This window comes from Pelmatolapia mariae, linkage group LG14 (assembly GCF_036321145.2).
Source record: "Pelmatolapia mariae isolate MD_Pm_ZW linkage group LG14, Pm_UMD_F_2, whole genome shotgun sequence".
In the NCBI taxonomy this organism is placed as follows: Eukaryota; Metazoa; Chordata; class Actinopteri; order Cichliformes; family Cichlidae; genus Pelmatolapia; species Pelmatolapia mariae.
In genome coordinates, this window is record NC_086239.1 from 24,841,795 (window position 1) to 24,913,883 (window position 72,089).

General features: G+C 39.1%; 3 protein-coding genes across 3 annotated transcripts in view; 1 reads left to right on the plus strand and 2 right to left on the minus strand.

Annotated features, from left to right (window-relative positions):
• The first annotated feature begins 5,213 nt into the window (after positions 1-5,213).
• On the plus strand, positions 5,214-33,420 carry LOC134641446 (rho guanine nucleotide exchange factor 26-like). Its single transcript, XM_063493872.1, has 15 exons — positions 5,214-5,413; positions 5,842-7,364; positions 8,181-8,232; positions 8,328-8,470; positions 10,377-10,433; positions 10,635-10,795; positions 15,335-15,487; positions 15,629-15,758; positions 16,273-16,347; positions 16,640-16,729; positions 18,255-18,406; positions 23,697-23,906; positions 30,681-30,751; positions 30,939-31,043; positions 31,376-33,420. Exons 2-15 carry the CDS (start codon positions 5,919-5,921, stop codon positions 31,516-31,518), a joined length of 2,988 nt encoding a protein of 995 aa, XP_063349942.1. The 5' UTR covers positions 5,214-5,413; positions 5,842-5,918; the 3' UTR covers positions 31,519-33,420.
• Positions 33,421-33,495: 75 nt separating this feature from the next.
• Positions 33,496-57,440, minus strand: dhx36 (DEAH (Asp-Glu-Ala-His) box polypeptide 36). Its single transcript, XM_063493870.1, has 26 exons — positions 56,926-57,440; positions 56,252-56,409; positions 55,985-56,092; positions 55,658-55,856; positions 54,932-54,970; positions 54,609-54,779; positions 53,486-53,565; positions 50,392-50,466; positions 49,530-49,696; positions 49,340-49,421; positions 49,112-49,252; positions 47,338-47,443; positions 44,536-44,623; positions 43,500-43,555; positions 43,310-43,374; positions 42,645-42,788; positions 42,091-42,208; positions 39,758-39,856; positions 39,267-39,440; positions 39,040-39,126; positions 38,856-38,939; positions 38,650-38,749; positions 38,407-38,497; positions 36,337-36,457; positions 34,379-34,531; positions 33,496-34,290 (listed from the first exon to the last, which is right to left on the minus strand). Exons 1-26 carry the CDS (start codon positions 57,175-57,177, stop codon positions 34,060-34,062), a joined length of 3,189 nt encoding a protein of 1,062 aa, XP_063349940.1. The 5' UTR covers positions 57,178-57,440; the 3' UTR covers positions 33,496-34,059.
• Positions 57,441-61,541: 4,101 nt separating this feature from the next.
• The window catches only part of LOC134641447 (probable G-protein coupled receptor 149), a 13,852-nt gene continuing 3,304 nt past the window's right edge, over positions 61,542-72,089 (minus strand). Inside the window, exons 3-5 of the mRNA XM_063493873.1 lie at positions 71,898-72,089; positions 64,536-64,679; positions 61,542-63,714 (exon numbers count right to left, since the gene is read on the minus strand). The exon at positions 71,898-72,089 is cut by the window's right edge and continues 311 nt beyond it. Of these exons, the coding sequence (XP_063349943.1) occupies positions 63,202-63,714; positions 64,536-64,679; positions 71,898-72,089 (849 nt within the window). The 3' untranslated portion in view covers positions 61,542-63,201. The remainder of the gene's footprint in view (positions 63,715-64,535; positions 64,680-71,897) is intronic.

Here is a 72,089-nt window from a genome sequence, read left to right on the forward strand (position 1 = left end):
CAGAGTCTGACACAGTTTTATGCAAATGCACATTGCACTGGCGAACAGTTAAACCCTGCAGGTTAAGCGGCTTAAATACAAAAGAATGAAGGCTAAGGCAATAATCCTTGGCACTTGGTATAACAAGATACACTTTTATTTCTGTAATTTACACTAAATTTAGTCTATAAGCCTATTAAAGCATTTATGTGTGAGTTTTTCTTTTAATCTTGTTTTTTTGTTTTTTTTTATATTTATGGATAGATATTCTTTGCCGTAATTGAGGATCTAGATGAAAAATCTGTTGCTGACAAGTATACATATACTAGAAATAATATTCTGTGCTAGCATTTTGCTGATTTATAGAAGAAACCAACACTGAGGCAATGATAAACAGCACCGTGTAGCAACAATGGAGCTAGTTTAGCAAGCTGCTGCAGGTATTACTCATTTCTGGAGAAGACTTCATGAATACATACAGAGCATGACCAAAAAGACATTTGTGAGCCATATTAAGGGAATAGGGACAGAGAACTCAAAGGTTAGTGCAGTGGTTCCCAAACTTTTTTTTGCTGGGCCCCCCTTTGTTTTACAAGAAAAATGTTAGCGGCCCCCCGCCGCGCGCGCAGCACAAACACATCCTCCAACCACACGCACCCATATTTTGCTCCATTGCGGTTTATTTCACACCTCAAACATTTAGTAAACAATTAAGCAAATACAAGTAATCTGCAATAAATTACAGGTAGTAAGAAAATAAACTACTAACTCCTTTACCCTACGTCCGCACCTACACGGGTATTTTTTGACAACGTTCACACGTAAACGGCGTTTCGAATCACCGAAAGTGGAGATTTTTTAAAACTCCTTTTTTGCGTTTACGTGTGGACGAGGAATACAGAGTTCGTCAGGCAACGTCAAAGGTATGTGCCTTTTTTCACGTCATGCTGTGCGCCACGTTATTGTTTACATGAGATGAATTGCAGAATGGCAGATAGTCAGATTAACAGTGTTTTGTCTCTATCTTCAGGTTTTACACGCTTACATATACACACGCAGTTACTGTCCCTCCACTTAGAAAGGCAGAGGCGTCACACATGTAGTTGTTTTTTTCCTGTGTAATAATATTCAACATTGCTATCAATACATTTTTCAAAAAATGCCACTCTGTGCAAAATGGGTTTAAAAACATAAACAACTGTGTGACAATGTTTGTCCGGGATTCAGACAGGGGGAACAAATCGTGGCAGGATCAGCCTGATATTATTTGTATCCCACTGTAACTTTACTGTATAAAGAGCTAACATCTCCAAAATGTCAGGAGTAGTTAGTCATTACAACAAGTGTTTGTGAACTAAAAATCAAGAATGTGGGATACTGTTTGTCCGTGATTTGGAGAGCCCAGCCCTTGCTCCCGACGAAGGGAAAACCAATTAAGCAGGGGAGACCTACCTCGGCACTTGTGCAGGTGAAGCCAAAGGGAAGATATGCTTCATCATATTTTCTAGTCTTTGGCTTAGAATGAAGTTGGTTTGGAAACATATTCAGCGATGCTTCATCTCCTGCTTTGCGTTTCTGTAGGCGCCCCGTGCTAGCAGTGTCCAAGCGTTGTTTTTTTTTCCCCTTTTCATACCGCGCCCCCCCTGCAATGGCTCTGCGCCCCCCCCCCCCCCCTAGGGGGCGGGTCCCACACTTTGGGAAGGTCTGGGTTAGTGGCACTTGTACTTTTTGACCTCAACATTTCTCAAACTTATATATTTGAGCCATGATTTAGATTTCGGAAACACTCCTACAAAACCCTGCGTGTGAACACATCTCACCATGATGCTTAAATCAACACAACCTGTCTGATTCAAGATGACATTTAAATTCTTCGTTGATTTAAATTCATCAGAAATGTCTTCAGGTCTTCAGTACTTATTGGTGGGGTGCAAAGACCAGAAAGAAACACTCCTTTTCTTCCTTTCCTCAGTAATCCTAGCTGCTTTTCTAGAAACAGTTGCCTTCTAGCATGACTTTAACGCTCTCTGTCAGAGTTGTCATTTTCACTCGCACCACTTTAACCTTACTTCTGCTTGTTGTACCTCTGCTGCTCCAAATCGTTTTGAAGCATGCTCTGCTCAGACAAGCACAAGCCCACACAGAAAGACTGAGATAATGCTCTTGCCTTATCAATCACAACATTTAGAAAGAAAAACTTGGCATCTAAGATCAGCCAGACATAGCTTATCCCTAAAATGTTTGTTTTTTACACCCCCCTTAAGAATTTATCGCTAACTCCTTATACTCTACTGATTTTTACTAGTTCTCCGTTTATAAAAAGATTATTTGGGATTTTTTCTTCCAGTTGGACGAGAGTGTCTGTGTGGTGAAGTCGCTATTTTTTCTTTTAACCAGACAGTCTGAGGAAGTATACAGCTCTTTAAACAATACAACAGGATAGGCTGCTGCACTTCCTCAATATAACATGATGAGGAAGACCCACATGGGGCCTCTATGACAAATACAGTCATGGAAACATAAAATACACTCATGATGATGCAGATTTTACTTTGAATTTACTTAATAAACACTGTGCTGGTGATGTTTCTTGTGGTGACATTAACATGGTTCTGGATTCATGTTGGTAATTTCGCAATGTTGCATAAACAAGTGACTAACAGCAAGAAAGAATACCATGACTATTATACACACTTTTTGAAATTTGTAAATACAGCAGAGATGACAGTGATTCAATTATCTGACCTGTGACTTACTCAAGGTTAAAGATTTAGTCTCCTCTGCAGTATTGTGCAAAAGTCTTCTGCTAGGAAAATGAGAAAGAGGTGCAACGGTTTGTTGACAAGTGCAAACATTCGTGGGAATACAGTGTATAATAGTTTGTACAGTTCTAACCAGCATAAAAGTCAATATTTGGTATGACCATCTTTATTATTCAGCACAGCCTGATTTCTCTTAGGCAGCTTTCTTCTTATATCTTTAGGTAGTCTTCAGGAATATTTCTCCAGGCTTTTTCAAGGACATTCAAAGCTCTTCTTTAGATGTGGGCAACTTTTTGTTCTGTCCTCTGTCAAGATGGTCCCACACTGCTTCAATAATGTAAAGCTCCAGGGAGGCCAATCCATGAGTGATAGTGTTCCACTGAGTGTTTTCTATCCAAGTATGCTGATGCTACATTGACAGCATGTTTGGGATCATTGTCATACCGAAAAATGAAGCTGTTGTCAATCAGATGTTTCCAGAGGTTGTGTCAAAATATGTCGGCACTTTTCTGTATTCATGATTCTGTCAGTTTTGACAAGATCGTCAACACGACTGGCTGCAGCCCTAAACCATGACAGCACCTCCACTGTGTTTCACAGATGACTGCAGACACTCACATCTCTCCTGACCTCCTCTATACGTTGACAGTGATACAGTATTAATCAGTCATTTTATATTTGGATTCATGACTCCATTAGATCAGTTTGTGTGTATTTGGCATACCTCAGCCTTTTCTCCAAATATACATTTGAAAGGTTTTGAGAAGACGGAAGACAATCTGGTAAAAAAAAAGAAAAAAAAGAATTGAGGGCTGGCTAAAAAATGTTGCACAGCACTATATGTGTTTAAAACACAGCAGTACACAACAATACTGACAACTGGCTGCAGGAGCAAGCTTTGCAAAATTCTGTAGGAACCATTTTTTTCTTTTTGTGTATTATTGTGAAGGGGACACTTTTAATCCTGAGCATGTTATTATTTCAACACCACCTCAGTCAAACAGCAGCAGGCCCACTCTTACGGATGATTCACAGGTTATGGAGAAAGTGTAGACACGTGTTTTGGCGGACTACAAGCATACAGAGTGTAGCATGTGATCAGTGCAGGCTATAAATAACTTGAACTCGGTTTACACTTAATAGGTTTCCCAGTGTGTGGAATGATGGTCGACCTTCTGAAGTCTCCTCAGAGTACACTTCAGTTTTAAGAGCTGTGATGAGCAGTAAGCGCGACAATCGCGCCCCTTGTTGGTCAAATACATTAAGTACTGGCAAGCTGAATGCGCCACACATTACGCCCTAATCAGTAAGCACATAAAATTTGGCATGTGCTTAGAAGATTTCGTGAGCGGTTAAACTGTGAGTCACGTTTTTGAAGTTGAAAGTGGAGCATTTTGTTTAATGCGTTTGTATAAGGAGAGAAAAAATAGAAAACTTATTTCACTGACAGTATTGCGCAACGCAAAAAGCAGCGATGCATGATTTAACCACAACCACGGGTTGCAAAACACATTTTATTTGAGTGGGAATGAAAAACTATAAATCCTTCAGGGTGCTTTATTTACTCGGTATTTTTAGAAGCCTTAGCAAATGCCATTGCAAAACAACAAAACGGCGGGGACATTCTATGAATTCCACTGCTAGAAGAAGCTTAAAACGTCATGGGTTTATTATGGAGCAAGAATTTGGGGGTAAACACCGGTGGTTTTACAAACGGGGGGGAGGGGGTATATTTTCCCGTAATTTCCAGCTGTCTCCAACAGCTTTGACAACTACCTTTGCACTCATCCGTGCTGTGCAAATGATTTTCATTGACTGTTTATCACAGATCATCACGACTGAGAAGGCCTGTTGCAGTTGCATCACAGAACACACGATGGCGCACAGCAGCAACAGGTAAATGTTGTTTATATGCTTTCTGTGGCCACATTCCGTACTCCACTCTTTAGAGGTAATAATGCGCTTTAAGTATTTAGATTTGTTTTTGTTCCCTTTCACGTCACGCAACAACATCTTTTGACTGTCCCCGAATGTACTCTTAAGCTTAAAAAGCGTCAAAACTTTTCATTCGTTAATGAAGTTAGACTCATTATTTCCAAAAAGCAGGAGTTCCAAACATACAAATTAAATTCCTTTAAAAAGAGAGAGCAATAGAGAGGAAAATACTGCTGTCAAACGTGTTTGCTCCACTTTTCATATTGAGCTTGCTGAATAAAAACTTTTAAAATCTAACAACGCTTTATTATTTGATTCATATAAAGTGTTTCCTGCTACTTTACTGTCAGAATGTTTTCACGTTTACGATCAAATCGCACTGTCTGTCTTTCATGGAAGTCTCTGCTGATCCGTAGTATGAATCGTTACTCTAGCAGGTGAATTCCTGTGAACTTGGGAGTGCCATTTTTTTCTTACTGTTCTGGTTAGCTCCCTTCCCTACCCCTCCTCTCAGTCATAGAAACTCCCCAGCGCGCACAGAAGCGCTTCAGACGCGTTCAGTGCCCCGCACGCGAGTTTCTTCTCGGTCAGTAACTTTCGTAACTCCGGTTTCACAAACCTTAATTTGTTGATTCAGCGCTGAAAGCACGTTAATTTTATCCGTTTCGCTAAAGAGGGCTGCCACTCGAGAGGGCAGGGAGGATGAACGGATTCTGCATTGGATCGACTGATTAAAGGTAAGTTGGAGACACTAATTACCGTAACCTGTGGAAAAAAAAACTTTTATAATCTCGCTGAAATTATATTATCTTTATAGCTATACGCATTTTTGCAGACAGAAAAACAGAGTTAAAAAAAGAAAATTGTGAATTCAGATTCTGAGAAGATAAAAACAAATGTGGTCTGTAAAGGCGCTGCTGCTGCTTAACATTGTTGCCCTTTTATAGTAGTTTAATTGCAACATTGTCTTGTAATTGGGGCATTTCACCTCAGTGAACATTTACAAAAGGGCTGTTTCTCTCCTCACTGGCTTGCTTATGTGTGTTCTTTAAGTTTAGCTGCCAGTATCAGCACTAAATCCCTGTTAATGATTAAACTCTGGGAATTTGGACACCACACTGAGTTCTTTGATATTGATTGGTATCTCTCTCTTGTTTGTTTTCAGGGTTTTTTTTTCCTCCCGACACCGTGAGCCACAGGTTTGGACACAGATAGGGAAGAAGAGACACTCGCATTTCAACCATGGATTATGGCAATGATGTAGATTTGTCCAATAACAATATCATGCCTTTGTGGAAACGCCGCACTGATAACAGTAAAAGGCCCCAGGACTTAAGCAATCCTAAACCACGGCCCCACAGTTGCCACATAAATGGGGTCATGAAGACAAACTTCACTGAGGAGGACAACAAATGTTCCTTTACCTTGAGCCAGCCTGCTGAGAGACTTGTGGTCACACCCCAGTGTGTTGACAATAACACAGCGGTGTTAAAGCATGTTTTACATAAACCCTCAAAGAAAAACAGAGTGGTTCGAAGCATCAGCATCAGCCACCTCTCCAATGGACGCTTGTTGTCCAAATTTAGGTCTGAGGATAACAAATCCGCTTCACTGGACAATAGGGTATATAATAGGAACTCTGACGGGGTGAAAGCAAGTAATGGGGAGATGATATGGCCTGAAAAGCATCTCTGGGATTCACAGACATGCATGTCCACTCCGTTAAGTCAGAGTTCTCAGAAGGGCCAGATCGCATTTCAGAAGAATTCACCTTCAACAGAAAATACTCCTCTTAATGGTTCCTCACCTGTCTTTTCACCAGACACTCCTAACAACAACTACAACCAACCTGAACTGTCCTCCCTTTCATCCACATGCAGCTCATCTCCTCCAACCCATCGCATGCTCACCCCCTCCTACAGCTCCACCTCCAGCATCCCCTCCCTCAACTCCTTAACCTCCTCAGACCCCCCAACCCCTCGATCTCCATCGCCAGAAGACAGAGGGCAGGCACTGCTCAGTCAGTCCCAGTCATCCTCACCTATATCCCCACAGGACACCAGGCATACCTCTTCATCTTCTTCCATGTCCTCCACATCACCCTCACCGTCACTCTCCCCATCCATCTGTCCCTATAACAGCATTGTCCTAAGCACCCACAGCGCCGCTGCTCTCAAGATGGGCACCCAGCAGCTTATTCCCAAGGGCTTAGCATCCGATATTCGGCAAAGCAAGGCACCTTCCCCTGGGACACAAGCTCAAGGATCGGCAGGGCTGCTGGGATTGGATCATTCCAAGCGTTCCTTGAAAGCCCTGAGCATGGTGGAAACTGGAAGCTACTTTTCTACAGGAGGCCACAATGAGGGGGAAGATGGTGAAAGTGAGAGCCCAGGGGCTCTTAGAAGAGGCTTGAGGAGTACATCGTACAGGAGAGCAGTTGTGAGTGGAGTAGACTCAGAAGTATCAACAGCAGATCCCAAAGGACATCGGCTGTCCCAGCCTGTCATCAGAGGGCTAGGCAGGGATAAATTAGATTCAGTAGTTAGCCCAACAAGTCCTGGCTCTATCAGTCTGCCAAGTGTTGCAACCAACAAGCCTGACAGCCCCATGACACCCAAAGATGTCAGCACCAAGAATTCAAAGCCTAGCCTTGGAACGGAAAAGACTAAAAGCAATGGGAAAAACAAGGTGAGTAAATCAGTTTCAAAGAAGAGAGTGGGTTCAAATTGTACGTGTTAAGAAATCACACATATTTAACACATTTGTCATTCACTTATAGGGGAGTAGGAGAAATTTAAATATTCTAATCAGTGTCTTAATATCTAAAAATTAATTTTAATTGTGTTGTTTTTTCAGAAGACAGTTGAAAAAACATCAAGCTTTATATATAATATAATTAATATAATGAATTATTGTGTATTTTAGTATATTCAGGTGACTTCAGAGAACAAGCTGTAGAGAAGTGCCATAAGTGATCAATTTTAGAAAAGCAAGCCTTTAGCAAATGATAGTTGTCAATGAATACTCTGTGAACTTTTGGCATTACTTTTCCCCCCTGTTCTGTAGCACATTAAGATTTCTCAACTCGACAACAATCCCTCTGATGGTTTTATATTTAATTGTGCACAAAGATTGCTTCATGGTGGACTTTTGTTATCCGGGGGGGGGGGGGAGCTCAAATTGGAAAATTACAACACAACCAGTAAAAGTACAGTGGAACAAGTTTGGTGGCAACAGCTGCAGAAGTTAGAACAAGGCCATACAAAGAAACAATTAATGTGGTTGCTGGAAGACATGACGCAACGTGACACTGTGCCCACACATACACTTAAAAACACTGAGGCTCTGTAATTAGACAGGGGTCACTGAAGGAGGCAACTTGAAAAATGGTACGGACAGGTAGTGAACAGGTGAAACAAGTTTCTTTCTTTAATGGTTTGCATGTGTCCCTACTTGGTTTTTCAGAGTTCATTAAACCCATTATGCTGTTTTTTTCTGTTTCAGAGTCCAGATAAGAAGAAGGTTTTGACCAGTCAGCTGACTTTTGACAGCGAGGGTGAGAAATTCTATTTGCGTTTCTGTGTTATATTTTTGCTATAAAAGATCAGAATAAAAAAAAACCCTTACACTTTTACAACTGTGATTTTGCAGAGGAAGAGCTTTACCAGAACTACAAGGAGAATGCATTACATAATGACTCAGATGAGGATCCCGATTCCAGGGAACCCAAACCCGATAACAACATTGTAGTGCAGTACAGGCCCATACGTACCTCCTGGAGCCAGCTTAGTGTGGTAAGACATAACACACACAGACACAGTAGTAGTCTCTGTTCTTCCTCTTATATTTTAAACTCTTTCTGCATCTTGGAGTGTGGTTGTGTAGTTTTGGAATGCTAGTGCTCCAAAGAATGCTGTCATATCCAGTTTGGCCACCATCTGTACCCATCCTCCCACTGTTTTCTGCTTTCCTTTGCCCCTCACTCTGTTTATCAGGGAGTACAGGAGCAGTTTGTCAAGGGCTTGTGCAGGCTGGGAGTCAGACAGTCAGCCAGGCCCACAGGAAGTCTTGGAAGCACTGCTGGGATTAATGCCAATGTGTTGGCAAACTCTGTACGCTCGTCAGACTGCAAATATGCCTAAAATGTTGCCTCTGGGGAGAGTTGTGGTGGCTTTGCATTACATAATGTAGTTAGGGATTGGAATTGAGGGGCAGAGGAATATAAAGGAAGGGGAATTGGCTAATTTAGTTTTCTACTAATGCATCACCATCTGTTTGTTTACTGTAGAAGATGGAAAGTGTGGGAGCAAAAGCAGGCCATAGCCCAGATTGAGGAATTGAGGATTGTACTGTCTGCACACGGTCTCTAATAAGTAGGAGATTGGACTGAAGGCTGAAAACATTGTAGAGAGACTTTTTGTTTTGTTTATATTTATGTCAGGCAGACACTAAAGTGAACTGGGCACAGACTGCCCAGGATTCTGCCAAAGTAAGCTTTCTTTCTATCACAGCTGCTTTACAGCTGTTCGTCTTTGTGAATGCGTTAGAGCCTTCAGCCTGTGATCTAGTTCTGAAGAATTTTCTTCACCCTACAAATTCAGGAATACTCGTGTGATTGGTCACTGTCCTGGTGTGATGGGAATTTTTTTTTCCAGTGGAGCCGAGAACTGAATGTACAAGTTGTCATCTTGTGACTCTTGCTTAATCCTAACTCTGAGCTCCACCCTTCTATTATCAGTCTCTCATCTTTTTGATGAGATGTCACATCCCAGAATTATCATGGTTCTAAGAATTACCATTCACGCTTTCAGAAGGTGCGGCTGTTTTGGAGCTAACTTGCGCAATTGTTTCTAAATTACCTGAAGGCAAACTAATCAAGTAAAAAAAAGGAATTAATAGTTGCCATTTTATAATGACACCTGATTAATTATGCTCAATTTCAACCAGAGAAGGACGATGCTCAATTGGATAAAACCTCTTTGCTCATACAGGGCAATGGAAAAATGAGCTGCCAGGAAAGTAGGAGCAATATCTAGTAACACTGATGGCTGTATGTGTGAAAGAAATCAAATAGTGTGTGTTTGACCTGCTTCAGGTTTATTTGTTCTCAGTGTTTGGAGAGAGCTGCGGGGCAGATACTCCTGCAGGAGTATCTCTTCCTTATTGCTTTGCACAAAAATGGGTTGAGGAGCTAGTGCAAGTAAGGGAAACTATCTTCGGGATTTCTCGTTGCTTACATGTATCGGTAAAGTACAATGTGGTTGAGCCCCAGGTCATATTGATTAAATCTGGTGTAACGAAAGAAGGTGTTTATTACTCAGCCTCGTACTCAGTTTGACAAAGCCACAGGCTGATTAATTCAATAGCACTCCGCACCCAGTGCCTTTCAAAACGTTGCTTTGTTTCATTCTCATTCAAACATCTTTCGACCAAAGCTCTCCAGCCACATACCAATGCAGTTTCCTTTCAGCTATATTCCACTTTCAAAATGAGCAGAAGTGGTCCCTGTTTAATCTTAGTGTTTGGATCCAACAAATTTCTATACTCCTGTGGTGTTTCTTGCAAAGACTGCCTTTCTTTGTGCCCCTTAGATATGAAAAAAAAAGCAACAGCCTACACCTGTGCTGTGATTGCATGTAGTTAAACAAGTGTCTATCAAAAATGATGCAAGAAATTTTTCTGACTTATTGTTCTGTTTAGGTTAAGAAAAGTGGCCTGTGTGAGCAGATAAGTCAAGAAGAACGCAAAAGACAAGAGGTAGGAGTCGTTCTTTCTAGCTCATTTTAAGTTATTTTTTCTGATTCATACTTTAAGTACTTAGATGTTTAATTAGTTTAAACGCATACCTCATATGATTGAAATCCAGGGTCATCGTTACCAGGACCTAGTAGGATGACTGAATCCAATATCTTACTTTTATGTTTCCTCTCGGTTGATGTGTCTCTTGCTCCTCCTTAGGCCATTTTTGAGGTGATCTCGTCGGAGCACTCCTATCTCCACAGTCTAGAGATCCTGATCCGCATGTTCAAGGATTCTCCAGAGCTCAGGGAGACCATGACCAAGACTGAACACCATCACCTGTTCTCCAATATCACTGATGTCTGTGAGGCTAGCAAAAAGTGAGTGTTGCTGTTTTGTAAGTACATTTGTTATCAGATGAGCACCTTTATTCGTCTTCATATTTGGTACTCATGCTGTTGGTTTAAAAAATTTGTTGGTTTAGAGCAGGAGTATCAAACATAAGATCCAGGGGCCAGAATTGGCCCGGGAAAGACTTCTGTCTGGCACACTGAATGGCTTTGGAAAAGTGAAGGAGGACATAGATTTTAGACTTTAAATTGTTTTACAGATGGCCTACTGATAAAGACCCCCCCTTCCCCCATAGTAATTTATACTACACTAAAGTAATTTATTAATAGCAGGGTTCGTACGGGTGCTTGAAATCCTTGGAAATGCTTGAATTCTAATGTCGTCTTTTCAAGGTTTGAAAAGTGCTTGAATTTCAGATGTGGTGCTTAAAAGTGCTTGAAAATGTAACTGTATTTCATTCACAATAAATAGCTATCTGATTGAATTGTTTTCTTATCAGATAGAGAAATAAAATGAGACGCAAAAGCAAAATTTCCCCGCCTGGGCTGCCTTGCGTCTGTTTCAATATGTGACCCCGCCCCTCCCTCGGACAGTCGGGGATGAGTGCGCTAACATACCTGTAGGTTGCTGTTTTAATGAGTGTTTGATGGAAAACAACAATGGCGGAGTTTGCGTTCTCCAGTCACATGATAGGTGAGTCCTAGTAAATAATTTTCCAGTACGCGTACGTTACACATGCTATGTTTTTAAATTATGGTTATTATTTTGCTAGCTATCAAACTCTCTGGAGAAATGATTGAAATGCACTGAGTGTGATGCAGTATGGCAGCGCTATTACGGAATATGCTGTGAACTCAGCTAACATTACTTAGCAGTAATATGAGTTAATTTACTCAAGTGAAAGCTTTAAACATTAACCGATACATAACTAGGTAACTTAAGGCTTTCTGATTAACCCGCTGGGGTCAACGGACCCAGAGTCTCCATTTCAACTTGGGTCGAACGTGCGGACTTCAAGATATATACCAGTTTTTAAATTGTGTTGATAGGTCAGTAAAACCGATGTTTTTTTTTGGTTTTTTTTGGGGGGGGGGTTCTGAATAAAACAGTGGCGTTTACTCCGGGAAGAAACGGTAAAAACGGCGTTTTTTATGGAGAGCGCTAGCAAACACGCTTTGCTTGTGAGTGAAAAAAGAAAAAACACTCCTTCCCTATTGGTGGAAAAATGTACCATGTCGACCAATCAAAAATGATACGGCAACATGTGGTATTTGGTTGTTGGGAAGAGAGAGAGAGCGAGTGAGCGAAAAAGAGAGAGAGAGTTTTGATACGTGAGAGATTTGTGATGTTTATCATGTTTGGAGTCTCAAGTTAGTGTGTTGTCTTGTGTAGTTAGTGTGTAGTGTAGTCGTTTTGTTTTGTGTGTCAGTTCTACTAGTGAACTTCACAGTTGCTGCAACTGTGTGCTGGAAAAGCTTAAAAAGGGACCTTGAAAGTGCTTGAATTTGACCCTGAAAAAGCGTACGAACCCTGTAATAGATAAACAATTAAATACCATAAAAGTTCCAGTTTTTTCACCTCTATCTACTATAGAATATGTATATTTTTCTACTACTACTTGCTTGCTCATAGGGCGTCATGTGGTTGTTGGGTTTTCTCTGAATCTATTATTGTACGATCTACCTTACAATATAAAGCGCCTTGAGGCGACTGTTGTTGTGATTTGGCGCTGTATAAATAAAATTGAATTGAACTGATTTACTATTGGTCCACAGTAAAATAATGATAATAATAAAATTAATTATTATTATTAATAAAATAATAATTCACCAAAATCTTCAGTTTTGTGATTACAGGTGAGCTATCAGAAGTTCCTCTGTAATTTTACCGATTTATTTATTCTTGCTGACAGATTTTTCATTTAGTACAGCAGCATTTCTTTATCATGTTAAAAAAAACTGAGACTTATTCATGCAATTGCACTTGCTTTTCCTACGTTAAGTATCTGAGAGATTTTCAATGTGTTGTTAAATGTTTTTACATTAATACAAAGGGGGGTTTCACTGGTCCGGCCCCCTTAAGATCAAAGTAGGCTGCATGTGGCCCACAATTTAACATGAGTTTGGCATCACTGGTTTAGGGGAATTGGTTGGTTGTTTACTTTTTAGGCTTCAGGTGTCTTTCATCACCTTGGTTTTGCCTAATTAGCTGGATAATTTGGCATACTTAACTATCCAGTGTATGCTAATACAGGCTTTCAGCTACTCTCCTCCCTTCAGTAAGGGTTGTTTTCATTGTCAAAGGATTTGTGTTTACGCTGCACTGAGCTCTTTTCTGGATGCGAGTGTAAGTGAAGTCACATGCTGATTGACGAAAAGCAGACATGGAGAAGAAGCAAGGGGCAAATTGAGTGAAACGACAAGGAACAAAGAAGTCTTCCTCATAATTATGGTTGCATTGTTAAAGTGAACATTCCTCACTGATTGAAAGCACTGAAACAGGCAGCATGTCTGGGGGGGTTTTATGCGTCTATGAAAAATTGCTGCTATGGATCCTCTGAGGTTACCTGTCCATCATGACTTTATAGTTCACTTTTTAATAACAATCCTGGCCACGTAGCATGACCTTCCAAAAATCGTATAAAGTGATGGAAACAATCATGCATGAGAGGCCATGAAAGCTGAGACTGATGAAAACTGTGATGGCTCAGCAATTACTCTGGTGGATCGGACTCCATTATTTCTACGAATGATTGGCAGAGCAGTTTCTGGCCGCCAGTTGCTCTTCCTCAAGTTTATCTCCGAGGACACTTTTAGATATGACATCATTTCTTAGACGCTTTCCATGATATCAATATGACAAAGGTTGAACGTTCAGCTGCAGTTCAGTCTGTTAATATTATCACATCAGTGTTTCTATATGATGGTAAAATTCTCTCAAATCACTGTTCACTTTTAGTGCAGTCCTGTTTCTTCCTTCACCTGTTTTAGAAACATGTGATTTCACTTTGGTTAAGACCACATTTGGCACAAGATGTACAATGCTTTTAAGTAAATCACTTCAAAATCAAGAATATCTTGAATATGATAATCCTGATGTTTTTCAAGTGTGACTCTTTAATCAGATTTGCATTAAAATCTCAGATTAAAAAAGAATCTGAGCATTAAATGAGATTATGCTGTCATTTTCCAGTCTCCTAGGGTGCTCGCTGATTTGGGGCTAAAATGCAAAAACAACCAAATTATCTTAATACTGCTCAGTGAGATGTGTGTGCACATATGCATAGAAACCACCAGTTATTCATGACATTTGATGAAGATTACAACTTTACATGGAAGATTTCACCCCTGGTATATAGTACACATATACCTGGTGTAGCTCCAGTAAGCATACGTCCTCCTCAATATTTTTACATCATACTGTAAATATGTTTGAATTTCTTAAGAATCATCTTACACACAGGCCGCACACAGTAATGAGAAACTACCCTTGATACTTGGGAAGGCAGATCTTAAGATACACTGAGCCCTGTAGCACTGGTTAAACCAGATGCTTTACTAGGAACAGCTTTGAGGTTATTATTTTAAAACATACCTGAATATCAATCTATTTTCAGCCTTCTGTGTAGTCTGTGTGTGATGGCGAGTAGGAGGGCTGTTGCGTATTTTATATGCAGATGTGTTACTGATTATATTTGACTGGTGTTCTCGGGCTATTACATGCTTTAGTCCCACCACATTTCATAAATCGGACAGTATTCCTAATGCAGCATCTGTGACAGTGTGTATAAAATGAGGAATTCTTCTGCACATGGAGGTAGACCAGATTTCATTTCACTTGACTTCACTCATAATCCTCGATTAGAGGTCTAAGTTTGAATAATTTAATTATTTTACACTGTTGATTTGACTCATTTACCGTGACCTCTATCCTCCTGAGGACATCCATCAGGAGATGTTTTGCCTCAAGAGAATGAACAGCCTTGACCTGTAAATGTCCCAAATACATAGTTTAGGATGTGAATTAGCATGTGTTTTTTCTTTTTTTGTTATCTCGTGTGTACATGCCTTCATCAAAAGGTTAAGCGTACTGGGTCAGGCATGGGCACGAGGCTACATAGCCACAAAAAGGTTTTTTTTTTCCATAGATAGTCACTGTGTGTGTATGTGGAGTAGGTACGGGGGGTCTGGTTATAGGCTCTAGAGGTGCTTCTGCAGATGAGCAGGAACCTGTTCCAGCTTGGTCAAGGTCCACATCCTGTGTCTGTGCAAGTTTCCTGTTTATCACCTTAGTTGGACATGTGGCATGCCTTTTGAAATGGCCATCTGCTGCTGCTCAGGAAGAGGAAAAGCCTCTGTGTTATGGCTAATGGCTTGCTATGTCTATTTTAAGTGGTGGAGAGTTCCTCTTTTGTCATCTTATGGTGACTTTAGAAGTAAGTTGTTGGCAGCTCTCCTTGTCTTCCGGACTTTGTCATTTTACTATTCTATATTATTCCTCAGTAGGGAATGACTCAAGTTAGTGAGTCACACTAACCTTTATTTTTTCACTTCCACCTTGGTGTCTAGGTTTTTCAAGGAACTGGAGAAAAAACATGAACAGAATATAGTGATCGATGACATCACTGACATCGTTTGCAAGCATTCCCAGTCTAGCTTTGATCCGTATATTACATACTGTTCCAATGAGGTCTACCAACAGAGGACCCTGCAGAGGCTGGTGTGAGTGACCGAGCAATCACACACACATACACTCTTATCTTATCATTTGTGGATTTGATCCAACATGGCTGTTCCACTTTTGCCTCGACCAAGTTCACTTTTTTCACCCAGTGCTGCATCTACCTCCTTATTCCCATACAGCTCCAAGAATCCAACATTTAAGGAGGTGCTGACCAGGATAGAGGGCCACCCTGACTGCAGGAACCTCCCCATGATCTCCTTCCTTATCCTGCCCATGCAGAGGATCACTCGCCTTCCCTTGCTCATGGATGTAAGTGCACTGAAAACATACAGCAGGGCTAGCTTAGGAATTACAAGACTGCCTCTTGCACAACAGTTTGTTTATCTGTGTTGCCCTTGTTAAGTCAGCACAGGGTTTGTTCTAGTGTTAAAGATCTTTCTTTGACCTTACATGATTCATTAATAATCTTAACTGATTTGTAATGTTTTTATTCTTCTTCACTTTCATGCTTACTTTGGCAGAACATTATTCCATTTTTGCTTTACTTCCCTTTCTTCCTTTCGCTTGTTCTGCTTTTATCCCCCTCTTCTCTTCCTTCCGTCATTGTCTCCTTAGGGACCTCTTGGGTTTATGCTAGTACATTTGGAGGGTTTGGATCCTGAGAAAGTTTGGTTTCCATTCATTTCTTCCCACAGCTTCAATATGTGATCAGGCTGCTGAGAGTGACGTGCATGAGTCCAGTGAGCTGTTGTGGGTTGTTGTGAACTAATGACTTTAATGTGTGTTTTTAATTATACAACCTGTGTGAATCCATGTTTTACAGACAATTTGTCAGAAGACAGCCAAAGACTCACCGCAATATGAAGCTTGTAAGAAGGCTTTACAAGCAGTTAGCAAGGTGAGTGCACTGTTAAACAAAAGTTTAATGTTAATGGCTTGCACCTTTGTTAAATTATTTAACAAAATTATTATTGACTTACGGTTATTATTTAGACAGTTTGTAAAACTAGAGTAACAGTTCCTGTTCTGTTGTATCACTGTCAGCCACAACAGGAAATGATTAATTACTATGCAAAAAAAGCTAATCTAGCTTTCTTGTACTCTTAATTTTGATATGTGGATATGTTATGACAAGCAGAGTGCCTGCATGTTGAGGTTTTTACACATTTTATGTGTGTGTGCATTAACAGGTGGTTAGAAAGTGCAATGAAGGAGCTCGGACGATGGAGAGAACAGAAATGATGTACACCATCAACTCTCAACTGGAGTTCAAGATTAAGGTATACTGTTTTTTTCAGTTTTTTTGCAAGCAAAAATATTTTTGATTAACAAATGACAATAATAGAATAGCCTTTTATTGCCATTGTACATTTACAACAGGTTTGTTCATCACATAGTGAATTCTGAAGTAAGTTGGATAAAAGAGAAAATAAAAGTTTAGAAAAATTATACCTTGAACTGCTGAAAGATACATTTTTTTTTATTGCTTCAGGCTTGGTTGCCTAGCAACAGACATTGCGTTCATACATTTTGGTATGAAGGCTGCTAGAGCTAGCTAGATAAGGTTGCTAGAGGAATATAAAGGGAACTGTAGTTAGATAAAAGGCAAGTAATTATCGCAGAGCTGAATGGGTCGGGGATGGTTATTGAGCCGTGGCAGAGTGGAGGACAGATGCGTGGACAACTGGATGAGTTGCTGGCTGTGAAAAGCATTACTGCAACTTTAGCTGAACGGAGCAGAGTGTGGAGAACTAATCCAAGCAAGCGAACGGTGAAATCTGCAGCAGACCAGCTGAATCAAATGGGTTTCAGGTGTGAGGAGGTGAAGGGATGCACACTGTGGAAAAATGTGAGAAAAATGTACAACTTACCTTCTTCAAGAAATTCCTACTGCTGTTGTTGCAGCATGGGGTCTAAATGACCCTCCCTGGCAGTTCTAGGGTTAAACAGATACTGGTGATTGATGTGTATGCACCGATATCACTAGAGTTCAAAGGCAGTTAGGGAACGGCAACCCTCTGGAAAGACTCCCATGACATTATCTGCTGCTATGTTCTCCACCACATTCAAGAAAACATGGCTGACTAACCACAAGACTAACTGGTCAATGATGACACATCTCACTGAGGCTTTCCTTTTATGGGAGACTGCAGGGAAATAACAGGAGGAAAGAGCTAGTCTGTCACCCTTAACTCAAAGCTCATTAAGTAATATATTTTTATTGTGTTGTGTATTTTTGTAACAGTGTGCTTGTCCCAGTTAGGCTTCATTAACATAACATGTGTTTTGATGGCGTGACAAAGTGGAGTTTCTAGAGAAAATTTGTGCAGGCTTGTGAAAAACATACAAACTCCACACAGAACAGCTCTGCCTGGGTTTGACTCATGTACCTCTCACTGTGAGGTGGTAGTGCTAACCCACCATGTTTTTGTATAGAGTTGTATGCTAAGTGTATCACAGTCAGTTTTAATGCTAATATAGGCCACATCTGCTGATCATATTTAGCAAGTGGTGCATGCTAACATGTATGTACATGTATCTGTCAAAAAGAAGAACTCACCCCTGTATTGTCACGAGTATCGACATAGTAAACACAGGGTTTGGTAGGTTTAAGTGTGCCTAAGCCATGTGGGAAATTGCTGTTGGCACATTTGGAGCGCACGGATGCCTAGTGAACCGTTTCCCATTCTCCATAGCCAGCTGTTCAGCCCCAACATTACATTACAGACATTTTTAAATTTCTTTGATTAATTAGATTCAACATCTTCCCCTGTTCACCATATTTTCTTTCTTATGCTCCTCTAGCCTTTCCCCCTGGTCTCATCCTCCAGGTGGATGGTAAAAAGAGGGGAACTGACTGCATTTGTGGACAACAACATCTTTTACAAGCGAACATCACGGCAGCAGGTCTATTTCTTCCTCTTCAATGACGTCCTCATTGTCACCAGGAAGAAAAGGTGAGTTTCGTCGAAGTTGTAGAGAACTGCCAGGCGATGCATGGGAGGGTCTGCATCTGATTTACTTGGTGTGAGTTTGAGCTTGGTCTGCTGGCTCTGCTCATAATTCACATGTCGTGGCATGTTGAGTGTGAAAGTTTAACCGTAAGTCTTCAGGTTTTCACTGCGTGTGAGCACTGTATGTGACCGAGATCCTGAGTGCAGGGTGTGTAGATTTGTCTTCTCTGTCGTCATGTTTGAACTCGTCCTGGGAAATGAGCCTGTTTAAAAAAACAAAACAATATTTCTGTGCAAACCGAAAGCAAACCACGAGAAGTGTTGGTAGCAGGGTTTAGAGACTATTAAAGGAGATTGATGCCACCGCAGATGTAGACTGCGCTTCCGCCCTGGCAACATTATCACGTGTGTTTTTAGGTAGATCAGGTGCAGATACCTGAACCTGTTGCTATTTGGCACTATAAGAGGTTTTTTTTTCTGATCGCTCTTGACATGTCTTGTTGCCATGAATCACCTGGAGCTGTGAAACCTGCTCTATTGTCAGACCCGTCAGTGAGTCTGCTTTCCTCTTCCCCTATTTCCTCTAGTTTTAGGCAATACCGTGGAAAAAAAGAAAAGCTATAAAGAGGACTTCCTTGATATGACTTTCGTTTGTGTGTGCATGCGTGCGCCTGCTTGTCTGTTTTTGCCAAAACAAAAATTCCCGACCATCTCCTTAGTGTCTGGAAGTAATAATCCCGCCACTCGCAGACTAAGAATTCCTCAGAATTGTAAAAAAGAAAAGAAACGTTCCATATGATATTTTTCTGGGAATCTGATCTGCCACGGCAAACTCCAGCAGTGTGTGGTGTCAAGCCTGTGTTTGGAAGACGGATTCGGGAAAAGGGAGGGCTCCGGAATCACAGTGTGTATTTATGTGTGTGCGTACGTTTGGATGGGGGAAGCTGTTATAATATTGGTTTGTACTGTGAAGAGCGCTGAAGTCCAGCTGTGGCACGCTACTCTACTGCACTCCATCTGCAGTAATCCAAACAAAAGCTCACCAGGGGCACACAAGGCTATCCAGGCACTCCTAGATCACAAGCGCTCGTAGGTATAATGGCAGAATGGCCTTTTCTGTTGAAATGAAGACTTATAGTATGAGTGGTATATTTTGCAAGTTCAGTCTTGTCTCAGTTTAACATTTTTTGGATTCTGTCAAAACCACAAGAAAGGGGTGAAAAGGTCAGAGCCAAAGCACTTACTTACACAGTAGGCTAGAGAAAGCATAGCCATGACCTTGGAGCCATTTAAGAATATACATAACCCTGTGCTATCAGAAGAAAGAGAGGCTAAATCTGTTTGCCCGTCATTTGACTCCATGTATTAAAAAGTAACTAAGCTGTTTGTAGTTTAATGGCATTTAAGTGGAAGTTTTTAGTATGCTGTGTGTTTACCGATGTTTACTATTATTTTTATAATTATCTTAGATTTGTACAGTTGCACACATAAAACATGATATCTGAAAAAGTTAGTTGTTTTTGTACATCACCCACTGCTAAATCTGTAATGGAGAGGAAAATATAGCCATTAAGAAGAGGCGAGACAATCTTCTTGTTTTATTGACTTTAAACTATGGACCATTCCTTTGTCAGGCTGGGCCTTATGTCATGCACTGGTAAAGTGTTGCTCTGCTGGACTCTGGCTTGCAGGAAGACTTACATAACACTCCAGCTGGCTTCGTTCTCATCCCCCCATGTTCCTGTGTAAATGCTGGGCATCATCTAAACATTGATTCATGTTGAGATTTCCATCTATTCTTATTATTTTTGCTTTTTTTTTCTCTCATTCTTTTCCCCTTGATCTTATGGTTTGTTTGTATTTTTTTGCTGAACATACGTCTATGTGCCTGTGTCTAGTCTATTCTCCTTTCTTTTCTTTTTTTTTAGGTCATAGGCTCAGCTTTCAGCATTATACTCTTACTTTGTGTGTGTGTGTGTGTGTGTGTGTGGGCACGTATCCATTTACATGGAGTTCTATCTCAACATGTCTCTAAAGGTTTATATTAGTTTTGCTTGTTTCTTGAACTGTTTGTTCTGTATTACAGCTGTGATAATGAATTTTTCTGCTACTAGAAGGGATGTGTGTGTGTGGGTGTGTGGGTGTCCAGTAAAAGGAAAGCCACAACTTAGGTTTTCTTTATAAAATTGTTTAAGAATTTAACGTTTCTCTCCCACATGTTGACAAAGCATATCACGGCGATTCCCCACCTCAATTCATCTGCCATTTGGCAATGATCTGACACACATTCAAGAAAACTCAAACCTCAAGCATGCAGTTTCCCCACCCATCGCATTCCCAGTGTCATGTAAATGGCATTCCAGGCATTTCACCTGTAGGGCAGTCAGGAGCCAAAAAGCTAATGACGCTAATGGTGTGTTTGATGTTTTATCTTGTTAACGCTTCATTTTTGTGTGTATAAATATTTGAAGAGATTCAAATTCCAAACACTATTTTAGTATCTCTAATTGCAATTAATGGTCACATTTGAAGATTATCTTAGATTTTTTTAGGTGATTAAATGCATAGATTTAATTTTTCAGCCAAAAAAAAAAATGAAATGAAATGCAACTTAACTTGTTTGTCAGCTGAGTGGAATTCAAAGGCTTTACCCTTACATAGGAGAAAAAAAAAATCTATGTAGGAATTGAAAGACGTTTGTTATTTCCGTTATCCATTCTGCCTATAGGCATGCCCGGATCACGTTACAAGTTACAGACAGCTGGGAACAAATGCTTGGTGGGCCTTTACCAGCTTGTTTTGATGATCAATTTTTTTTTCTTTAAGAATTACACACATACAGGAATGTGTTCATACATGTACACAGAATAGCTCTAAATGAAGAGCACTGGACCTTCCTGAGAAATAACTGTCACAATATAGCTTTACGATAAAGGGTCCGAAATATCTTATAATAATTGGAAAATTTGCTGAAGCGCGCACGCGCGCACACACACACACACACGAACACACACACCTCTGTTGCCTCCATCCTGTCGCTCTTTGTCTGTCCCTCTAGGGATCGCTTCCTTTTCCTACTTTCCTCTTATCAGTAACACTTTCCTGCTTCTATTTGTTGCATTTGCTCATAACCCCATTCCTGGATAAGTGTTGAAATGACAATTAATGTGCATATCAAGGTCAGAGAGCTCAGGAAAAGCATACTTATTTTTAAGATAAATAGAGTATTATATATAATATAATATAATATAATATCATAATGCAGGCAAAGCAGAAATATTCACATAATTCATGTTCCTTCAGTCGTGAAGGGCAGCAGGCCCTTCACTGTTGAGGGCAGTCTGGCTTCCTGAAATATAATCTCCATTCTTCATTGAGCATAGGAGATAACAGAGGTTAAAACTGACATTACACAGTTAAAAATAGGTTTTGGTAAAATGCCTTTTTGCGCATCGGTAAAACGGTATACATTTGTGAAATTTTGAATCTGGAACGATAAATGGACTGTTTAGGGTAACTCAACAAAATGGTAGATGAAGTATCCTGGTTTTGTAATCACTCGAATTATACCTCTAATGCTCACCAGAGAACATTTTATTTTTCAATATCTGACAAAGTATGAAAAAATCTAACCAATAATCACAAATAGTTTATTTTTATTAGCTCATTTTCAGTCTTTTGTTAAGCTAAGCTAACTAACACCATTCTATAGACAGGTATTGCATTCTAACTCTGCAGGAATGCAAATTTCCCGTGGGTATCATATTATTATTATTATTATTATTATTATTATTATTATTATTCCCTGAAACAACTCCTTTAACAAGTTGTGAGAAGTGTCTAGTCACAGTTAGATTTGTGCTTGTCTTACATCCATCTTATACACAGACACGCAGTGCAGTGTCTCTTAAAGCTACCTCTCTAATTTTTAAATCACATCTCTTTCTTTTTTTTCCTGAGTTGTCTGTCCATGTACCTACTTCCTCCTCTTCCAAGAAGTGTTATGTAGTGGGGAAAAAGGTTTTAACTTGTGGGTGACAGTTGGAGAGTAGGTGTCGGTTAAACCTTGTGAGCCTCCCAACCATGACTGGATTCTCAAAGAAGTCACAACCCTGAGTTTCAGAGTTTTGTGTGGAAAATCCATGGAGCATGCCTCTACTGCTTGGCTTTGGCACTCACTTTACATCATGTATAAGTCTGACCTGCTCACTGCTGGCATCTGTTTGAGTTTATGTAATGCACGAGCTAGTTGCTGTCCAGTAGCTTCTCAGCTTGGCTGCTGTTTCAGTCTCAGGTTAATAAAACATGCGTGAGCTGGACTTCAGCTCCTTAACACTATGAATACACACACACACACACTAAAACACACACACTTTCTCTTCAGGTTCAGCGCCATGTCAGGGGTGCAGTGTTTCACAATCAGCTCCAGATGTTTCTGACCAACTGCATCTACTACTAGATTTTTTTAAAAAGTCATGGGAAATGTAGGCATGCAGTTAAACAAGCAAACAAACAAAAACAGAGTCCAGTCGTAGGATTTATAGACAGCTGCACATTTGGAACCAAATCTGAGGGATAATTGGACATTTTCTTCATTAATTACCATACTACAGTCTTTAGCTTCACAAGGTTATTTAGTTTGATGTAGTTTTGTTTAATTGATTTGCTTACTGTAGTTTGCATGTTTGGTCTGTTTTTACACAAGTTTTTCAAAGGTACTCTGGCCTCCTCCCTGGTTGATTGACAGTGAGTGGTGATTCTCAGTTGGCCATAGATGTGAATGTGAGTGTGAATAGTTGTATGTGTCTCTGTGTTAGGTAAGTAGGGATGGATGTATGTTGCTGCTGTAACATTAATAGGGTATAATGGTCAGATGGACCCTTGCTTTTCATCAACGGTGCATCAGGGTGTCAGTCAGACTACATACAGATTGAAATGGAAAGCCACATAAACCGTTCTTAAACGAGGAGGATCATACTCGAAACTGTTTGTGAAATGTTTGCATCAAAATCATATTTGAATACCATTGTGTCTAATATTAAATATAATCATTTGTGATATAAAGCAATGAGACGGTACAATTTCTTTAGTGGTGTTTGAGTGAATTTGACTGTCATATTGAAGCAGCAGCATGTCTGTATGTCTTTCCCACTTCATGATTCATAGAATTGTATGGCTTGCTTTGTAAGTGATGTGGGCTAAGTACACTGAATTTTCATGCAATGATCACTTTGTTGGCTCTGTAATGATGACCATAAATTATTAAATTCTATTTTTCTGTCTTTCTTGTCAGTGAGGAGAGTTACACTGTCATAGACTACGCTCTGAGGAATCAGATCAGTGTGGATTTTTGTCAACCCAGCGATTTCAACCGGTCACCGATCAGAAGCACCACCAGCATGCTGAGCTCACGGCAAGCTGGCGCCAACCACCTCTTTCGACTGAGTTTCCCTAGCAACTGCTCTGGTGACAAGGTGACCATGATCGTTGGAACAGAGTTGCTGTAAGTGCTTTTTTTTGTAACCTTTGTCCCTCTTAAATGTGCTGTTTTTGTTTCACTTGCATTTCACTTGTCAGATTTATGAGGCATGGCGATAAGGAACTATGAGTCATTTTTGACTCTCATTAAAACACTCATGTGTATTCTATCATCATTTTGGTAACCTCGAGTAGTCGTGTGATTTCAGTTTGAACCACACAATAAGGCTCAATCTCAATTTTAAGACCAGCGTGTCTACTCTTCTCTGTGAGGGAGGGGGAGCTTGGATCAAATTTCTGCTCCCTTATCTTTTCTGTATGTGCTCCAATACACCTTTTAACTTCAAGCAAAGAAGAACCCTCGCCCGCTGTTCGTAGTTCTTATTTTATAGTCTCTTTTTGCACCATTACAAGTCACAGGGATATTTTGTTACATCTGTTCTTAAGGAAGAGATGGGGCGCACTGTTGCTGTTTACATGACCTAGGAAATGAAGTCTGCTGTTCCATTATACAGTCATACTGTCTGGAGTTGTACTCTGAAACAGACCGGCTGTACCAGATAATTGTTTTGTTGACTTTATTCCAACCCAATCATGTATTCTAAATAGAAGCGAATCTCTTTATTTAAAGTCTAAGGGGTTGGTTCAGAAATTTGTCGCATGTGCCACTTAAATATTTACTTAGAAATACAGTCAGTGTAGATGGAGCTTTGGATTCTGTGTCTTAGTACAGCAAAAAGATTTAAAAGCTGCTTGCATAACCCACACAAACAAAAGGGATCAGCTATGCACTGGGCTTCATGCAAGGTTTATTTGTTCTTTTGAGTACTGGGAGCTGCAGCTTATGCACACACAGGCGTTCGTGCACGCATCTTGTTGCTGTGGTTCGATACTGTAAGGAGTGTTTTCATATGTACGGGGCCGGTTCCCCCTCATTCCTGTGTAGTTAGAGAACCTCCCTGTCTGTTGTCATTACAGAAGCTGTGGTTTCTCTGTGTAGGCTGCGTATATGGCACGTCTACACTGCAAATCACAACCTTAAAAATGTCTCTCGACTTGTACCGTTTACTGTTTATAATATTATTGCCTTGTTTTGGTGACTACAGGTGTGCAATTACATTTTATTGATAAAAATACTACATGTTTAAACCTGGATTTAGTCAGTAATAATTAAACATGGATACCTTACAGCAAGCCATCAAGTCAATCATTCAAAAGATTAATAGTTATTTTTCAGTCCTGATGGAAGTTGGCCAGTACAGGCAAATAAGTGCGTGGGTTTAAAGTTCCAGGGTTAGATGATCTACAGAAAATGAATCTGTTTTCACACTAGATTAGTGTTTTTTCGGTTATTTCTAAAGTTACAACCCCACCCTAATGCAATTCTCAGCTCAGGGTAGCAGATTCTGCCGAACTGCCGACACCTCTTGCGTCAGAGGCATGCACACAAGGTGTCACTGACGTACCGGCTGTAATCTTAGAAGTAGAGCGATAACAATTCTCTTTAAAGTCCTCATTAAGAGGTTTGGGGGGTGGCAGTTGCAAGTCAAAAATTTGTCAACCAGGAGCCTGTTTCCCCACCAAACATTGGTTTAGGTACTTAAAAGTAATTCATAATGACTGTTATCAGCAAAATATGCAAAACATTAACCCTGCGAATTTTAAAATGACAAGTGCTTTAAGCATCCATATGTGAGAGACCTGTCTGGTTTTATTTTATTTCCTTTTGACTTTTTGCTTTCACTTTAATTTCAGTTTTTCCAGAGTAACTTTGCTTGTTTCAGTTTATATTTTACTGTTTCAAAATGTTTAGTTTTAGTTTAGTTTCTCTTAGTTTCAGTGATAGTTTGAGCCTTTATTAATTATTGTATGGGAGGCAAATGTCTAAGAAGAGGTAATAGTGCCACATTAAGAAAAACACATCGATCAGTTTGAGAATAAAGTTGAAATGTGGAGATTAAAGTGGTTGTTTCGAGTCAAACAACTGCCACAGCTTAAACTCTCTACAAAATGCCTCGTTTAGATTAGTTACTGAAATTTTTCCTCATGAACCAGTTTTAGTAATGAGGAAATAAGATCTCTTTTAGCACATAAACACAGTGTGGTGATAAGTGTAAGGACGTTGGAGATATGGTGCAGAAAACTGCATCAAGTCAGCAGGAAAAACCACACAAATTTGGAAGTGCAAAATAAAATGGCTGGCAGTGGACAGATGCAACGATACCGAGTTTTTAATTTTAATTTTTTTATATCCTCATGCAGTCAAGAGGATATATCTTTTAAAAAGTTGGTCGACATATTTTACCAACTCCATCTACAGAAGGCATTTTGTACGTACAGCAGCTTTAACGACAACTGTAATCTCCACATTTTGACTTTAAACTTGAAATGCTATTTTGAGAATAATCTCCAAATGAGCACAAAAAATTGTTTCAGTTGGTCTTCATTTGTTTCTAGTTTTTACTTTTGATTTTAGTTAACTAGTTTTAGTTTTTAGTTTAGTTTTAGTGAACTAAAATTGCCTTGGTGTGTATGATTGCAACGCCAGTAGCTCTGACAAAACATTTATTTATATTACTATTTGACACTCTTAGATATATTCCATTATATAATATTATCTGGATTTCTTAGTTCACAAAGGCTGTTAATTTAGCAAAGTAGAAATGTGCACTTGGAAACTTGGCTTATCGTTTTGCAGACTAAACATGATGTGATTAATCAAGAAAATATTCAACAGATTATTGGGTAATAAAAATGACTGTTTCCAAAACATGACACCTCACACAGTACGTCATTAAAACAAAAGCCTTCATTTTAAATGATTTGTTTCTGCACTTTTACTAAGTGCAAAAACCTGGCAAAGTATCTGCAGTAGTATTATTATGTAATAGTACTATGTGTAACTGCACGGGAAGCAGATTCAGTGGACTTCCTTAAATGCACCGCCTGGTGATGCCTTGACCTACTACTCCAGCATGCATAATTGTGATCCCCCACCCAATCTGAGTGCCTCCTCTATGTAGTATAACTTGTTGCGGAAACCCCCTAGACTCCCTTTCTGATGTATTTGGGGCCCTTGGCTCAGATGATGAGATGTGTGGGTATGTATGTGGAGGGTCAGCGCTTCACTCACTGTAGTCCTGAATGAGCTAAGAAGAAGGGGGGGCGCCCTGGCAACTGTCCATTGTTACAGTGGTTTCTAGGCATTGTTGAAGTTGTTGCCTAGCAACAATCCACTGCCAAGCGGGCTATTTCCCACGACTATCCCTCCCCCTGCCTGCAACTTAACTCTTCCTGATTCTTCCTCACCGTCCTGTGTCTCATCACTTCGACAGCAGCCAATGTCTTCGCTTTGTTTTGTTTTTGAACCAGTGGATAAATTCCTTTTCCTCCATTCATTCATCCCAATTTGGCGATTTAACCCAGCCTGACACACAGTGTTTCATTAGCCAGCCCGTTTACGAGCTAAATGAAGTAGAGCAAATAAGACAGATAAATAGATGCTGGGCCTCGGAAACTGGTGTAACAGTGGACATTAGCATGACTACAGGATCTAAAAATATAAACTTAACCACTTTTATAAACATTTTAAACACAAGTCCGTAAAATATAGTTAGATAATTGTGTTCACCCGGGTGACTTGATCTTTATTTTGGTGAACAGTAATGCAGAAAAGACTGTTTTTTTAGTACTAGTTTATCTATAATACTCAGTTAAATGTCGTAAAATTGTGAAAATGTTCCATTTAAATAAAATTCTGACATTTTTTGCATGACAAAGAACTCTGATAACAGTTTTAGGTTCTCATCGAGTAGCCTGCATGCCAGTTTGTGCAGCCTGTGAATGCAATAAGGAAAGAAGAAGCATCCACTATTCATTTCATACTGGATACAAAGCAGCACAGGAAGAGCCCCAAAAAGCATTTTTGTTCAGTTTAAACATTTGTTCCCTCCATCATAGCTGACTAAATGTCCTAATATTACACACAATATTATGCCACAGTATAAAAATAAAACAAGCAGTATGAAAATGACATCTTCCAACATAAGCCACCATCTTTTGAGCAGATTGAATACAAGCACTAAAAGAGGTTGTGTACATTTTTCTTTTGTGGCTCTCAGTCACATGACTGACATAATGAAATATTATACAATAAATGGCAAGGTACGAAGCAGTTTCTTAAAGAGGCAGTATAATCAAATAATTTGCATACAGCATTTACACGTATTGGATGAGGTTGGTCCCAATCATGTTTTTTTGATCTTTACAAAGTGAAAGCCTAGACATGCAGCTGCTAACTGGATAGGGTGGGGCAGGGACTTGATTTGTTTTTCCTGTCACTGTCACAAAAGTACTAACGACAAAATGCAGGTCTGTGCATGATTTATCTGTTAATGAGTGTTAACACAAATATACAAACATTAAAAAAACAAAAAGAAAAAAACCCCTTCTCTATATTCTCCGTATTCCAAAGGGAAATTCCACACATTCTGACTCGAGGCAGGTCTGTTTTTGTTGAAATGAAACTGTGGAAATGGACTGTTATTGTCAGTGTGGTTATTTCTGCTTTCAGTTCATTTTTTCTCTACCTGCCGACCTTTTAAGCTGATGCCTTAGTTTAATTTGAGTATCTTTGTGCAAGGTCTAAGAAGCTTACATACAACACAATGACCTCTAACCTTAGCAGCGATGTAATGCATCAGGAATTCACACAGACAGCTGGATTTGAGATGGCACAAGGACCTCAGTGTGGCTTGTTTTGCTGTCTGTGGCAGTGTTTATGATTCTCCTCTTCTCTGTCTGTGCCCTCTTCCTTTTCTTTTCTGTGTATCCTTTTGTTTGCTGTGCACATGTCAGCGTGTCTTTCCCATGACCTTGATGCTGTGTCTCGTCCAGAGTCAGTGAATAGCTCTTCTCTATTAGTGGAACAGAGACGCTACAGAGGTCTGTAGCAAAATAGTTCTGCTTGTCAGATATGCAGCTATAACACAAAGCAGCAGAGATTATGTGACGGTCTCTACCAGAGACTGTATTCCTGTTGCACTCTGGTTTTCTTACTCTTTCTACTTTCATTTTAAGTGATAATAATAAAGAAAAAAAAAGTAGTTGCCGATCGTTCCCCTTGGTTTGGGAAATTCCCTGGCTGCGTTGCTCCATGCTGAGATATGCCGCGTTTCAGTCTGAGAAGTAGGAATTGTACCCAAATACTGTCAGTTAAGGGTGGGAACAGGAGCGATCGGAGTAAACAAACTGACAGGAGGAAAGAAGATGTAAAGATGAAAAGCAGTGGCGTGCTGGTGAAGTTGTCAGGGGACGGAAGGTTAGAAAGAGGCAGTCATTTCTTCTTATCTGTAATATGTAAAGACATTTTACAATGCAGCAGAAGTGAAACAAAGTCCTCTGGATTTATGATGCTCGCCATTCTCCCGTTCTTTGAGAGGAATGGTTAAAGTTAGAACGAGTGTTACTAGCAGGAGTAGGCAGGCTTTGTACATTGTAATGCAAAACATTAAACATTGCCACATTCCTCATAGTTCACACTTAACAGCTAAATATGACTGGCACTCTCTGCTAGAGCCTGTACTTGTTATATTTGAACGCATGAATGAAAGTGGGTTCAAACTGGCATCTCAGCAGCTTCAGTGCGAGGTGACTTGCTGTGATTGTTTGCACACATGTATCTGTATCTGGCATGCACCTCCAGCTGTCAGAAGCAACAACTAACAGCTGTCTTTCCCCACAGAGCAGCTCGAATGAATGTAAAGAACCTGAATCTTTAGCACAGAAATGGACAAAGGCAAAACTCTGTCCTATTTTTAAAAAAGCCATCAAGTGACAAAAATGCAGGGTTGCTTTCGAGCACACCAACAGGTGATAAAGAGAGGTGATAGATTCAACAGTTGATCGTTATGAAATGTATCCATCAAATCCAAAGGTCACGCCGTGTGACAGGTATTGATATTGCAGTGTGGGTACGCCCTGTTCTCTTAATTTCATGATTTTATTGAAAGTAATTGTTATCCAGTCTCTACTGACCTATATCATTGTCAAGTTAGTTGTTGACATGGCCAAGATATTTTTCCCCCTGAAAAGAACCAGAACAGATTGAAATGCAGTAATGATGTCTGACTCATGGGCTTCGTCTCTTCACGTCCCGTTTGAGGCCCCTGTGAAGAGGATCCATACAATTGTGCATTTTGTTCTCATCTGCAAGCTCCAGGGCCAGCAGTGCTGAGTCACAGAGGGCCTCAGCAAACCCCCGCCAGTTCATTTCCGTAGGCTTCTTTATCTCATCCTCTCTCCCTTTCCAAATCCTTTAGAACAGGTGAAATGAGAGGTGGATTTTCATGGAACCTGATCTGTGCAACTCCACCCACTTTTCCTCACTGTGAAACCCAAACAAGAAAGAAAAAAAGCAAAGCAGGGCAGTTCTTTTCTGAGAACAAGCCTTTGTGCTTGTTCCCTTCAGTTCCCTCTGACTACAAAACACACCTCTGTCCCCTCTCAATCACACGGGACAGAGGATAGCGAGGGAACACTAAGCTTCCTGTGCAGCTCACACTAGCCTGTAAAGCTGTTTGCGTGCAACTCCACCTCATTTTATTTTCTTTAAGTTGATTCTGACCGCCCTTTGTATCTATGATACAAAATCTGAACAATAAAGCATCTTCCACTGAAATTAAAGCAGCGAGGAACTCCCATAGTAGAGCAAAATTTTGAGAGTTGTGGTGTTATTAAACTTTGGGAACACTATAAAGTCCTTTAATAGTTCCTCATGTGCCATTACGTTTTCTTTCAGGAATGAGCGTGCTCGGTGGATCAGTGCTCTGAACAATAATGACAACAATAAGAAGACTCAGGACCGAACCAGTGAGTTTCCACAACACATAATTCACATGGACGCTCTGTCCTGACTTCTCTATTTAGCCTGTTGCACCACCTTGTGGTTATGAGTTGAAACAGTTTTCTCATGCTGAGTTGGATAAAATTAGCCTGTCAAAAGATATTTAAAGTGCCAGTGTGACTTCTCTAAAATGATTTGGATGTGCTCTTTCAGATCTCATGCAGGTGGAGGTGATCAGAACTTATACCGCCAGGCAGCCAGACGAGTTGTCTCTGCAGGTGGCTGATGTGGTGCTTGTCTGGCAGACTGTAGAAGATGGTATGTCAGCTCTCTCTGCCTCCCTCATATCTTCATATATCCTCACTCATACTCTTTAATATTCCTCTCATTTTCCACCTTCCTGTTTCAACGGTTTCCTTTCATCATTTACTTTTACATACTCTCCATCTCTCTTTCAAAGTCTGCATTTACTTTTTCCACATAATGGATCTGATACCTGTTTGAAGATGTGGTTTCACATCTGTACAAACACATGGAAGCCTTTTTCACATTAAATAACAGACAGAACCAAAACAGAAGAGCCAGTAAAAGCATAAAGTACCACACAACACATTCTTCTGTTTTCATTTAAAGCCAGTTTCTCTTCTTAGGCTGGTACGAAGGCGAGCGGCTGCGTGACGGAGAGAGGGGATGGTTTCTAAGCGAGTGTGCTGAACCAATTACATGCCAGGCCACTATTGAACGCAACATGCAGAGAATGGACCGCCTGCAGGGGCTTGAGACTAATGTGTGACAGGACGATGAGCGGACTGCTTAACCTACATGGGGCTTTTCCCTGGCCATTAGTGAACCCTCAGCACACCAGTGACCTGCCTTTTTAAGCACGGAACTCAGACGAATGGGTTCAATAACCATACCACTGACCTGTCTCCAGGGGCCAACTGGACATCTAAGAGAGCCTTGCGGCTGCTAGGCCCTCACCGTGGGATAAAGATGGAGCCACAATCATCAATAAATATCAGCCACACTGTCTAAGTTTCAAAGAAAAGACTAAAAACAAACACGTGGAAGACGGATTTCCCTAATAACTGATTTGTCTCTGTGCAGGTGGGACATTTTGACAGTGGGATCTGTCACACTGATTAATTCCCTAGCCTGGTTAGTAAAACTTCACACCCACAGCCAAAGTCACTGCTTTTTTAGCACCCTACCACACAGCAATAGCTGGTATGAAATTTTTAAATGTTTTTTTTTGTTTTTGTTCATTTACAAAGAATACACTTTATAATGTGCAATTTAAAATGAGAGTACAGTAATACTGTAAGAGGTAAAACAGGCTAAATCGTGTGAAACTAACAACAGCCTGGCGTGCGCTCTGTTAATGAGGCTTCTCAGGCCATGTGATTGAAGCTTTGCCAGCATCTTGTTGATTGTGAAAGTGATAATAAGGAAGGAGGGTGTGATTGGCAGCTTATGTAAAGTGTGTGGGTTAATGTGGAAACTCCTGTGAGTGTTTAATCAGCCTCTGATGGCATGTGAAACCATGACAATATTTGCTACAGAATACAAAGTGGTGTACGTTGAGCTGCAAAAGAGAGACGGGCTATTTGTCTGAAGCTTAAGGCACTTTGTGTAAATAGCAGAATCCATTTTCTTTTTTTCTTTCTGGATTATATTGAAAACAAAGTAATCTGTATATAATCTCCTCTCATTTATGGGTTAAGTGCATAACAGAAGGTAGTCTGTCTACCCTATTGTCTCCTGTTAATGCCACCATCATGAATCAATGATTCATTCATGTCACAAATATTATTAGACGCTCCATTCACTCGATAATTTTGATTGTTTGAAATATTTTACAAGCACAAATACACAAAATCGGTCTCAGACAGAGGTATATACAGCAGCCAGCTACAACTTTGAAATCATCTTGAGCAGTCTGTGGCATTCATATAGGTGTTGCTTTGACACATACCACATACTTAAACTGCCCAAAGAGTAGTTTAAGTATGTGGTACAACACAGTATTAGACAGGTGGCTTTAATGGTGTGGACTGGCACTGATATTGGGTGTACACCCTCCCACCCTGTCATATTTATTATGTTATAGAAGGATGGTAAAATTAATTTTGTGTGCTGATGGCAAGATCGGAAGATCGAGAACAGCCCTGCTCTTAATGCGATTGCCCAGCATGAGTCATCTTTTTAGTGTTGCCCAGCTAAAGAAGAAAAATGACTTGGTCAAAGGATGAAGATAACACCATCTATCAAGCCAACTGCTCTGGACTCAGTCCAAATGACAACCATAACTGTTGAGCCACACGAACCAAGCTATGGCGGTCGGCAGTGCTGCCATGAGGAAGGACACAAGTATCCAGACTTTCAAAGAGAACAGCTTTGCATTTGCTCTCAGGGAACATTAGCTATTTGGCACCACACACATAAGCATGAGCCGGTCTTGTTTAAGTCATTTCCTCTCTTGTATCTAGTGTAAATTACCTTTGTACATGTAAATATGTAATACTGCTTAAAATGTGTAATGTATGTTTTCGTAAATACAGATTATATTGAAGCAACTTGCTTATTCAGCCTTATATATTTTTAATCAGCAACTCCTAATAAAAGCTGAATTGCCCATCATTTAGTCTGATCAATGACTTCTTTTTTTTTTTACATCACTGCAGCAGAGACCAACTCTAGGAATAAAACTTGGGACAATAAATTAGACATATTCTTTCTGGACATTTAATGACGGATAATCAGATAAATCCTCTGGCCATCTGCACCTTTCTCAGATTGGAGCTATTAAATCGAGGGTGTGAAATATCATATTACCCAGGTGATCTTAAAGCTCAGAACAAATTATGTTCTCTCATCGTAAAACCAGCAATATTTTAGGGTACTGTTATGTGCGATTTTCCAAATCTCAGCCCGGCAAGGCGGATGAAGTTAAGCAGCGTGATGGTACACCTTCTCTTTATTGCACAGGCCTGTGGCAACAGGTGAAAATAAAGTGTGACTTATCCAAACAAGAGGTTCACTAACAAGATAAAGTTACAGAGAGAATTCAAAGAAAGACTGGTCCTCTGATCTAAGAGGCGAAAGAAAATTATGGGAATCAAATGCAGGCCTTTTTTTTGCTTTTCCTTTTAATAGCAGTGGCCTGTATTTGGCCTTCAGAAGGCCTGAGGGAGCAGCAAAATTTCAATCAAGCAGAACCATCAAGAAGGCCAGCTGGTTATCATAAATATTCCAACTAGACCCTGTGTCCAAGGATGCAGGCAGTAATTTCATGGCATCTTCTTTTCAGAGACAGCCAAATCTCTATCCACTTTTAATCATCGTCATCATCTTCGTCATTGAAGTAAACGTGCTCTCCTCTTGGGGCAGACGCCCACGTTCTGCCACAGCCCGTACTGCTGCCTGTGGGCTTCTCCTGGGTCGTGATGAGGTCTATGATGGCTGTGATCACAGCACAGTCTTTGGATTGACGGTTTTGCCAGTCTACAGGAGCAGGATTACAAATTTTGTCCTGCAGCAGAGAATCCAGCTCTTTCTTTAAACTCTGCAGGACAGACAGGAAGGAGGAATCAATACCAAAAAAATTTCAAAAAGACAGATGTGTTGTTGATGTGCATGCGTGTGTCGTTTACCTTAACAAGGTGAGCAATGCGTGCAGGGGATCTGAAGACAATCCACTGGTCCACTGCAATGGTTTCCTGGTCCTCGTCTTTTTGGATGGTAATGTCTCCTCCAAAGAACAGCAGTGAGAATGGTGACACCTCAGTGCAGTCGTACAGGAAGATCTGAGGGGGCACAGAGATGTCAGTAACGTGCGACGACAGGGCCATTACAACAAACACGTCAACACATTCGGTGACAGTCGAGCAGCATCATTACGGCACACCCTGCCTGACAGCTATTCTGTGGTGTGGGCTGAAAGTGTCCCATTAGTAAGGAGAGGCTGTGGAGTTTGAAATGTGTTTCATGAGAAATGTCATCTTGACCCATCTGTGACTTTAACTTATGTATTACACCTCATCCATTTTTCTTCTGTGTTTGAAGGAGACTGATTAATGATTAGGGATGGGTACCGGTATCGTTCTGACATAAACAGTAGTAACCAGCCAGGAAAGCAGAGCACATTTCGGTGCTTTTTTTTTTTCCCTGAGATGTCATACACTTTGGATTCTAGCCAATCATTTTACCTTTCCAAGGATAGTAGGCGGGCCCAGGTACGTACGTTCTTTTAGAGCAGAGCTACAGATTAAAAAAGGTTTGATAGAGTGATACCATATATGCCCTATAGCTGCAAAAAAGGCTAACATTGTTATCTTTTTACAAAAAAAAAACAAACAGCTAAACATGAGAGGTTTTTGGACAAAGTTTGTGTTCTCCATTCTTTAAGCATCGGTTCGAGCACCGTTTAAGCACCGGCGCCGTTTCAAAAGTACCGGTTTGGCACCGGTGTCGGATAAAACCTAAACGATACCCATCCCTATTAATGATAATGCAAATTATTATTTTTTTAGTTATTTATAGTTAAATTCTAAAGACCGCTGGCAGAAAAAGGTGTCATATATAGGTGCACTATAAATCACTCTGTGGGTACACACTAACAAAAAACTCCTTTGCTCTCAGGTCAAAAGTCAAAGACGCAGGATAAACAGCAAGCTGAGGTCAAACAAAAACTATTTCAGCTTTGAAGGTTAAAGACCGAAGTATTAAAAGGGAGAAATAGAAAAAGATGGAGCGAGAAGAGAGAAGAAAAAGAGAAAAAAAGCGAGGAGACAGCAGAGACGACTGCATTTACTCCATGAATGTGTAATGTTATGTCTCACCGAGGGCAAGTGCGTCAGAGAAGATAAAGTCTGACGTCATCCTTCAGTTTTATTCCTTTTTGTCCTATCTACAGCCCTGGACTTCTGCTTTCTTCTCACAGTAAACAAATAACCTTGAAAATCTCGCACTCTCAGAATACCTTACTTTTACGATGTCATTGTGCTCAAAACCACTTACACTTACATGCAACAAGAAAAAAAGAAATCATTTAATGGCAACAATAATGACAGTGAAATACAGCAAATCATTTCTTTTCCCTTAAAGACAAAGAGAAAAAGCACAGGCGGCCATCAGAAAGGACATAAAAGGTGTTTTCCTGCACAATAGAAACATTCACAAAAAGAGAGCACAGAAAGAACAAAGACAGAGAGATGCAAGGGAGGGGAAACGGGTGTGAAGAGGGGAAGAAAAAAAAAAGAGAGAGAAAATAGAAAAAGGCGGCAGTCAGGAAACAGCACTGACTATTTTGCACCCCACCACCAACTACTACATTGTATCTGGAAGCTTTGAAGCACAAGAGCCTTTGAGAGGACTTGAAAGGCAGTGTTTTAATCAAATATTCATTAAGTGCAAAGCTGGTGTGGCACCACTGCCAACCTTTAACCACCGGCCCTCTTTTCCACTCATATGCACCATTCGAGGGACACATGCAAACTCAAGAAGACACAAAGCAACACAGACTCAAATGTAAAAATAAATAAATAACATTTACAGAACAATATAACATTTACTAGGAGAGATAGATTACTCTACTATGTAAGATACTCACACTACTTGTTCTCATCTTTAGGTGATAGATAAGCCAAGTATAGTTGAATTCCGTCTCTTCGGCATTGACAGATTTTGGGTGGATACACACTTTTCCGTCAGCCTGAGTGTACACTTTGACACTGCAAAAGATCAGATGTGAGTGAGTCTAAGTGTGTGTTTTATAGAGCTGGGAATATTCACATTCTTCATACTTTACAACATCTTTTTTTTTTTTAAACTGTCATCTTAATAAATGATGAAAAAAAAGATATTTATCACAGCAGAAGATGGAAAACAGTTTAAAAAAAATAAGAAATTGCAACAGTTATGATACCCCCCCCCCCTTTTGATTACATTTTTTAGACAAATTATTCAAAAAGTTTGGATAAAAATAACGATTATATGCAAACACTACAATCTGGTGTGATCTCTGAGGCAGAGATGAGCAGTGGAATACCAAGGACTAGCAAACTAACAGCTCACGACTGCGCTGTCAATGTCCATCAATTATTTTTCTTATCTCAGTTGTATATATACCACAGTAAAAAAGAAAGTACACCTTCTTTCAAGGTCTTATGTATCAGGACATATAAAATGATACATACAATGTAAAATAATGCAAAGAATATATCTGGTCCATCTCTTGATTCTAAAATTATTTAAATGAAACCTCAGATGAACAACCAACACATGACTTTTTACACTTGTTGTTAATTACTGAACAAAAATCTGTCCAAAATGCAGAAACAGAGTGTCAAAAACGAAGTATTTCTATAAGAATTAAGGAGGCAAGTAGGAGCCAGGTACTCCTAATCAAATGTGACTGATTAACTGATCGTTAAGTGTGAACACTACATAAGCGGAAGTGTTTGCAGTTTGTTGGTCTGTGTTAAAACAATAAAATGGTGGAAAGAAATCAGCAATGATCTAAGAGTCCAGCATTCCATAGTAAATTATTCAGTGGAAAATATTCGAGACTTGTTATATGCCCTGACAAACTCACCCCAAGGTCATGCACATGACCTTGCAATGCACAGAGGAAGTGAAAAAAAAATCAAACAACTCCACCTCAGACTCTACCAGCCTCAGTTAGTATGTCAAATGTTAAAGTTAATGAGAGTACAATTAGAAAAACACTGAACAAGTATCACTTGTTTGTTGGCTTGTTTGGGTTGCCAGGAAAAAGCTTATTTTTTCTATTTAAAAAAAAATCAAAGAAACAACAACAACAACAACAACAAGGTAACAAAGTTTTGGTTTTCCAAAATTTCTGGAATGATGTCCTTTGGACACATGAGACCAAAATAATGATGCATGACCATAATGCACAAACAGCTAGGGATCGGAATCGAGAACCGGTTCCCAGTAGTATAATTTTTGCTAAAATGACTCAGAATTTAGCTGTTCAAGAGCTAAATTCTATCAGGTGTTTTTTGGCTTTTTAATCCAACGTATGCAGAATGCTAAAAGTAACACTGTGTTCCACACACCAGTATGTTGGCCAAAGAAAACCAACTGTTTCACTGCAGGGAACAAGCTGTTTGAAACGGAAAACAACAAACAGTGCTTAATCAGGCACTGAATTCATTAAGTGAAGAGTCGTGGTGCGGACATAGACATTTAAAAACTTGCTTGGTGTTACGAATTACTTATACAAAGGAAATGACCCTGGGAAATGACTGTGCACCTGGGTCTAAAGCTGTCAACGAGATAAACAATAAAAGTGACAGCCTGCTGTGAAAGAGAGTCTGTGCCCCTGTTGTGCGTGTCTGTCTTTTGCACGCAGGTCACAGCCACCGTTTATGACAGCTGCCTTTGGGCAATTTTATGATGACTGCATTGATCTTGAGCTGCAAAAGTGCCTTTGTTTTTGACAATCATCCTAACGTGGCCTCTGCACAGCCTGGGGTAATTGTCACAGTGCCCTTACAGAGCACTCTTACCAGGACGTATGATGAGATATTGCAGTGTGAAGGCTATTTTTCTCTCTGGAGATCAATAAGACTGATTGTGCACCTCTCTATCTTGGGCTGTGCAGCCCTTTCCTGTCTGTCATTGCTCATCTCCTCCTTTGGATTAGCAAACTTACCCTGGCCTCTTTTTGCTGTGAGATGGTCTGATCATGGCCACCTTAGGGTACAGACCAGCTACAATCACTGCCTTGATTAATTTTTCATTGCCTGAGGGAAAAAAAAGTGACAGATAAAGAACAAATGAAAAAGAAAATATTGAACTTAAGTGCTTCACATCATACTTTGTTACTGCTTTACAGCCCAGATATCATGACCAGTTAAAAAACAACAACAAACAAACAGAAAAACTTCTTACTTACCCGAGTTGACATTAGATTTGGGGTCTTTGGGATCCTTGCTGCTGACAAAGCCTGCATGCATGAGATGTTCGGCAAACTGACCCTTCATGTTTTGCAGCATCTGAATGATAAAAGGACAAGTTGCTTCTAATAATACAGCACACCTTTGACTTCACAGAAAGAAGTCCATATTTAAAATATAGTCACGCAGAATCATCCCGACTCACCTGGAGTGTGTTGGCAGACAGGAAGTTGTCCCAGCAATATTCCCTTTCATACCTGCCTCCACGCTGCTTTGCATCCTCCCAGCCCTGGGTAAATCAATGCATGATAAATTAAGATAGGATCAATTCATACAGCAGACACATCTGTGAGTATAAAATCAGGAGTCACCCATGTGGGCTGTTCTACCTGGAAAGCATTGACAATAGTGAGGTGGTCACTCTTCGAGTTTCTAGAGAGGACCTTCCGCCTCATGTCTGCCATCTTCTCTTTACCCTAAGACAAACAGATACGTAAAAAAAAACAAAAAACAAAACACACACACACACACACACACACACACACACACACACAAGTTCAAAGATAGTATACAGCGTAAGCTTTCATAAGCTGTCTGTGAACTCAGCTCTACCTACCAGGGGTATGAAAAAAGGGTCTTTGAAGCTGAGGGAAGCAGCAATAGTGAGTACAGGGTCAAGGCAGCCCAACAGAGCTCCAAACAGGATGAGCTTGCCAATGTGAGGTTCCACAGGCAGCCGAGCCAGGTGGAAACCCAATGCTGTAAGATTCTCTCTTTGGTCCAGGGCGTTCTGACAAAACAATGTCATCATATCCATAAGAAAGGGCATTCAGAAACATGTGCATAACAACTATCCCACAATTTTATTTTATTTTAACAAGTTTAACCTTGTTAGCCTGAAAGCTCATTTTTATCTGGGTAAATACTAATTTCTCAGTTTGCTGCTGCAACACAAGTTACTGAATTTGTAAGGGCTTTTTAGTTAGTTACTAGTATATTAAGTTACTAGTTACTAGTATATTATGTAATCTTTGGTCACAGCCCAGCATGCAATTGATACTCTGATTCGTAACAATCTCTTAAAAACCCTTTTAGTTACTTTCTTACCAGTTCTGTGAGATTCTTGATGGCGAGGCTGACAGCCTTTTCAGAGGGACGGTCCAAGGCTTTCTCCAGGAATCGACCTATAGACCCAAGCTTCAGTATCTAGGGAGTGTATGTGATATTTTGCTTTGATCAGCACAAGAATTTTTTCCACATAATTCCCTTTACTTAATCAGGTGGGCTGTTAACTATGGAAAACATTGATTTATAGACACACAGTACTGTGGAAAAGTCTTGAGCCACTCCCCATTTCCTCATATTTTGATATTCGGTATGACCACTTTTGTTCTTCGAAACAGCCTGAACTCTCTTGTGCAGCTTTCTTATTATTTCTTTAAATAATCTTCAGGAATATTTCTCCAGGCCTCTTGATGGACGTTCAAAGCTCTTCTTTAGATGTTGGCTGTCCTCTGCTCTGTTCTCTGTCAAGATGATCCCACACTGCATCAATAATGTTAAGATCTGGGCTCTGAGAAGGCCAATCCATGACTGATAGTGTTCCACTGTGTGTTTTTCAATCAAGGTATGCTTTTACTGCACTGGCAGTGTATTTGGGATGGCTGTCATGATGAAAAATGCCAATCAGATGCTTTCCAGATGGTACTTCATGGTGGATCAAAGTATGACTGTGTTTTTCTGTGTTCATAATTTGGGCAATGTTGATAATACCTCTATTACCACTGGCTGAGATCCAGCTACAAAACATGACTGAGCCTCCACTGTGTTTTACAAATGGAGGCACTACCTGTTGCTCCTCTCTCTTGCCCACCTCTGTACATACTAACACCAGTTTTAACCAAAAATGTCAAATTTGGACTCATCACCCCATAAAACCTGTAGCCATTTATTTTAAGTCCAGTTCTTATGTAATTTAGCATACCTCAGCCTTTTCTAACTCTTCTCTTCCTTATGAATGGCTTCTTGAAAGCCACCTGTCCTCTGAGACCATTTCTGATGAGGCTTCAGTGAACAGTAGATAAATCAAAAGGTCAGATCTCCCTTTCAGGTCCTGTGTCAGGTCTTTGCAGGACTTTTTTTTGTACTTCTCTTCATTACTTTGAGGTATTCATCTTCTGTAGACAGTTTTTCTTCTGCCACTTCTCTTTTTGAGAACACACTGCACATACTGAGTTATGCAAAGATTTCAGTTAATAACTAATATACTTTCCTTTTTGTTAAAGCATATAGTTAGGGCTGGACCAGGTGACCCTGAATCCTCCCTTAGTTATGCTGCAATAGACGTAGGCTGCCGGGGGATTCCCATGATGCATTGAGTTTTTCCTTTCCAGTCACCTTTCTCACTCACTATGTGTCAATAGACCTCTCTGCATTGAATCATATCTGTTATTAATCTCTGTCTCTCTTCCACAGCATGTCTTTCATCCTGTTTTCCTTCTCTTCTTTCTCTTCAACCGGTCGCAGCAGATGGCCCCGCCCCTCCCTGAGCCTGGTTCTGCTGGAGGTTTCGTCCTGTTAAAAGGGAGTTTTTCCTTCCCACTGTCGCCAAAGTGCTTGCTCATAGGGGGTCATATGATTGTTGGGTTTTTCTCTGTATCTATAAAGTGCCTTGAGGCGACTGCTGTTGTGATTTGGCGCTATATAAATAAAATCGAATTGAATTTCCACATTCAAAAGGGACATTTACTTGTGGCTAACTGCAGAGCAATGAAACAACCACATCTCTATGTCTGACTAACAAGGTGATGTTGAAGTGTTTGTGCATTAGAGAGCCAGGTCAAGGTTAGCATGTTTTCAGTGTTTGTCTCACTTTAAGGACTGTCTGATGCATTGTCCAACTCTCACCCACTAGCTTCAAAAACCATATCACACACACTCAAATACATCCAGCACAGAAAGTGGGGGAGACACACTAAAATGCATATCCAATACAGCAACTGGTGAGAACAATCACAGCAAACACTACATCTAAATGACCTTTGGCTTAATTTTCCATTAGCACTGTTTAAAATATGTCTGAGTGGAGCGTGAGGATTTCAAAAGAGAAAGCGAAAAAAAAAGTAAGCAACCAAAGAAGAAAATGACTGTTTATATAAGAGAAAAAAATGTGTAGAAAAGAAGTAATTATACTGTCTGTAAAAAATGAGAGTAAGAACGGGAGAGGGCATGAGTCAGCCCGGGATGCTCATCCCCAGTTCTCATTAGACAGGAGAGGCTGTAATTCAGCACAACACCAAAAACAGCAGCGCTGTCCTCGTTCCGCCCCTGCACTCACAAAACTCATTCAGAGCAATCTTGTCCTCATCTAAACTCCCAAACCCACACCTATCTGTCTCTCTCTCTGTCAGTCTATCCCTCTTTCTCTCCGCATATACAACCTTGATCTGCAAGCACAGCTCCTCCAGTGGTGTCCTCATAATTTCAGGTAATTGATAGGCATCCAACAGGCTGGCCCTCAGACCGTTGTACAGGTGATAGCATTTCCCCGGACACACTCTGGATATTTAGAGAAGAGAGTTAGAGAGACAGAGAAGGAAAAGAGGTTAAATGTTTTACAGGTCCTGTGACAAGGGCTTAATTTAAAAATCAGTGGGATGAAACTGCACACAGTAAGCAGCTCTGCTAATTGGGCCTTGCTGCACTTTGATGTCAGAGCTATATAACAGAACAGACGTCTCAAGTAAAAGACTGGAAACAACCTGAGAGTGACTACACTTTGCCTTTCTGAGTGGTTACAGATGGGAAAGCAGGACGGAGTGGGCTTATGGGGAAGAGTGATGGGAGAGCTCAGATGACAAATAGAAGGAAAGATAATTATCCCATATCGCTATTGCATACCCAGAGGCACTAATATAAAGTATGCCCTCATTATATTACAATCTACAAATATACCCACGCGTAGACACAAACGCACACATAAACACACACACACCTGCCAGCACGTCCTTTCCTCTGTTTGGCATTGGCCAAGCTAACCCACTCAGCCATCATGGTGCTGATGTTATTGCTGGTGTCAAAGTTGGTCTCCTTAATTTTGCCTCCATCTATCACATAAACAACATCATCGATGGTGATGCTGTGAGGAGCAGGCGAGAGAGAAAGGGGGGAAAACATAAGTTGCACGTAATAATACAGAAAAAAAAAAACCCCACTTCAAAGTAGACTCTCAAGAATTCCTAGTTAAGACTCTTACACAATCACTTAGAAGTAAAAAATAAAATTCAGCCCTTTGGTAGGTTTAGAGTCTATATTTAGTGGACTGATGTGAGGGGAGTGCTGAGGGCAGGCAGCTCCTTAATTTGCTCTGCTCGTTTGTGTGAGTGCAGCACTCTGAACGCATTAACAAATTGCCTGTCAGAGAGTTTTCCCATCCAAACCAATATGACAGTATTTGTAATCAATCCAAGAGATGTATGCTAATTAGCTCCAATCCAGTTGTATGCCTCATTCCTGACTGAGGCACTCGCACACACAGAAAACAGATATATGATGGAATATCATAAAATGTCTGTGTTTTTTCTAAACTTTTAAACACTTTCCAAAGTACAAATGCAAAGACTGGACAAGCTTTTACCACAGACGCATACTCTTACAAACCTGGTCTCGGCTATATTGGTAGCAATCACAATCTTTCGAACTCCAGGAGGAGGCCTTTTAAAAACCTGAGAAGGATTAGAGAGAAAAATTGAGCTGGATATTTGTGATATTGAAAGGGGACTAAAGTAGGACACAATTGACAAAGAGATGGTCCGAGAAAGAGAAAAAAGAGAAACTGAAGAATCCTGACCTGTGTCTGATTAACAGTTGGCATGAGGGAGTGCAAAGGGATGATAACAAACCGGTCTGAAATGCAACAGGACACAAAAGAAAAACTCAAATAAAACACTGACTGTCAATTTAAGATACAACTAGTCCATAGGCTGAACAATTATGTGTTCTATAACAGCAAGTATCATGAAACCATGGAGAATTCTACAGCCACAGCACCCCAACTTCAGATAGGTGGAAGATAACGGATGAATGGAAAATTGCAGCACAAATAGTGGCATAGTTGCTGGAGTCCACTTAACTTAAAATGATATACGTGTTTAGCAACTTTGTCTTTATATACAAATATACGCAAAATACAAGAAATCAGCAACCAGCGGAGTCAAGTCATCTTTTGCGAAAATATAAGCTGAAAGACAATCTTTTATAATATAGAGCCTTTATTTCCAAACCTTTGCCAAACTTTCAGAGTTAACTGTATATCACAACTGACACAGAGACCAGTTGATTATTGCAGTCAAACTCTATTTGTAATCTGTCACCAAATGCAAAACCAGCAATCGGGAAACCACCCTCATTTTTACTCCAGTGAGACTAAGCCATAAGCAGTTAAGAAAATGGGTGTATTTCAACAAACTGGCGCAATGATGAGTGCCGTCTCGTCATAGTAAGAAGATCCTGGGTTTGAATCTGCCTGTGTCAGTCCGCTCCGGGTACTCCATCTTTCTCGCACAGTTCCAAAACATACTTGTTAGGTTACGTGGTGATTCTAAATCGGCCTTAAGTGTGAACTGTGAATGGTTGTCGTCTCTCTCGCCTTGTGATAGACTGACGACCTGTTCAGTGTACCCTGCCTCTTGCTCTATGACAGCTGTAATAGGCTTTTATATTGCTGCGACCCTGAATTCAATAAGTGGTTAAGAAAATCAAAGGATGGATTTCTCAACTGTGGAACAGAAAATTGTATAGTCAAAGCAAGAAAGAAAAAATGCAAGACACCGACGTGCATTCACTTCCATGCTGTACATCCTGAATGTGTGTTTCTGTTTGCATACCTGATCGGAACATTTGCTGAGCCATGAGAAGGTCATTGAGAGTACTGATGTTGTCCCAACCAGGCAAGAACACCAAGATTGCTCCTTCCTGTCCAAGACATGATACAAAACTCTGAACACAGCTGTAAGTCACAAAATCCAGCAGGGTTTCAGTAAATTGCGGGTCCAGCGAACAAGATGCCCATGTCCTCAGAGGAGCTGAGCTGAGGCAGATAGATATGATTTGCTCTCAGCTCTCAACCTCTACATTCACATTCAGACACAAAATAGCCACTGAAACTCCAACATCTTTATGACAAATGCATCTTTATAGTACAGGAGAGCATCTGATTAACATTAACAAAAGCACTGACTTAATTTTCCCCACAATAGCAAAGAGAAAATGAAATCAATAAGTCACATGAAAAAGTACAGACACAGAAACGCTAGCTGTGAAAACATAAGAAGAGAAGACTAAATGGTGAGGAAATCTCTGCGCATTGAGCTCTTTTGTCAGTGGCTGCAGATTGCTGACCACTTAATGGATATCAGGCATCAGCGCCTCATTCACAAAGCCAAAATCCATTACAGTAATGCTGTAATGGTTTAAAAAAAAAAAAAAAAAAAAAGCTGAAAAAGACTCCTTTAATGACTGATGAAGAGTTCAGTTATTGCAGCAGCAAAGAATAGAATAGAGAGAAGGAGACAAAGAATGAGACAAAGTCAAAAATCAGTCAACAGCTAACACAGAAATCCACAATATTAATATGTACAAAACAGATGTGTAAAGGTAAATTGTTTAGGGTGCAGTACTGTTTAATTTCTTTCCATACAAGCTATTACCACAGTTGTTGTCTCAACACTAAATACGAAAAGTTTTGACAGAAATCAGTGACACAAATATGAAGGTTATAGCTTGTGACACATAAAATTACACACGGCAGTCAATGCTAGCCCATGGTACCATGCTGGAAAGGTCAAAGATAAAATTAGTCAAATCTGTCTTTAATAAAGATAGAGTCATACAGACTGTACAGACATATAATACAGAGCAGAGTTTCAGCAAACTCGTTTTCATCCTATCCAGATTTAAACAAAGTATTCTCTAGCTAAAATTAAGCTGCTATAAAAATCGATTCTATAAAAAGCACCATGCTATTCATTTCCTCAGAGAAATGAAGGGAAGGCATAAAAAGTAGCTTCTAGGCCTTGATTTCCCCAACTTTTTAATTAAAGCTAATTATTATCCCCAGTTCTCAACCACTGGCACTCACATGGGACTGTATGTATGTTAAAGTCTCTGCATGTGTATTTGTGAAAGAGATGAAGGTCGGATGCCTAGTTACAACCTGACAAATTACACGCATCCAGGAAGAAACACACTCTAATTAATTCTAACTAAAAATTAAGTAACAGTACAGTACAGTAAGCTCTGTAGAGATGGTCTACTCTATGACAGCACACACACACACACACACACACACACACACACACACACACACACACACACACACACACACACACACACACACACACAGCAAACCACCCACATACAGTTGCACCCAGCAGGCATTCATTAATGCCTGTATGTTAAACCCCTAGGTGTATAATCACAGAACCCTGCAACATAATTAACCAATCATCACAGTCAAAAGCTCGGCAGATGGCCCATATCCTTGGTTCAGATTACCATCATGGTGAATCAGCCAGTTCTCTCACAGCCATTTGACAACGCCACAACAAATCAGCTGGTTGACTGGCTCAGTGTGGCCGTGACTGATGGAGATACAGCTTCATATGGGAAAGTATAATTATTCTGTCTGCCTCTGTTAGTCACTCCGTGTTCTTCTTCTTTTTCACTCTCTTGTTTATTTATACATCCAAAAACTATTTTACTTCATTCAGTCGTATTATTTAACTTTTTAAAATGGTACTAAACTAATCATTCTTCTCTCATTAATAGTAGTCTACCCTGAATCGCCTCCTGGTCAGCAGGGGGGATTTCTGTGGAGTGTGCATGTCTCCCTGTGCCTGTGTTGGTTTTCTTTGGGCGCTGGCTGTAATTTATAGACGCTAAATTGTCTCTGTAGGTTTGTGTCTTTGTTTGTCTCTCTGTGTTAGATCAGTGATGGACAGACGCCCTTGACCTATAATAGCTGGGATAGGCTCCAGGCTCTAGATAAGCAGCTGAAGTATGGACATATATTTTTTCATAATAACCATTTTACCACTTCCTAGAAAAGCTACAGGGCCAGCAGTTACAAAAATTAAAACTTTCTACTTTCAAATCACACAGGTGACACTGTATTCACAAAGCTAACAACTGTGCACTGAAATGATGCCGACATCCAAAAAAGGAAAGTTAACCAGAACTGGAAAAAGAAAAAAGGGAATGGAGGTGCAGTGGGAGAGCATCTGTTCAATCACTCATTAGCAGAAATTTGCTGCCAGGATCTGTGTCATTTTCTCTGATCTAATGTCTGTGTTTGGAAGCTAGCCCGCCTGCTCCCTCCATCTGCTCCATCTAGGAATGTACTGTACTTTGCCAGCCTAAGAGTCTCCATTAACTATTAGTTTTCATTTAATATCAAGCCACCTTTCACACGAGCAACTTTCTGTCAATGATTAAAGAACATGATGTCCAAGAATGAAAATCTTCAAAGGCAAGCTCCTGTTACAGAAACATTCATTTTGACATTTTCATAAAGTACAAATTCACTTTTTTTTTTCTTTCTTTTTTTTTTTTTAAATAAAACACATCGTCTAGAATTTGGCCAATTTATGCCAGCTGCACTCAAACCACATCTAAAAGGCTAGACTCACCTCCTCATTGAGCACAATATAACGAATTAGTGCCAGAATTAGGTCCAGATCAATCTTCTCATCTCTGTCTAATATCTCGAGAGCCTCAATGGTTGTGTCAGAGTACCTGTAAAACACAGGACATGGAGAATCAATAAATAACTCCCCACTATTAAACATGGCAACATAAGTGCTCCTGCTCTCCCCTTACTTGTTGCTGGAGGTGTCACACGCTGTAATATGGCTACAACAGGTTTATAAATATTTTCACATGCTATGCTTTAGTACAAAAATGCAGACTAGCTTTGAGTTACAGTTAAACTTTTTCTTTGTTGTGGTAATAGCACTGGTGATCAGTAACATATTAATAATTGGTTCCTTTGTCTTTTTTCCCTTTAGAATGAGAAAAAGAGAAACATCCGTGTAGTGTTCAACTATAAAAGCAGTAATTCTGTTTTTTTAAAAATGTATTCCAGTAGGTCTTAATACAAAAATGTGTTTTATGTTGAAACCTTTTAAAATCACCAGAAAACTAATTTTGCAAGCACACCGACAGTGTTCAAAGTAACATTTCTGCCTAGTTACACAATAGACTGGATGTCATGTTGTGAATTTAGGACTTAATTATTTTTTAATGACAAAACTAAAAGCTGGCAAAACAAACCAACACTGAATATGCCAAGACATTAAAAAAATATTTGTTAATATTACGCTATTTTATAAATGATCAGGCTCCTCAAGTCCTCAGTAATATTGTGATTCTTCTTAAAGCTTTCAGTTCAGTAAGACATAAAGCATTTTGGAAACTTCAAGTGTTATTACAAGAATTCTCACTTGAGAAAAATAGCCTTTTCTGTTCAGGGTATCAACATATCGAATTCCTTACATATAGTATTCAAACTGGATCATGCCCAGGATTACTTTAAAATTAAACTGAAATAGTTTTTGAAGTGGAATCCAGTCACGTAGACATGAACAATCTTCTGTCTCCTGTTTAGAGCCTCTATCGTTATATTGCAGGTGTGTCCTGTGGCATCTTACCTCCATTCTATTGTGTTGTGGGATTGTCTCTCAGTTATTGGATAGATTATATATGTTCATGATTTTCTTTGTATGTGTGTTAAAAGCACAAATAGTGATTGCAAACCAGCCCGGGCAATAAATGCTTGTCCCTATGAAATTAAAAGCTTTTAACCTCAGGCATTGTGTTCCAGTAGACTCTCTGAAGGTAGACTACAAGCAAGTAATCAGGTCTACACCCTATCTCTATGAAACAGCTATATAAAGATATGAGTACATTTTACATAGTTGTACTAAATGAAGAAGAATTTTTCTTGTCAGAAGATGATCCATCTCAACTGGAGCTGCCACTCTTAAAAATTTTAAAGCAATTAGAGAGAAACTTGCTCCCAAAAAATTTAGTAAGTGTCAAATTGGCAAAGCAAAGTCCTTCACAGCTGTAATTATGTTTTGAACAGAAGCAACTAAGCTACAGTGTTGCTGTATCTGTACTAAGCAGACCTTGGAACTGTCTGTGATGGTGCACTTTAATTGTAGCTGTGTTTATGTAACAAATGCATCAGACATCAGTTTCAAGCACTCATCTTTCTCTTACTATTTGTAGATCAAAACCATAATTCTCTATATTTAATCTATATGAAATCAGAACTTTAAAAGAAATGTATTTACTCAAAACTACGAGTCTCACAAATCTTCCTGCTTCCTACCTAAAAAACCTCCAAAAACTGGCAGCTGTTCTTCCAATTTAACTAGCCCGATCTTCTCACCAACTCACCTGCCCTGTAGTGTTCGTGCGTAACATGGCCAGCTTTCCTTGTATTCAGCCTCTTTCTCCTCTTTCTCAGGTCTGGAGTTTCGCCCCTGCCAAAAACCTCTCTTCCATGAGGGGCGACGGTCCTGATTCTGGGGCCGATACCTAGCAGAGAAACCCAGCCTAGTTTATACGAGGTCCCAATGTGTCTTTGTGCATGTACATGTGTGTTTGGTAGCAAAGTGGTTCTACCTGGTCATCTCTATAATGTCCTCAAGTAGGAACTCCTCCACTGGGAACGTCAAACCAGGAATGTGGATCATTGGGCAGTTGTCTGAACAGAGAACAAAACCGTGAGCGGCGAGAAAGAGGAACAGCTCAACTTATTAGAACTGCAAAACTTTTGCTGACAATTTGGTGAAGAAATTAGTGAGCTACACACCAAAATACTGGGAAAACTTCTCTGCGTTGAGCGTGGCACTCATGAGAATGATCTTAAGGTCATCTCGGAGGTTGAGTAAGTCCTTTACAATGATGAGCAAAACGTCTGATTGCAGGTTTCTCTCATGGATTTCGTCCAGCACCAGGTGACTGATACTCGACAACAATCTGACAATAAAAGCAAATAAGGTGAGCAATTTTTCCAAAATAGCTTTTTTTTTTTTTTTTTGCCTTTTTCTGTCTAAAGAGTTAAAAAAAAAAACAATATTGGTTGACTTTTTTTCTTTTTTTACAAATTCTCTCTTGTTTCTCTTTAAAGATCTTACAAGTTTCAATTAATGGTACTACCTTTTTAAGTACTTTAAGTGAGATTTAAATTATTTAAAATAATTTCACAAGGCACAGACATTACCCAAAAAATTTTTTTTTAGAAAGTGTTTAACAGAGCTACAGTCCATACAGACGTCCACTTGTAAGCCAAGTGATGTGCGAATTTAGCTTAACACCAAAAATGCAGCATTTAGTCAGAAAAGGGTAGCCCTGAAATGACTCACTAGAGTCGTGCTAACGAAAGAGCATGAAGTGAGACAACAAGGAAAAGCTGGCACTTTCACTTAGTCTGTATTTCTTTTTCTGAAGGCACTTAGAATGCAAAGACGAACATGGAGGAATGAGTCAACAGAAAATGGGGACCCATACTAATGAATCTTCCACAGACAGTAGCGTCAACCCCAAATCAATGGGGACAAAACAGAGTGACAAACAAAGGATGGCTGGAGTGGAGATATAGGGGAAAAAGCAGAGAAGATGTACAGGGAAAAGATGTATACAGGATGAGAAGGCAGAGGTGGAAGCAAACTCACGGGTCTGAGCGAAGCCACTGAAGAATAATGCCTGTTGTACAGTACAGGATCGAACCTTGTCTCCTTGGTAACCGGCTGGAAAATGGGAGAAAAAAAAAGAAATAAAAAGATACTCTTACATCTGTGCAATTTAGAAAATTTAAAGTAAGGTCACCAAAATAAAAGCAGGACTTCTCTGAGAAATGAACTTAGGTTTTGTAACAGTTAACTGTGTTGCATTTCCACCATCCTTTTTGCTACTTTACTTTAAATAAGCACCACTTTTATGTTTAACCTTTACATAGAAGTGAAAATAACATGTTGCTGATACAAAATATTATACTACAATATGTAATGGAATTGTAGTATGCTACAGTGCACTACAGTAAGAAGATTTATTCATGCTTTGTTTATGTACTAATGCTGAAAAGTTTATTCAATTAATTACAAAATAGCTTCTCTTATTTTAAAGTTAACACTGTAGGAACTGCCTTTCATATGATATCTGAAAAAAACAAAATTCACTGACAACTGAGCCTTATAAAAGGATTTGTTGTATAACTGATGCAAGATTGATGTGCCAAGAAGAGGAGACTAATTACAAGATATAATATTCTTTTCTTTTTTTGTGAGGCCTGAAGTCCAAAGAATTAATGTATATTTCACAAAAATCAAAAGAGAGTAAAACCAGCAAAAGCACCAAGAAAAACAGTGAGTCTTCTGGACTGGTATAAAAATACAGAGCAACATGTATCAATGGCAAGACATTCATAGTAGAATACAGTTGTATACCATAGTATTGCAGAGCAACATGTTCACTGCGTATTTATTCACAAATACTCTGGATCCTGTTTCACAAATACTCTAGCACTGACACAGCTGGCTGCTTTACCTGGCTATTACCCAAACCTTGCACATACTGAGAAGATTCTGTCACCTTCATTTTCATCAGTGACTGTGAGTAGTGGATTAACCAACATGACTTTGGCAATGCTAGCCTATGGAGTGAGTACTGACTACTATCAGTAAGCTAAATCAATTGTGAAAAATCAGCCAGTAAATAACAAGCAGAATAGGGTATTTTATTATAGAAACACATCCAACAGAAATCAGACTTTGTATCAGTAATTCAGCATTGACTCAAATTGTCAACAAAAACTGGTTTCTCGCAAATTTAGCTCAAGCTGGTGAATTCTAGATTACTTGTGTTTTGACCTATTTCTATGTGACTTTAAATAAGTTACTTACCTACTGAGAGAAGTCTTTACTTTTTTTAGATGAATTGCTAATTGCTTGTAGGGAAAGTTTGTGCATCATTAAAAGTTTAACAAACCAGGACTAACATGTACCCACTGAGAGAGACGCCTGTGGTCTCAGTAATAGTAGGCAATGTCAGCACAGCTGGATGAATCTTTCAAAAAGATGCCTGTATGATTTGCCTTTTAACTTTTTTCATGAAAGAGATTATTTTTGTTGTTTTTCTTGTTTTCATGAGAGTTACAAATCATACATTCAGAATCTTGCTGAATCTAAATTTAAAAAAAAAAAGAACCAAATGAAAAAAAATGTGGCAAATCATCTTATACTCAGTGTCTAGCACCTTGTTATCTGTCCCATTTCTCTCACGGTAATAGTTTTTTTGCCCATCTTCTTATTTCTAGTCCCCTTTACTGCATTTCATGTGTCTCATTCTCCTGCATACTCCACTATTGTATAAATCACTGTTCGCTCAGGCTGCACAACAGCAAATTGCTTTTGTTAAATTCTTGCTGCAGATGTTTAATGTGTGTGTTTTTAAGAAAAATCATTTTATGGCGGTCATTTACCCACACATTTCATGTATCCATCTTGAGTCCTTTTACCGAGTCTATGTAGACTATGTATACATAAAAAATATAACACGCTGTAGATCTCATGCGGAACATCTGAGCCCAGTAAGCTTTTAATTTAAATATTAATGAGCTATAACGTATGTGATGTGTTAAAACTGCTAACTACGTCAAAATCTGTGTTTAAGATGTCTAAATCTGTTCATACTCTGATCATGCTGGCTGATATCACCAACTTCAGTCTAAACCACAAAGCCTCAGCTGTTACCGCCAACCTTGAAAACAGCAAGCTCAGTCTGAAAGGGACAGACGTAATCAGGGAGGGAAATAAAACACTCTGATTTCTGCAACAGCACTCCCATCAATTTAACCTCCTGTGGCTGGACTCTTCGCCATATCAGATATAAGGGAAATGAGCTTTCTAAACATAAGGCATTGCTTTTGGTTTCTTAGCCTCTAAACCAATTACCAATGTCAATTAAACATACAGTGAGCCTAATTTCACCTTCACACAATCACTGGCCACTTTGTTAGGCATGACTGTTGAACTGCTTGTTAATGCAAATATATAATCAGCCAATTAGATATTTGCTCATATAGTAGCAACTTAATGCATTCAGGCATGTAGACATGGCCAAGAGAGCAACTATCTTCAGCGAATGGACAGCAAATGGTCAGAAAAAGATAATCCAGTAAGCAGCAGTTCTCTGGGTGAAAATGCCTTGCTGTTGCCAAAGGTCAGAAGAGAAAGGCCAGTCTGCTTGGAGCTAATAGAAAGGTAAAAGTAACTCAAATAAAAAAAAAGAGCATCTCTGAAAGCACAACAGGTCAGTCTGAAACTGATGGGCTACGAGTGCCACTACTCTCTTGGTTCAGAACAGGAAATTGAGGCCACAATTCACAGCAGCTCACCAAAATTAGAAAACGGAAAAATGGAAAATCTTTGTCTGGTCTTTCTTAAACATCCTAAACACGACAATGAGTTCACTGTAGTCAAATGGCCTCCACATTGACCAGATCTCAATCCAGTAGAGCACCCTTAATACGTGGTGAAAAATAGAACGTTTCCATCATGGATGAGCAGCCAAGAAATGTGCAAAAAATGTGTGATTCTGTCATGTCAAAATGGACATGAGAAATGTTCCTGGCACCTTGCTGAATATATGCAATGAAGACTTAAGGCACTGAATGCAAAAGAAGTCCAACCCAGTACAAGGAATGTGTACATAGTGAAGTTTCAGGTGAAAGAATTTTAAGCATGAGCACGTCTCGAAAGTGTTGCGTACCTCTGCAGGCGGATTTGGTAACCACATGAATTCCCATTCCCAACACTTTCTGCCCTCTCTGCCGCTACACGCTCTGCAACCTGATAGGAAGAGCACACACACACGAATAGGATTTAAGAGGAGAGACAGCATTGTATTGCAAAAAGTAATAATTTCTATATGAGCGATGCCGAAATTTTGCTGTATGCAAATGCATCGCATTATTTTTTGTCATCAAAGTAACAACCAGTTGTTATGTTTAAGGGGCAATTGCTTTTTCGAACAGGGCCATGCAGGTTTTAAGCTTTCCTCTTATTAAAGAAAATCATCACTCAAGTTCTGCATTTTGTATTTATGAAGTATAGCTCAGGAAGTAGAGCAGATCATTCACTAGTCAGAAGGCTGGTGGTTCGTTCCCTGTTTACTCCAGTCTGCATGCCATAGTATCCTTGGACATAGAAAGCACTTAGGTGAATGAGACATGTCGTGTAGGCTTGTGTAGAGTAGAAAAGGGCGATGTAAGGAAACAGTGCATTTGCCATGTATTTATTCAATATAAATATGCAAGAAATCAGGAAGGAGACAAATATTTTCCACAATAAAAAGATTTAAAAAATATATCCATATCTTTTTTTAATCAAACTAATTATTTTGCCCTTTCATTTCATTGTTTAATTTTAGTTAAGTGTGGAAGTTTGTACTTTGCATTCATTCACAGACAGATCACATTCTTATATAGGTTCTCTACTGTTATTGTGTGTGTGTGTGTGTGTGTGTGTGGCTGGACTCATGGTGCTGTGTTTGTGTAAATTTGCACTGCTCTCTGGCTCACGGTGACAAAGGTTCTTAGTATTTAACCTATGCAGTGGCTTAGAGGCACATGTGTATGCATTCTTATTAACAGCTAACACTGAACAGTGATGCCTCTATGCATAAGCCTAATTCTGATTGGTTATAAAGACACATTTGATGGCAGAGAAGCTAGCCTTGGGCAGAGAACCAACAGGTCTGCTAGGAATCAAAGGTGACTGCCTGACCTATCCCATAGAGAAGCAGCATAACAGAAGCATTGCCATGGCAACCACATTAAAATCAGTAGGCACACAACAACATATAATCCTTCAGAGGCCAGCAGAGTACATACCGAGATGGCACTGATGCGTCGAGGCTGTGTGCAGACCACACGGCACATTGAGCCCATGCCTCTGTTGATATAGTCATCCAGGATGAACTGAGTGACCTGAGTGGTTTTGCCACATCCTGTTTCCCCACTCACCACTAGGACACGGTTAGAATTGATCAGCGTTACCAGCTCCTGAGATCAGAGGGGTTGAAGAGGAGTGATTTACAGATGAGGCAGGAAAGCAAACAATAACAAAAAAATAAATCAAATCTGAAAACCAGTAATGAAGTTTTAGCAGAACTTGCGATTCATGATAAAAGCACATCTGCATGTGAAATACTTGCCTCTTTTTTCCCATAAGATGGTAGTTTTTCCCTGAATTTCTGAAGACAACAAGAACAGATGATGAGTAAAATAATGAGATAAAAATGCAATAAAATTAGGAACAGATACTTTAAAAAGAAAAATTCCATAATGGGAACAATCCTAGCACATCAGAAGTTATCCAATTCTAATAACCAAAGATAAATACTGACTCTGCTCAGTAACTCAATAATACAGTGGTAACCACTTGAAATGATGTAGCATGATAACATTATGATAAATTGATTGAATACTTGGTAAGAAGACTTTTCCATTACACATCATCTTGTACATAAATTAAACTTTGCACACCTTTTTCCACAGTAAAATTTTGCACTAAACAATTTAAATGTATAAATATAATAAACATTTACTTATTTACACAAACATAAACAAAAGCTACTTATATATAGCCAATGCAGCAATGCATTTGGGCAACATTCTTTTTTTTTTTTTAAACATAGAACCTTTCAACTGAATAAAACCCATTATTTTTTATTTTTCTTATTAAAAACACTAATTAAATTGGACTTTTGGACATTAAATGACAACAAATGACTAGTATAGTAGGCATGTTGTTATCTAAAGGCACTAAACATGCTAAACTACCAAAAAAATCCCACCTTTTGTCCCCACCTTAGCTATTTTAATAAATATGTTCATGCTAGAAACTTAAACCTAGATTTTATACCACTGAAAACTCTTACCAGCATTTCTTTGTACTTTGCATCTGATTTCTTACTCTGCAGATCTCTCTTCAAGTAGTCATCCAGGGACCTGTCTCGGACTACCTCCTGATGTAAGAACTCCAGATCCTTATCTTTAATAACTGGTTTCGCCGCCTCCTCTTCCTGATCTTCATCCCATTTATCTGGTGGCTCATCTTTAACCGCTGTTGTAGAGTGACTAGAAAAAAACATTCAGTGTTATAAATGTCCAATGTTACCTGGAAAATCTTACAATACTATTTGTTCTACAGAATTTCTAAATGATTAAAAAAAAAATAAAAATCACACATTTTTACACAATGTTACCTTTGTGATTTGCCAGTTGCTTTCTTCTGGCCTGGACTACCTTCTTCTTCCTCCCATTTGACCTCAGTCTTAGTTTTTTCCTCTTCAGGCAAATCCCCATCAAAGTAACTAATGATGATAAACATGCTAAATTAGTCATGATGTCAGCAGTCAAAGGGGAAGAAATAACTGAAATTTTACTATTCTGTCTAGCTTTCCTACTTAATTCATTATAAGTTAGTAACGACAATTAAGTCACAAATGATAAAGCTATACAAGCTCTCTCACCAGTGGGCACTATCCCTGGCAGCTGTTTGCCAGCTGTCAGAGGTCGAGGCTCTTTCATCCCTGCGGCCCCTTTCTGGGCCGAGCTGGTCATTCTGGACAGAGTTAAGCAGCTTGGTAATGTGTTGCTCTCTTGCCTCATCCATCTGGACCACTGCCCGCTGCACAAGCAAATGGGAAAAGGAAAGTTAGCTATGACCTTGCAACAGTGTTTTTCCAAATTTCACTTTATACCACTGAAAAAAAAAATACTACTCATTAACACTTTGAAACAAGATAAATGCGTAACAGAAATACTTACTGTTGTAGATGTAGTTTTGAATTGTGCTGTGTAAGTAATCCTTTTTTTAACACAATGACAGATTGGATATTTATTCAGTATATAATGATGGTGGTGGTGGTGTGTTTGTATTATTAGTATTATTATTAATAATATTTTATATATAATTATTACCATTCTTATATATTGTACAAGCAACTGTCTGTTAACCAGCAGGGGAAAATTACTGCCCATGTTCAGATCAGTGTGAACACTTTCTGTGCACACAGTGAGCAATTTTCCAATCAGTTTCCCACACTTTGATGTGCTCAAAGATCTGCTCCTAACAGGGTGACTGCAGTTATACAGACAGACCTTCCATGTTTACAGTGAGCATGACTTCAAGCACAGTCCATACCGATCTCCGGTCAGCTTGCTTCCTCCTAACGGCTCCATATCTTGCGTACCACAGTCCAATCTCACGGCCCTTCAGGTGTGGAGGAGGACGGTCTCTTTGTCCACCTCCGCCCCGGTCCGGGTCAAATTCGGACATGTTTCCTCTCGAGCCTCCTCCACCTCCCCTTTCCCATCTTTCTCTGCTGCCATCTCTGTGCCCGCGACCTCCTCTTCTACCTCTTCTTCCTCCTCCACCGCCATATCCATAGCTCATGTTGCGGTTAGGAGCAGGCAAGGGTAACGTCCGTTAACCTGCGTTCGATTAACGGCTTACAGCTACTCGCTAACCAGCAATATTCAGTGGATTTGCGAACTAAATATTTCACTTCAAAAATATGCGGTGACACTCACGTAGCCACTGACAGTTGGGTTCTTGATAACTACACCCAAAACCTAAACTGCGCCCCTCTAACTCACTTATTAAACAACAACATCCTCTTGAAAAAGTGTCACATCCGAAATACTTGCTGTTTTCCATCTGGCATGTCGCATAATAATGCCGTCAACATTTTCAGCAACTAGATATTGACGTGGCGCTCTAGGATTGGTTGCTCTCCATATTACCGTTTTAAACGCTACTTTCTAAATCTAGCTGACTTCTTCAAACGAAGTTATCATAGTAATTAGCATACAAATGCGTATTTCAGTTCAAATTTCCAGTTTATTTTTTATGCAATTTGTTATGATTTACTGTGTAGATCAGGGCACTGACACTTTACCACTAACCTTTAAACATAACTTATTGTATTACTAAAGCATTCAGTCCTGTTATTTGTATAATTTCTAGCAGTGCTTAACAAGTTTATTAGACCACTACCGAATGTAAGAGTTATACCCGAGCTACCCTAAATTAATAGTATTGGTATTTATACTTGTGCTTTTATAATAGTTAATCAAATTGTCACTCAAAATATATATTTATTGCTAATATTATTTTTTGATTAAGATGCCAAGTTACAGCTATTTGCTTGCCTATTATGCTTGCCTTCCTGAAGAGGAAAAAAAAAACCTTTTGTAGTTGAATGTTATGCTTGATTCATTCCTGAACCTCAAATTTGGGCATAAAAACATGAGTTCAGTTTGCTATATACCTAATAAATAACAATATAATTTTTAGTTTTAAACATTTTTGACATTTTTTCTTGTTTTTATGATAGGTTATTGTGCCATTTTAATGCATTTATTAAACCTTGTGCATTTTTACATACAATACGTTGTTCTCATCCGACATCAGCGTCATAAATGCGCTTCTGAAAGAATAGTCAAAAACTCCCAAACACACTTTGTTGAAAGCCTTTTGAAAATAGTTAAAGCTGTTATAGCTGCAAAGGGTGGGCTATTAAACCCCAGAGATTATGAACGGGATGTCACCCAGGGAATCCATAAAATATTTCTGTTAATTATTCACTGAATAACATTTAAACAGCATAAAAGTATAATTTTATTCTTTTCCAGATTTTAAAATGACATAATACATTTTAGAGACACACTAAAAGTGTGTTTTCAGCATAACCTCTAGAGTCATGTGACAAATTAAAATAAAAAAAATTTTTTTTTTAAAAACTGCCTCTTTTTTGAAGATGTGCACTTGAAGATGTATTGGGCAAGTGCAGAATGCCAATTTTTTTACTTCCAAAATTTCTCTGAAATGAAGTTAGACTGAATTCATCACTACTAATACACTACTAATACAAGTTCACTTATATTACTGTAGACTCTGAGATTCCCACCTCCATGATTTAGAAGTCAGGAAGAGTTTCTAATTAATTTTTACTTTCACTTCTGTGGTATTTAATATCCATTATCTATAAAGAGAGTCTTTGCTGTCGGCTTCTCTGCACATGTTCTTATACAGAGGTAAATCTGAAGAATCCTTTATAATATATCCAACTGTTTAAGATAGAAGATTGATTTTTTTCCCCCGGATGATCTGAGTGGCCTTTCTGGAAACAAATTATGCTTCCATAAGTTTTCATGAGTTTTCTTTACATGTCATTTTTCCATTTTGATGTTTATTGTTTAATTAGTTCCAGTGCAAATAAATTGAATTCACTCAGTGCCCTGGCACATTAACCTTCTCATTAATGATGGGTAAGTTGCAAAGTTTGATAGTCTGAACTTGTCCACGTACTTTTCTGTCATGCCCTCTTACTTTTATCTATTACCCAAATAGAAAATATTTGTTTAGAGTCTTGCTAAATCTGTCTATGCATTAAACACCAGTTTAATAGGAGGGTTCCGGCCCTGAAATAACCTTTTGTTGACTATTTAGATTGCTAAATATCTTCTGGGGTCTCTGTGCACAGACAAAAATAGTCTGTCTTGTCAAAGTAATTGCTGTACCAGGTTCACACTGGTACACTGCAGTTTAAGGAACATTAGGGAATGACCTGCTATCTGGGCCTTAAAGGTTGCCGCCAAATGAAAAAGATTCACCGTGACTGCTGACTGTCACCTTAAAGGGTCTGGCTCTGCTACACTTCAGCACTGTTTTTTAATATATTTTTTTGTCAGATTTAAAATGAAAACTAAAACATTAACAATTAGTAGTAGTAGTGATACATCCTTATTAAGTAACCATTTCTCCTCAGTCACTAATTGCTTTGCCTTTATCTAACTTTTGTAGCGGTTACAAACGCTGTTTTCACATTTCCATACGTCACCGTTCACTGATTCTGTTTCTGAATGCTCCAAATCTAATTGGATTATACTCTGCATTCTCTTATTTCAAATTAGCAGCAATGTCATATGGGGAAAATCTGTGCTTTTTCCTTATTGTTTACCTCTCTCTACTCTGTGTCTTTGCCCTGCAAATTAAAAGCAATACACACCCTATCTGTGCCATGAAGCACATTTCACAGATGAGAGAGTAGAAAGAGTGGTGTGAAAGATTTGTGCAGGATGTTCATGGGAGGTGACAGGGTAGATCCCACCCTTAATCTTTCTGTTCCTGTCAGGAAATATCATGCTTTGCCACTTTTAAATTAAATTTTTCTTTTCACGCCCACTGTGATCACCAGAACCATCAAAGACATGATTTCCTTTTATAATCAGTGAAATGAATACTTACACAGTACTTCCACATTCAGCTATTTTGTTATTAAGGAGATGCATTTGAAAGAAGACAGTTTCCCAGAGCAGAGAATAGTGATTTGTCACGATGAAATGATTTATTAGCAGTTTGGTGTGAAAGACTAATTTGTGTAAAATCTTATTTTCAGTTTGTATTTGAGAATCTCATTTTCATCAAGTACATCTCATTAAATCCCTAACTGGACCTGCTTGTACAAAGGCTCCCTGTTCAGCTTTGACAGAAATATATTCAGTTGTGTCTTTGGACATTAAAAAAGAAAATAATTCCACAGTGATCAGGTAAACTTTAAGTTGGGAGTGACTCATGTTTTTGCTTCAGCTGCCAATTCTTTTATCTTTGTCATTATTTTGAACTCTGTGAGTACTATCAATATCTCTGCTGGGTACTCTAAAGAGAACAGATGGGGGATTCAAAATGAAGGGATGTCAGAGAGAAAATGATACAGAAAAAAATACTGCCAAACTTGGGGGAAGGTATTAAAAACATACTGGGAGTAAAGCCTTTTGAGTAGTAGAGGGATTGTGGAAAGCAAATGACATGAAAGAAGAAAGCACTGTTTCATATGCTCCAAGCCTCCATTCCCTGAACCTTTCAGCACTGTTGCAGGTGTACAGCTCATATATACACCATGTTCGTTACCCTAGGGGCTAGCTGTAATCCATACAAGCAATCCCTGACCAGATGAATTTCAAAAACCTCCAATAAAAAGCCTCAGGTTTTAATATAGTGATTTTATCTCCTTCTGGATTTTTACATTTTCAGAAATCGTGCTGTGCTCTTTAGAGGTGCACATATTGTACTAGAGGTCTCACACAGTGCCACTGATGCTGCATTTTGATGCAGGCTTACCTGCACCTTATTGTTTCAGCATAATCAGTGAGGTTGTGAGTGGGAGGTGAAAGTCCTTGAATCAGAGAGAACTGATGAAAACATCAGGAATAGCTTCTGGTCAAGGTTTCTGATATTGCAGTTTTGTTTTGTTTTTTTACGTTATGCTTTTGCAGCCTCATGCAGTTCTTTTAAATTTTCTCCTACTTTCTTGTCATTTGCTTTCAAAATAACTGTTAGCTGTACACAGATAATATATAATAAGCAATTTCAGAATTTTGCCTATGAAATAGCTTATAAGAGAAATATGTTTTTGATGCTGTTTTTCTGCCATCTTGAACACTGAGCAGAATAAAGACATCATACAGCTGTTGTGGATTAGTCACATTCCAAACCCTAGGGGCACAGCAACCAATGATGTTACATATTATATAGGTCACTCTCCAAAGTAGCTAACTATTGCACTTTACTTGCCTTTTAATTTGTGGTAAATAATTCCATTTGAATCCAAATGGTGTGTTACCAAATAGCTCCAGATGGTTGACATGAATGAATAAACATGCAAACACTGGTGCAGCTGATGTGCAACTCAGAATTCTTAATAACAAGACAAATAACAATTACTTGCTGAATTTATGAAAATTCTGGACCAGAAGCTGAGCTGTAGTTTAACAATGAGAACAAACACATAATGGAATCACATCCACGCTGTTAAGCTGGAAAGACGGAGCACTGCTCAGCTAAAAACCTTTGGCACCATTAACAGTTGAAATGGTTGACATTGAATACAGTGTTGCATTCATCACGATTCATATGCCTGTACAGTATTTACTCTCACATTTTGCCTAGGAGCGCTTGAACTAGGAATGCATCGCAGTACCATTGGAGGCAATTTTCTTGTATGAATCTTTAATGAAAACAGTCTTCAGGAGGATGGGAGACATTGAGGCTGATGGCTGGGACTCCCTAAAGAACAATTCAAAAGCTTGCAAATGAAGTCCTCGCTGTGCCAATGCTGTGTTGAAGTTCAAAAAACCAAACAGCTAACATATAGAAGACATCACCATAAAACAAACATAAATACATATATACTTTAAAATTAGTCTTCAATACCAGTTCCACTGTTTTTTCTACACACAAGTACATGTATATGTGCATATAAATAATGATGTCATCTGAGAGAATGAAGATTTATATGATTCAGAAAGACATTCTTAACCCCTGTCAAACAATACTGATTTACACAGTCCCATCTATGAAAATTTTACTCCAGTCCTGAATATATGCATGTATTAGATAGAAAGTAAGAGGTCCCTGTGGCTCACCGATTGGATGGGAAGCAAACCGAGCGGGCAGACAGATGATCCCCCGAAGTGGTTCTGGAATGTACATTCATATGCTGCCTGCTGTGGTAAAATATGCACAGTCACTCATTTAAATTGCACAAAACATGTGCAAGGCAGAAAACTGTTCTGAAGAAGTAACAAAAAAAAAAATGCTTGCTTCACCTCTTCTTGTTTTACATCCTAAACAGTGATGGTGGATCCACCCTACCCTCCCAGCCCCAAATTAGATAGCAGATAGACATTTTAGACATTGCAGCTGGGTGAAAATGAAACACAATTCAAAGAAATATATGCAGAATAAACACTTTTTTTTTTTTCACGGTAAGCATGTGAAGATTTTTGTTAACTGACATCACAGATCAATGCTCTCAAACATATACCCTCATCTCTATGGGCACAGATACTAAAATGCACAACACATGCTCAGATGAGTCAGACACATGGGTCAGGTGACCCCTCGCCTCACAGCTGAGTCACCAGTGACGTAGTCTACTGGAGCTGTTTCATGTCAGACACGTGATCACACCTTGGTCCTTTTTTCCTCCTTTACATCTGATTTTTTCTTCTACCTGCTTCTTCTGTGATAACAAACTGGCATATGGTGAAAGCAAGAATACACATACACTGCTAAATTCTGATTCTCTTCTACTGTCTATTTGACATAGGTCTGTGTTCCACTCGATTTACAATATATATCATTTTACAGTCTAATCTATCTCTGTGTACTCTACATATAGGCAGTAAATGTGCTCTCCTGATATTAGCTAAAGAGGAAGTACAAGAGTAGGCAAACAGACTATTACAGTCTTCAGCTAAGCCTCTATTTGGGTCACCTGTCAACTCTGTTAGAGTGGTGATCAGAAAGAAGTAAATGTGGAATGATTAGGAAATTTGTCTCACAGCCTTTACTGTCTGAGGTGCTTTTTCAACCTCCACCAGAGAGCCACCCTATTATTATTCTGTATGTATGTCACTCTTCCCTCTCCCCAGCTTGCTTTCTATAGGCCTCATTGAGCAGCTGTATCTCCTCATGATACCCCGAGCTCTCCTGTGTCTGGCGTCGGCTGTTCTGCCGATGAGCCTCCACAGTGTCAGGTATAGTGATATTTATGGTCTCTGCTTCTGTGGTGCCACTGCTGGGGATGAGCAGGGAGTAAGAAGCAGTCTCACCCAGGTCACAGGAGACAAAGCGGTTCTCTCTTCGGGAGTAACGAAGTGATGGCGAGCGGGCATGGGTGGAGGACTGACTGATGTTAGATATGATAGAGACGCTGTCCATTGCCTCTTCATTGTCACAAATTTCCAAAACTTCAAGATGGATCTTGACATTAGTGTCCCCAACCCCAGCTCCAATTCCCATCTCCATTCCAATCTCCATCCCCATTCCTACACAGCTGGCGTTCACATCTCCACCCTGGCCTCTGGATGCTGTTTCGTCTGCACTGGGCTCATGGCCAACTGACTTCGAACGATAAACTTCCACCTGAGGGGAAGAGAGATTTCATGTTTTGTTTTGGACCACAGTGTGTAATACAACTGTTATTTCACTTGATGTCGTACAAAAATATCTCACAATGTTATAATTGATTTCTAAAACTCTATTCCATTAATCTTTTCCCAGTGGAACTCCCTGAAGAAATTTTAAATCTACTTTTTTAAGCTAGTCATTTTATGAAAATAAATGGTTTCTTTTTATTTGTTACATAGCGCATATGGACATATTTTATATTTATTGATAACTAGGAATTTCCTTTTCCACATTTCACTGATTCAAGGTCTTATAGGGCTAATTCTAGAAGTGAGTTGTGTTGTAATCAGGAACACATGACAGGAAAAATAATCTAGAATGTTATGATGGTGAGAGAAATGGCTAAAACTATGTCGCTCTTGATGGCTATATAAGAGAGTAAAATTGATCCCACAAACAATATTTACCTCGCTTAAATCTTAAATATGATGCCAGAGCCAGGCAGATCTTAGCTTAATTTCAGACTAGATTTACTTACAGACTGGAAAATGATTTCAAAGCTTAAAAATGTACCTAACAACATTTTTAAAGCTAACTAAATCATAATTTACCCCTTTCTTTTCATTTAAACACAAACAAACACATTTAAGTAAATTATAGTGATCGCTGATCACAGCATGTAATATCCTGTAACAAAGGAGTAGGCAAGCGATTCATATTTGTATTTATTCTCAGTACGAATGCAAAGAGCATTTCCCACAATGCCATACTACGGAGGAAATAAATTCTGTCTTGCAACGTGAGTTTAAACAAAGAGAGTGCTGAGATGACATTACCTTTTTGGCATTGTTCGGGGAGATCTTTCGACCATCACTGCTGACCTCGTAGGTGGAGAGAGACAGCGTCTTCCCTGTAGGTGCTTGTAAAGATACAGTTCCCTGAAAGGCGCACAGGGGAATTGATAGACCACCTGATGATCGCTGCACAGGAAAAACACAGAAAAGAACAAAAATTCAGTCAGAATTTAGCACATCGTCTTTATTTGAAAATCAAACTGCTATTAAATTCTGCCTTGGCCGTTCATTCTTGACAATAAATCCAAAGCAACTAATACTTCACTGTGACTACAACTCATTTTCCATCTCATTCCTGTTGTTTAAAGTAACTGAAGTTACATTATGTGCCTGATGTCAAGTGCAGTAAGATGAATGTGCTGACCAATCATTTCTATCCAAGAATTAATGACGCTTGCATGTAGAGCCCTAACAACAGCACTCGGCTGTTAAAATGAGATGTCAAGACTTCACGCATGTAGAGGCCAACAGACCTTTCAGTGAAAAAAAACACAAATACAAATAATGACTGATATATTATTTGGCCGTTATTAGATTAGAATAGCAAAGTTTCAGTGCACAGGATCAGGCAAATTTTCTCCAACGGCTTATCAGCTTGCTTTTAATTATGAGTCTACATTTTTAGTTTAATTTTCATTTTTTCAATCATATTTCATATTTTTCAGTCACACATTTACACTGCTTTTGTAGAGATTATGATGCCAGAGAGTAGATCAAAGTGAGCCTCTGTGAAAATATGTTTGAGACGGTGCATACTGATGGCAGAGGAAAATAGAAGCATCATGTGGCACAGAAGTAGGGAGACCTGTGGCAGGTCTAATTAAGCTTCTAAATTATTTAGTTTAAATATAATAATCTGATTGTGACTATGATGCACAACAGAAACAAAGCAGATGCCAGTCTCTTGGCAATCTCCCCCAAATCTGCCTGGTTCCCTGTCATTATGTTTGCCTCATTGTGAATGGAGAGAGACATGGAGGGAGAGACAAAGACTGCAAAGCTGAGCTGAAAACACATTGTCACGTAAATCAAATAACGTTCAGAACACATCATGTGGGAAGCACACTGATTGATTTCTTTCTGGATATTTTCACATGCCTTTCTTCATCTTACATATAAAATACTATTTTAACATGCTCCCCAAAGGATCGCCTGGCTTTTCCTTTTCCATCTCAATAAAGTTAATTTTTTTCTTTTATTTTTAAAATGCCTTTAAAAAAAGCCACGATAACCATTTTGCACATCTTTTGTGTTGTCCAACGAAAATCTAACTTGTGCTAGAGGACTTTGGTCAGCTGAAGCTATTTGCAGAATAGATCGAATGAGTAATATAAGGTTAAAAAAAAGTCTGCATAAAAAATAAGAAGTGGTGGGACAACACAGAAGGCTTACACCTGCACAAGTGGGGTGTGAATGTTGTCAGATATTTTCGTGCATATAACCATGCTTTTCTAGTGGGTGTAGGGTGGAATGGAAAGGGGGGCTAAGGGACTAAGGGAGCTAATTTCAAATTCTGCCAATGCAGATGTGATGATATTTTAAAATGAATGCTAATAAGGCCTGTACTTGTATAGCGCCCAGTCAGTGTATTCTAACATATTTTGAACTGTTTCCCTATTGCCGACAGTAAGTCTGTTCTGATTTTTTATGCCAAATTGATGTTGACCCCAGTGATTAAGGAAATGGCAACAAAACTACTGGATCGCCATTAAACATGGTGCTGATCTTTGCAGTGATGATAACTTTTTTTTAAAAATTTGCTAACAGAGTTATAGTGCAATCACTTGCGTAGTGAGTGCGCATAAAACTGAAAAATATAGATATTATTTAAGAGAAGATGGAATGATGACAAATGCATCACATAAAAAAAAAATGTAATCAGTGACTTATTTACAGTCTATACACACAGCATGACACTCTCTTTCCATACCGTGAAATACAACTGAAATATACCAATTAAATATATGATGCCATGTGGGCTTATTGTTGTTATAAAAGCCACTCCAGGAAGAGGTCGACGGTCTTAGCAGCCATATATTCATAGCTCAAACAAGTAAGATTCAGCTATTGGATAACAGGTTGAAACTGCCTCCAGTAAGTATGCATGTCAGCAAACTGGTGACATACTTACATTGACAGTATGTCAATGTAAGATAATTAGCAAGAGCAGCCTTAATGTCATATTTTAGGCTGTAGGATGCATTAAGTTCTAAATAATCATTACATTCACATTTTACTGTGCTTAAATGTATTAAACGGCCATCCAATGTAATTACCAAATTATTTTTTTTATGTTTCTGTACTGTTTAATCCACTAAGATGTGCAAGTCCTTTAGTGCTAAAATATCCATATCCATAAACTTTGAAATAAACTGTTAAATGCACCAAGGGAGAAAATTATAGTAAAACACATTAATATTACTTTATTTAGTATGAAAAACTAAAGTTACTTACTTGCACTCCTAAACAGAAAAAAAATATTAGGGGTGGAATGTTGTACTTGCTTAATTCCCGACTTTCTTAAAAAAAGGCCAGTATGCCGATTCAAATTTGGGTATAAACACACGAATTACGTCCAATGAATTCAGTTATTTTTTTGTATAAAAACAAGCTTCTGAAAGATTTCTAAAATATTTCTGTTTTCTTGTTTTTTAGGCTAATAAAGCTTATAAATTTGTTAAGCACTGTACATGGATGCTAACATGTCCAGGCACCAATGTTCCCTCTAATTTTTCACGTGTCTGAGCGAACACACAAACTCCCTGAGCGATCCCTTGGACCACTGTGAGCGACATCAGACGTGTGCAATGTGGTCACGCCAGCATTGAATCCATCCAAGTTACATGGTTTATTAAGATAATCAAATTACAGCATTTACATTTATGTTAGACTACTTTTAATTAACTGCTTTAGCCCACTTACAATGAAAATGTAAAAAAAAAATTGTGTTCATGACCTGTGTAGTATGCTAACACTATTGGAAGTAAAAATAACTTGAACTCCAATTTTGAAAACACAACTTTCTTTCTTTTTAAAAAAAGCTCTGACTTGCATTATGAGTCTGTGGTCTGGGAGAGAGTCTGTAGCTCTCTGTCTGCAAAATACAGTATATAATGACCAATGTTGGGCAATTAATTATATAGTTACTTCTTTAAAAAAGTAACTCAGTTTGGCAAACAACAAAGTTTTTTTGCAGCTATTTTTTTTAAATGCAGCCAAGGCGTTTTTAAATAAACATTTCAAACTATTTACAGAACAATCAGCTGTTCTGCATCAAATCTGATGCCACACAAATTATTTGCGCCACTCCAAAAAATAATTTCTGTCCACTATTAGATAAAGTAGAACAGCAGCCTGATACCTGCAGGCCTGACAACAGGAGATGTATCACTCCTGTAACACCTGTAACATTCAGCAGTCGCCTCATTGTTCTGACACACACAACAAAACTATTGACTACACTACACACTAACTACACAAGATTTGCGCTAAACTTCTCAAATCACTCACATCTCAAAGCACCGTCATCACTCCTAAAACTTCTCCCAGTTTTGTAACAACTAGATGTCACGTTGCCATATCATTTTTTGATTGGTCGACATGGTACTTTTTTGGACGAATAGGAAAGGTGGGTGGAGTTTGTTTTTGCTCACAGGCTTTCGAGCCTTTTTCCTTCTAAAACGCCGTTTTACCGTTTCTTCCCGCAGTAAATATAAACAACGATAGTATTCAGGAAGAAAACCAAACATTGCATATATTTTTATCACAACTCTGGTTTTACGTGGCCTATCAAAACAATTTAAAAACTGGTATAAAGTCCACACTTTTTCCGTAATTGTTCCGTCTGTCCTGCTCACATCTCCAATGGTTGTACACGTTTCATTAATGTGGCTTCACTCCACATCAGCCACGCCGCTTTGCTCGCTAAAACACCGGTGTCGGCACATAAGTATGCTGTCATAGCCTGTCAACAACCTTGATTAGCTGCGTATATACGAATGTAAATTGGCTGGACTATGGGATAAGGTGGAATCGTTCTAATCCCATACGGGAGCAGCCAGTCACTTACTGACTAACACTGCAAAACAGAATTGTTAAAGTATTAATTTTAATTTCAAATCAGGTTAGATTTTTTTTGTGCGCAACACAGATTTTCTGTGCGCAGAGACCATGCCAGCAGTGCGCAATTGCGCACGTGCGCAGCTTAGAGGGAACATTGCCAGGCACATGTTGTGATCCAAAAATCGGCATAAAAATAATATTTATTTTAAAGGAACGGTAAATAACTTTTACTGTAACAAGTTAGATCCAGTTAGTTTTTTTTCCTTTTTAATTTACAGCAGGTGACAACTGAAGAGCACAAATACTGTATTGAAGTTGACTAATACTGAGATATTTTTTGATGTTTCACTATATTTCATTGCCTTTTTAGATGAATACCAAGACTTGCTGTTAATAGGTTATATATTGTTTAAATAAGATATTTTGTGTAATGTTTATGTTGATTCAAATTAAAAGAATTATTGGAAGAAGAAAGAAGAACAGTAATTTTGATTACAGCCAGCATAACTTGTGGTTAGACGTATAAATGAAACATAAATGAACATCAGTAAACAGAGTTTTGTGCCTCCTACAGGAATGACTGTTGAGACTGTTGTCCCAAAGTAAACACATGTGTGTCCTATAGTTATTTGAAGTTCCCCCAGATTGTAAGAGAACAATGTAACTTGCCTGTTTGTTTGTAAACAGGTCATTTGGAAACTTGGGACTGTAGAGCGATGCAGAAGGTAATATTCCCTGAAAGTTTTCATTTTTTCCTCAGATTTGTGGCCGCACGGTGTCTTGTAAACAGTAATAGCTTAAGAACTGAACAGTTAAATAACACTTAAGTAAACAGTAAGTAAGTTATTCTCAATTACTAATTAATAGCATTCCCATTCTTTGTGTTTAAGGTTAGTTGATATTAAAATCTTGGTATTCAAATACACTAAATAAGGATAAACACATTAGGACAGCAAAGCATCAGGTTGTCAGCATGACTCATTTGCTTATTTCACACCTTTAATTAATTGAAGTGTCAGCATACACACATACAGTAATCTATTATTTAAATTGTATCAACTTCATACCTATTCAAAGTCAGTATTTTTTTAAGTCTCTATATTTCATTGCATTGGACAATCTTTTTCTTTAGAGTAAATTGGTTTCAGTCCTCCATACCTTAATGCACATTAGTTCTCCATTTCCTCTTGGGGAAAAGGGCTTGTAAGTTCACCCTGACTCTGTGCTTCCTAACAGATATGTCACAGAGAGGGTAAAGATGTGTTTAAGCTCTAATTCCACCTCTTTCCCTGGCTCCTGAAGGCCAGATGGGCTGACAGTAAGGAGAAAAGACGATGGGTAATGACATCTAGTCTGCTAACACGGAACAAAACACAGCTTGGAAGAACTATAAATCACAAAGTATTTTGGCTTGTCTTTCATCTGTTGTTTGGCTTTCTGTATTTATACAGTAATAACACGTTGTGTGTGTGTGTTTCTTTATGTCTTTTGTAAATGTGTTTGAGGAGCATAATGGTTGATGGATACAGAAAAAAAGGCTTCATTTTTCTTTGTTGTTTGGCAGTGTTTTTATGTTTGTTTGTAAACTGCACTGTAATCGTGATTCCACATTTAAAGACCCCAATCAATGATTAACGCCTAGAGAGACATATATATAGACTAGTATACTGAGAAGTAGGGCAGGGAAACGCACACACACATACACACACAAATACACACGCCAGCAGTGAGCATCTTAGACTTATACATGATGCAAAGTGAGTGCCAAAACCAAGCTGTAGATGCATGCTCCATGGATTTTCCACCCTCTGGTGATTTTCAGAGTGAAACATTTCAAACTTATAAGTAGAGCAGAGAAAGAAAAAGAAGGAGAGACAGCTACAGCATGTTCATGTGTGTACATGCCTGTATGTTTCCATGTCTGTTTACATCCACAGTCTACTGAATGAGCCTATATCAAGTCTGATAGTGTTACTGTTCTAAAAGTCACAGTTTGGTTACAAAGTTAATGCCTGTGGCTGCTCTGTTTCACAAGTGAGGCTGCTCTCTCATCTGTGTCTGTTATCTCCAATGCCAGGATACATTAATCATTAGGCCTTTACTGCTTTGTCCTTGTTTAACAATTCAGTTGGCTCTAGCGAAACACAAAGAGAATTAAGCTTCTGGTATTATAAGAACACAGGATGTCAACAACAAAGAAAGAAATGGATTAAAATGGATTAGTGGATAGTGGTCTCTAGCAAACTGTCTCAAGCTTTAGTGCTCTTTGACTTTGCTAGTGGATAGAGTAAAATATTGAGTACTTGAATAAATGATAACTTTGAGTCCCGGTATAGAAACACCACTATACAGTATATACTGAATCAATGTGTGTGTTTGATTAAACTTGAACTACAGAATGAATTGGAAATAAGTTTGGTTTTTTTGTTTGTTTGTTTTTTAAATTCAACTTTCACTCAAAATTTAACCTGCACAAATTGTTCATAAACACACACGAGAGAGCTAATATCCAATGAATCTCACTGATGCTGATCTTTAAACTGTAAGCATTTTAAAGATGCACATTCCTCCAACTTAAAAGAAAAAGAAATTCACTAGACATAATAAATTTTAAGTTTGTGGATGTATATTTGGTTTTGAAAGACAGGCTGGCATTGGCTACTAAAATGGTGTGTGGTAACTTGATCGATTGCTCTATAAGTGATAAAAGCTCAGCACAGATAAGAATATGCAAGGAGAGGAGAGGAGAGGAGAGAGGATTTTAAACATTTTATCTAAATCTCACGCACAGTTCCAAGGCTGTCAGCTTGATTATAAAGAGGCATATTTTTAGATGTGAACCCCCCCCCCCCCCCCCCCCCCCCGCCCCAAACCAACAGTATGTAAGCCTTTCTCATCAAACACTTCCTTAAAGGCTGGCTGTGTAAATATTGCACCCTATTCCATCGTCTATCGTCCTGTGTCTCTATACAAATGGACCACAATAAAAAAAATTAATTTCCTTTCAAACAAAATGTAAATGCACAAAGGGAGATTAAGAAATGTGTCTGTTTTATGGTCACGAAACACTAATTACTCTTAAATGATCACCACTACACTATGTTACTGCACGTTGCATGGTAAAGCCTAGGTTTCTTTGATTAATTTATGAAAGCAATAGAGTGGCAGTGTATGGAAAAATCGCCTAATGCCAGCCATAAACCACAAAGTGACAGACACAAATGATTCATTTAATGGTTCAAGAGCCAACAAATAAACTGGTTACACTGAATGCTGGTGTACCTGTCTGGGCGTTCTCTCGGATTTACTCCTGCACCACTCCCAGTCTGTCAGCTCGATTTTCCGACACTCCTCATGTGAAAGCCTCCTCTCAGGCCCCTCAAACACTGATGACGTGTCAGTGAGACTATGATCCTGTTCCCGGTGATGAGAAGCCAATGAAGGGACACAGCGGAATTTCTCATCATTCCCATG

Excerpts from the sequence above, each read along its gene's own strand:
- LOC134641446 (XM_063493872.1), top strand. The coding sequence starts at position 5,919 with ATGGATTATGGCAATGATGTAGATTTGTCCAATAACAATATCATGCCT. Across the intron at positions 8,233-8,327 it reads GCTGACTTTTGACAGCGAGG|AGGAAGAGCTTTACCAGAAC; the intron begins GTGAGAAATTCT and ends GTGATTTTGCAG. Across the intron at positions 8,471-10,376 it reads CCTGGAGCCAGCTTAGTGTG|GTTAAGAAAAGTGGCCTGTG; the intron begins GTAAGACATAAC and ends TGTTCTGTTTAG.
- dhx36 (XM_063493870.1), bottom strand. The coding sequence starts at position 57,177 with ATGAGCTATGGATATGGCGGTGGAGGAGGAAGAAGAGGTAGAAGAGGA. Across the intron at positions 38,940-39,039 it reads CTATTGTCAATGCTTTCCAG|GGCTGGGAGGATGCAAAGCA; the intron begins GTAGAACAGCCC and ends TGATTTACCCAG. Across the intron at positions 34,291-34,378 it reads GCATTGCTCACCTTGTTAAG|AGTTTAAAGAAAGAGCTGGA; the intron begins GTAAACGACACA and ends TCTGTCCTGCAG.